The 71437-nt window shown below is 40.5% G+C and overlaps 4 protein-coding genes across 4 annotated transcripts in view; 2 read left to right on the top strand and 2 right to left on the bottom strand.

Moving 5' to 3' along the window:
* Positions 1-10505: 10505 nt before the first annotated feature.
* Positions 10506-29074, bottom strand: SARAF (store-operated calcium entry associated regulatory factor). The gene is made up of 6 exons (XM_068532193.1): positions 28739-29074; positions 19984-20162; positions 16334-16751; positions 13927-14056; positions 13144-13298; positions 10506-11325 (listed from the first exon to the last, which is right to left on the bottom strand). The coding sequence occupies exons 1-6, from the start codon at positions 28839-28841 to the stop codon at positions 11300-11302; spliced, it is 1011 nt and encodes a 336-aa protein (XP_068388294.1). The 5' UTR covers positions 28842-29074; the 3' UTR covers positions 10506-11299.
* A 2654-nt stretch (positions 29075-31728) lies between these two features.
* On the top strand, positions 31729-41156 carry LEPROTL1 (leptin receptor overlapping transcript like 1). The gene is made up of 4 exons (XM_068532194.1): positions 31729-31850; positions 37420-37495; positions 39823-40009; positions 40841-41156. The coding sequence occupies exons 1-4, from the start codon at positions 31835-31837 to the stop codon at positions 40955-40957; spliced, it is 396 nt and encodes a 131-aa protein (XP_068388295.1). The 5' UTR covers positions 31729-31834; the 3' UTR covers positions 40958-41156.
* An 8282-nt stretch (positions 41157-49438) lies between these two features.
* Positions 49439-56012, bottom strand: MBOAT4 (membrane bound O-acyltransferase domain containing 4). The gene is made up of 3 exons (XM_068531971.1): positions 55894-56012; positions 52932-53156; positions 49439-50496 (listed from the first exon to the last, which is right to left on the bottom strand). The coding sequence occupies exons 1-3, from the start codon at positions 56010-56012 to the stop codon at positions 49530-49532; spliced, it is 1311 nt and encodes a 436-aa protein (XP_068388072.1). The 3' UTR covers positions 49439-49529.
* A 5648-nt stretch (positions 56013-61660) lies between these two features.
* DCTN6 (dynactin subunit 6) overlaps positions 61661-71437 on the top strand; it is a 23862-nt gene continuing 14085 nt past the window's right edge. The window contains exons 1-2 of the mRNA XM_068531972.1: positions 61661-61785; positions 68968-69032. Coding sequence (XP_068388073.1) covers positions 61763-61785; positions 68968-69032 — 88 coding nt within the window. The 5' untranslated portion in view covers positions 61661-61762. The remainder of the gene's footprint in view (positions 61786-68967; positions 69033-71437) is intronic.

Genomic DNA, 71437 nt, shown 5'->3' on the forward strand with positions numbered 1-71437 from the left:
TCTTTCCCTCCCACAGCTGCTCTGAGAGCCAGTCATCACCCCAAAGGGAGGCCTGGGAGTGGGGCATATTAGGGACGCTGAGAAAAGACTGAGGGATTGAAAGAGGATGCCACTCCCAGTGCTGGAGCCAGTGGTTGACAATGGTGGTTGGAAGTGGGGTAGGGAGAGGTGCAGCCAGGAGAGCTGGTGCTTCCATCTTTCCTCTCCCTCTCACTACCTCCTGTGCTATTCTACCAACCTTAGTCATCTACACTCCCCCAGAGCCTATCCTCTAATAGTGTGAAAAGAAAAGAAAGAAGAGGAGTGAGGGAAACAGAATGGAAGGCAGTAGAGACAGGAGAGGAGGTCCCATGACTGGACCGTTTCCCAGGGGCCGTACAGTGAGCTGGGTCGGTGTAGGTAGGGGATTATCAGATGGACCAAAACTAGTAGAGGATAGGGAATATACAGGGCACTTTTTTCAAAACACTAATGAAAGCTACTTTTTAAAAAGGAGATTAGATAAGCAACAAGGATTTACTGTATAGCCCAGGGAACTATATTAAATATCTTGTAATAACCTACAGTGGGAAATAATCTGAAAAAGAACAATATATCTGTATATGTATATATATAACTGAATCAGTTTGCTGTACACCTGAAACTAACACAACACTATAAATCAACTATACTTCAATTTTTAAAAATGGAGATTGGGAGGAATTCCCTGGTGGTCCAGTGTTAGGACACTCCCTGCTTCCACTGCAGGGGGCACGGGCTCGATCCCTGGTCGGGGAACTAGGATCCTGCATGCCCCGTGATGCAGCCAAGAAAAAAAAAAAGTGGAGATTGGAATCCATACTTTATATGATGCTCATATGTTTTTTTCTTTTTTTTAACATCTTTATTGGAGTATAATTTCTTTACAATGTTGTGTAAGTTTCTGCTGTATAACAAAGTGAATCAGCTATAGTATACATAGATCCCCATATCCTCTCCCTCTTGAGCCTCCCTCCCACCCCTCTAGGTCATCATAAAGCATCAAGTTGATCTCCCTGTGCTATGCAGCTGCTTCCCACTAGCTATCTATTTTACATTTGGTAGTGTACATATGTCAGTGCTACTCTCTCACTTTGTCCCAGCTTCCCCTTCCCCCAACCCCGTGTCCTCAAGTCTGTTCTCTACGTCTGCATATTTATTCCTGCCCTGCCACTAGGTTCATCAGTACCATTTTTTTAGATTCCATCTATATGTGTTATATGCTCACATATTTTTAAGTGAAGGCAAAAGAGGAGTCTTATTTTTAAAAAGCTTGTCTTATTGGAACTCAAAATTTTAGTTAATAGGTGTTTCTGCTGTTCTTGAACAGGCGGTCAGTAATTTGAGGAAATCTGGCCGTTTAAGATCCTAATACTATGGGACTTCCCTGGCGGTCCAGTGGTTAAGACTCCGTGCTTCCAATGCAGGGGGAGCAGGTTCGATCCCCGGTCGGGGAACTAATATCCCACATGCTGCATGGTGCGGACAAAAAAAAAAAAAAGATCCTAATACTTGTTCCAGTGGGCCCTTGTCTTAATTCGATCCCACACATACCCCATATTCTATCTGCCTAAAAAATTTTTTTAAAAATGTTTTCTGTGACTTCTTTGAAATCAAGGTAACCATCAAACCTCTCCATTCCTTCACTATTTTTCCCTCCTATGTCCAAGCTTACAGGGTGAAGCAGGAGAGGAAAGCAAGGAGACAAAACAATTTCAAGTTTCACATTATTATCGCTAGAAGGTAGTATTGGAATGGAGGCTGACAAGTCCCAAGATCTACAGGGTGGGTTGGCAAGCTGGACACCCATGAGAACCAATGGTATGGTTCCAATCCAAAGACTGGCGGGCTCAAGACCCAGGAAGAGCTGATGTTTTGGTTCAAAAGCAGTCAGGGAGAAGGAATTCTCTCTTATTTGCAGGAAGGTCAGCCCTCTTGTTCTAGTCAGACCTTCAACTGATTATGTGAGGCCCACCTGCACTAGGGAGAGCAATCTGCTTTACTGAGCCTACTGATTTAAATGTTAATCTCACCCCAAAACACCCTCACAGAATAATGTTTGTCCAAATATCTGGGTACCCATGGCCCAACTGAGACATAAAACTAACCATCACAACACTTAAAGATGGAAGCCAGCCAAGAGTGTGTCTTTGTCTATTTCCCACCAGTGCTGCATTTGCCCTACAGAAAATGACAGTAGATCCTTTCATTTCCATGAAATCCATTAACTAACAAATTGTGAATCACTTCACAAATATCAAGTAAGCAATACTGAACTAATACTAAGAATGTCTATGTAATGAAGAGTCTGACTCCATTTTTGATGTCTGACTGCTGACAGCGTTTAAGTCTCACCCCTCCCTCTCCCCCTTGTGTCCCTGGCCCAGCATAGGAGCTCTCACCCCAGCTTCACACCCTAGTCATGATTAAAACTCATTTCAAACCTGCTTGAGAGGCCAGCCCTATTCTCCCAAGGAACCTCAATTATGTCAGTAATAAACTTTTTTATACCCTCTTGTGTATGTGAGACATCATCAGTCTTGACATCCAATCCACACTTTGGGTGGACATCCATGTGCCTCTGCAGGGACCATAACAGCATGTATTTGAAATAATTGATTATGTGTTTGCCACTATATGTGAATCCAGCTGTCAAGATACTACAATAAATAATATTATCAATCTGTTTATTGTCATGATGCTTTTGGAGCTCCCAAGTTCAAAAGAATTCATTCTCCCAGTAAGATTTCCTACTTGCAAAGACTTTCCTGATTAATATGGTTTCGAATAACCGTAGGAAGTAATTTCTCTGATTCATGCCACTGTCCCTCTCTTGCTAGCCAGAGCATATATAGTGGGCTATTGTATGAGAACAAAACTGGTGTGTGATCAATTGCTTATTCATTCATCCAGTATGAGCTCATTGAATGCCTGCTATAAGATAGACCCTGTTCTGAGCAATGCAAATATAGTATAGAACAATATAGACAAAATCCCTGCCCTTGTGGGACTTCTACTCTAGTGAGAAGAGGTAGAAAAAATAATAATAAAGTATATAATAATTTAGAAGATAATAAGTGCTATGGGGAAAACATGCAAGAGAGTAAGGAAGATGCAAAGTCCTGGGGCAGAAATGGGGAGTTGGAAATTATTTAAAATTTTAAAACAGAGTAGTTTGGTTTTGTTACTGTTGATTAGTAAACATATTTGGTTTTCCATTTCCAGGCCCATGTTAGGATTGTACTTCCCTACCATATTAAAGTTAGGCATGGCCATGTGACCTGGTTAGGCCAACGAAGAGCAGAAATGACACGTCATTTCTGGACAGAAGCTTTAAGAATAGTGCGTGATTCTCCACATGCCCTTCCCTCTGCTGCAGCCACAGCAGAAGAACATGCTGAAAGGAAGCTCCTATGCACCAGAATCCCCGAGTAACTCTGATAAACAGAAGCCCCTACTCATTTGATTTAACGCAGTGGGACTAGGGGATTATTTGTTACTGGTCTCTCCTAATGGTTGCAAGTAGTCAGAGTAGACCTCACTGAGTGACAGATGATGGTGACTTGAACCTGAGTGGCGACAGTGAAAAAGATGAGATGTCATCAGAATCTGGGTTTGTTTTTATGTATAGAAAAGAATTAAGTCCTAAGTGACAGAAAATGGGAGACCAGTGACACTGGTTCTAATAGTACGTCAGAAACATCTCATGTGAAAAACAACTGTAATATAAGCAACCCTCATCTTCCAGTAGCAGTCTGGGGGAAGATTATCTATCTAGTAGGTCTACAACAGCATCAACAAACCGCGAAATATTCAAAGTAGAGACTTCACTGCCCACTAACTTTGTATAGTGGAGCGCTACTGCCCTCTAGTGATGAAATAAAAAAAGGTTTAGAAAAAGCTAGGCAGTGGCCACCAATGCTGCTAAGAAACATACATTTTGAATTTTGGGTTCTTCTTGTGCCATGACAGGTTACCTCATAAGAATTTTTGATTAGGAGATACCATGAGCAATTCATTTTTTTTTCTTAACATCCTTATTGGAGTATAACTGCTTTACATTGTTGTGTTAGTTGCTGCTATGTAACAAAGTGAATCAACTACCGTATACATATATCACCATATCCCCTCCCTCTTGCGTCTCCCTCCCTCCCACCCTCCCTATCCCACCCCTCTAGGTGGTCACAAAGCACCGAGCTGATCTCCCTGTGCTGTGCAGCTGCTTCCCACTAACTATCTGTTTTACATTTGGTAGTGTATATATGTCGATGCCACTGTCTCACTTCGTCTCAGCTTACCCTTCCCCCTCCCCACGTCCTCAAGTCCATTCTCTACATCTGCATCTTTATTCCTGTCCTGCCCCTAGGTTCTTCAGAACCTTTTTTTTTTTTAGATTCCATATATATGTGTTAGCATACAGTATTTGTTTTTCTCCTTCTGACTTACTTAACTCTGTATGACAGTCTCTAAGTCCATCCACCTCACTACAAATAACTCAATCTCATTTCTTTTTATGGCTGAGCAATATTCCATTGTATATATGTGCCACATCTTCTTTATCCATTCATCTGTCAGTGGACACTTAGGTTGCTTCCGTGTCCTGGCTATTGTAAATAGAGTTGAAATGAACATTGTGGTACGTGACTCTTTTTGAATTATGGTTTTCTCTGGGTATACGCCCAGTAGTGGGATTGCTGCGTCGTATGACACTTCTATTTTTAGTTTTTTAAGGAAACTCCATACTGTTCTCCATAGTGGCTGTATCAATTTACATTCCCACCAACAGTGCAAGAGGGTTCCCTTTTCTCCACACCCTCTCCAGCATTTACTGTTTGTAGATTTTTTGATGATGGCCATTCTGACTGGTGTGAGGTGATACCTCATTGTAGTTTTGATTTGCATTTCTCTAATGATTCGTGATGTTGAGCATCCTTTCATGTGTTTGTTGGCAATCTGTATATCTTCTCGGGAGAAATTTCTGTTTAGGTCTTCTGCCCATTTTTGGATTGGGTTGTTTGTTTTTTTGATATTGAGCTGCATGAGCTGCTTGTACATTTTGGAGATTAATCCTTTGTCAGTTGCTTCATTTGCAAATATTTTCTCCCATTCTGAGGGTTGTCTTTTTGTCTTCTTTATGGTTTCCTTTGCTGTGCAAAAGCTTTTAAGTTTCATTAGGTCCCATTTGTTTATTTTTGTTTTTATTTCCATTTCTCTAGGAGGTGGGTCAAAAAGGATCTTGCTGTGATTTATGCCAGAGTGTTCTGCCTATGTCTTCCTCTAAGAGTTTGATAGTGTCTGGCCTTACGTTTAAGTCTTTAATTCATTTTGAGTTTATTTTTGTGTATGGTGTTAGGAGTGTTCTAATTTCATTCTTTTACATGTAGTTGTCCAGTTTTCCCAGCACCACTTATTGAAGAGGCTGTCTTTTCTCCATTGTATATTCTTGCCTCCTTTATCAAAGATAAGGTGACCATACGTGCATGGGTTTATCTCTGGGCTTCTATCCTGTTCCATTGATCTATATTTCTGTTTTTGTGCCAGTACCATACTGTCTTGATTACTGTAGCTTTGCAGTATAGTCTGAAGTCAGGGAGCCTGATTCTTCCAGCTCCGTTTTTCTTTCTCAAGATTGCTTTGGCTATTCGGGGTCTTCTGTGTTTCCATACAAATTGTGAAATTTTTTGTTCTAGTTCTGTGAAAAATGCCAGTGGTAGTTTGATAGGGATTGCATTGAATCTGTAGATTGCTTTGGATAGCATATTCATTTTCACAATGTTGATTCTTCCAATCCAAGAACATGGTATATCTCTCTGTCTGTTTGTATCATCTTCAATTTTTTTCATCATAAGACACTAAAACTATAAGACATAGTTTTCTGCCACACAGGTCTTTCGTCTCCTTAGGTAGGTTTATTCCTAGGTATTTTATTCTTTTTGTTGCAGTGGTAAATGGGAGTGTTTCCTTAATATCTCTTTCAGATGTTTCGTCGTTAGTGTATAGGAATGCAAGAGGTTTCTGTGCATTAATTTTGTACCCTGCTACTTTACCAAATTCATTGATTAGCTCTAGCAGTTTTCTGGTAGCATCTTTAGGATTCTCTATGTATAGTGTCGTGTCATCTGCAAACAGTGTCAGTTTTACTTCTTTTCCGATTTGGATCCCTTTTATTTCTTTTTCTTCTCTGATTGCTGTGGCTAACAATTCCAAAACTATGCTGAATAATAGTGGTGAGAGTGGGCAACCTTGTCTTGTTCCTGACCGTAGTGAAAATGGCTTCAGTTTTTCACCATTGAGAATGATATTGGCTGTGGGTTTGTCATATATGGCCTTTATTATGTTGAGGTATGTTCCCTCTATGCCCACTTTCTGGAGAGTTTTTATCATAAGTGGGTGTTGATTTTTGTCGAAAGCTTTTTCTGCATCTATTGAGATGATCATATGGTTTTTCTCCTTCAATTTGTTAATATGGTGTATCACATTGATTGATTTGCATATATTGAAGAATCCTTGCATTCCTGGCATAAACCCCACTTGATCATGGTGTGTGATCCTTTTAATGTGCTGCTGGATTCTGTTAGCTAGTATTCTGTTGAGGATTTTTTCATCTATGTTCATCAGTGATATTGGCCTGTAGTTTTCTTTCTTTGTGACATCTTTGTTTGGTTTTGGTATCAGGGTGATGGTGGCCTTGTAGAATGAGTTTGGAAGTGTTCCTCCCTCTGCTATATTTTTGAAGAGTTTGAGAAGGATAGGTGTTAGCTCTGCTCCAAATGTTTGATAGAATTCGCCTGTGAATCCATCTGGTCCTGGGCTTTTGTTTCTTGGAAGATTTTTAATCAGTTTCAATCACAGTGCTTGTGATTTGTCTATTTATATTTTCTATTCCTTCCTGGTTCAGTCTCGGAAGGTTGTGCTTTTCTAAGAATTTGTCCATTTCTTCCAGGTTGTCCATTTTATTGGCATATAGTTGCTTGTGGTAATCTCTCATGATCCTCTGTATTTCTGCAGTGTCAGTTGTTACTTCTCCTTTTTCATTTCTAATTCTGTTGATTTGAGTTTTCTCCCTTTTTTTCTTGATGAGTCTGGCTAATGGTTTATCAATTTTGTTTATCTTCTCAAAGAACCAGCTTTTAGTTTTATTGATCTTTGCTATCATTTCCTTCATTTCTTTTTCATTTATTTCTGATCTGATCTTTATGATTTCTTTCCTTCTGCTAACTTTGGGGTTTTTTTGTTCTTCTTTCTCTAAGTGCTTTAGGTGTAAGGTTAGGTTGTTTATTTGAGATGTTTCTTGTTTCTTCAGGTAGGATTGTGTTGCTATAAACTTCCCTCTTAGAACTGCTTTTGAGGCATCCCATAGGTTTTGGGTCATTGTGTTTTCATTGTCATTTGTTTCTAGGTATTTTTTGATTTCCTCTGTGATTTCTTGGTTACTAAGTAGTGTATTGTTTAGCCTCCATGTGTTTGTATTTTTTACAGATTTTTTTCCTGTAATGATATCTAGTCTCATAGCGTTGTGGTTGGAAAAGATTCCTGATACAATTTCAATTTTCTTAAATTTACCAAGGCTTGATTTGTGACCCAAGGTATGATCTATCCTGGAGAATGTTCCATGAGCACTTGAGAAGAAAGTGTATTCTGTTGTTCTGGGATGGAATGTCCTATAAATATCAATTAAGTCCATCTTGTTTAATGTATCATTTAAAGCTTGTGTTTCCTTACTTATTTTCATTTTGGATGATCTGTCCATTGGTGAAAGTGGGGTGTTAAAGTCCTCTACTATGATTGTGTTACTGTCGATTTCCCCTTTTATGGCTGTTAGCATTTGCCTTATGTATTGAGGTGCTCCTATGTTGGGTGCATAAATATTTACAATTGTTATATCTTCTTCTTGGATTGATCCCTTGATCATTATGTAGTGTCCTTCTTTGTCTCTGGTAATAGTCTTTATTTTAAAGTCTATTTCATCTGATATGAGAATTGTCACTCCAGATTTCTTTTGATTTCCATTTGCATGGAATATCTTTTTCCATCCCCTCACTTTCAGTCTGTATGTGTCCCTAGGTCTGAAGTGGGTCTCTTGTAGACAACATATATACAGGTCTTGTTTTGTATCCTTTCAGCCAGTCTATGTCCTTTGGTGGGAGCATTTAACCCATTTACATTTAAGGTAATTATCGATATGTATGTTCCTATTACCATTTTCTTAATTGTTTTGGGTTTGTTATTGTAGGTCTTTTCCTTCTCTTGTGTTTCCTGCCTAGAGAAGTTCCTTTAGCATTTGTTGTGGAGCTGGTTTGGTGGTGCTGAATTCTCTTAGCTTTTGCTTGTCTGTAAAGGTTTTAATTTCTCCATCAAATCTGAATGAGATCCTTGCTGGGTAATCTTGGTTGTAGGTTTTTCCCTTTCATCACTTTAAATATGTCCTGCCAATCCCTTCTGGCTTGCAGAGTTCCTGCTGAAAGATCAGCTGTTAACCTTATGGGGATTCCCTTGTATGTTATTTGTTGTTTTTCCCTTGCTGCTTTTAATATTTTTTCTTTGTATTTAATTTTTGATAGTTTGATTAATATGTGTTGGTGTGCTTCTCCTTGGATTTATCCTGTATGGGACTCTCTGTGCTTCCTGGACTTGATTGACTATTTCCTTTCCCATATTAGGGAAGTTTTCAACTATAATCTCTTCAAATATTTTCTCAGTCCCTTTCTTTTTCTCTTCTTCTTCTGGGACCCCTATAATTTGAATGTTGGTGTGTTTAATGTTGTCCCAGAGGTCTCTGAGACTGTCCTCAATTCTTTTCATTCTTTTTTCTTTATTCTGCTCTGTGGTAGTTATTGCCACTATTGTATCTTTCAGGTCACTTATCTGTTCTTCTGCCTCAGTTATTCTGCTATTGATTCCTTCTGGAGAATTTTTAATTTCATTTATTGTGTTGTTGATCGTTTGTTTGCCCTTTAGTTCTTCTAGGTCCTTGTTAAACATTTCTTGTGTTTTCTCCATTCTGTTTCCAAGATTTTGGATCACCTTTACTATCATTACTCTGAATTCTTTTTCAGGTAGACTGCCTATTTCCTCTTCATTTGTTTGGTCTGGTGGGGTTTTACCTTGTTCCTTCATCTGCTGCATATTTCTGTCTTCCCATTTTGCTTCACTTACTGTGTTTGGGGTCTCCTTTTCGCTGGCTGCAGGTTTGTAGTTCCCGTTGTTTTTGGTGTCTGCCCCCAGTGGGCAAGGTTGGTTCAGTGGGTTGTGTAGGCTTCCTGGTGGAGGGGACTGGTGCCTGTGTTCTGGTGGGTGAGCTGGATTTTGTCTTTCTGGTGGGCAGGACCACGTCCAGTGGTGTGTTCTGGGGTGTCTGTGAACTCATTATCATTTTAGGTGGCCTCTCTGCTAATGGGTGGGGTTGTGTTCCTGTCTTGCCAGTTGTTTGGCATGGGGTGTCCAGCACTGTAGCTTGCTGGTCATTGAGTGGAGCTGGGTCTTAGCATTGAGATGGAGGTCTCTGGAGAGCTCTCGCCGATTGATATTACATGGGGCCAGGAGGTCTCTGGTGGTCCAATGCCCTGAACTCGGCTCTCACACCTCAGAGGCTCAGGCCTGACACCCAGCCAGAGCACCAAGACCCTGTCAGCCACAGGGCATAGATAACTGTGCTAAAAATCTGACTGGTATCTTGGATATTTCTTTGCTGGGCAATTTATCCCATTCTGCGTAGGTGTAACTAAGCTACAGGCCTCTAGTTTCAAAAATGCAGGCACTTAACAGGATCTGAAGGTGGAGTTTTCAGCCCTCTGATGTCAAAAGGTCACCAAGCCAGATACTTGTGCATGCCACCACGAGCAATTCTGTGTCAGGGAAAATACAAGCTGGCACTGCTCTCCAAAATTACCCATAATTTTCAAGAAAGCAAGAATCCTGAAACCCATTGGTTAAGGTACAATGACTACTGTAGGTATAAGAATTAGTAGTATCTACACAGATATAAAGAACAACATAGTGGTTACTAGTGGAGAGAGGGGAGAGTGGAGGGGTAATATAGGGGTAGGGAATTAAGAGGTACAAACTATTAGGTACAAAATAAGCTACAAGGATATACTGTACAACACAGGGAATAAAACCAATATTTTATAATACCTATAAGTGGAGTATAACCTTTAAAGATTGTGACTCACTATATTGTACACCTGTAACATTATTATACAGCAACTGTACTTCAATAAAAGAATTAGTAGTATATGTAGTGATAATAACAACACAAATCTGTTCTTGTCTTTCCTAGCAAAATAATGAAGTTTAATGAGTATAACTTGGAATTCCTGAATTTAGGCTTTTTGTGTGACCAGTAGCTAAGGCAAGACTATCACAGGAAATTACTGTTTAGGGAGAGAGAACTTCTGCATGAACCCCCTTTCCTTTGGGAAAAAAAAGGTAAAAAAGTCACACGAATTTGTGTCAAGGCTGGTAGAAAGAAAGAATAAAACCGTTTGTTTGTTTTTATTTTTTCTGTCATTTTAATGTAAGATTGACACAGACTGCTACAACATCTGAGATTCCACAGAGAACTACATGCTTCTGTTATTAGAAAACCTTTGCTGAAGCACTTGAACTTTACTTCTTAAAAAAATGAATATGGAGGCTTCAAGCATTTTTGTCAGCACACTGCCATTCACAACAACCTTCTAGATACTTAGTTTCTACCTTTTCCTAAAAAGGTAGTTCTCACTTACCAGAACCCCACACACCACGGACAGGTTCAAAGCTCCTGAGCTCAGAAGTGATCAAAACACACAGGGAAGTATAATTAGTAGTCCAAAGTTTGGTTTAAATGTTTGAAGAACAGCAAACACCCAATAACACATACCAAATAGATTATTATCGCTTCTACGATGTAATGAATCAACAGCTAAAACCACCTAAGACTGAAAATTTCTGTACTCAGTGTCTATTGGTATAAAGCCTTCATTCTTAATGCTTCTTATGGCATCATAGGTGTTAGAAATCACACAATACATTCTCAGCATTCTACAGTAGTCATCACTTTCAAAAACTATAATATACATCTGCGTGTTACACAAACATACGATTCTCTACATAAGCATTCTGTCCTATGTCAACTCTTAGCCTCAAATAACAGAATACAAAAAGCTATACAGGACAAAACACCACAGAACTTTTGCATATTCCCTTTCCCCAGTTGTTAGCAAGGGGCACGTTTTATAAGAGAAAGTGATGAAAAATCAGAAGTTTTGCATCCAATGTTTGACCCCAACTTTTTACTTTCTTATCGTCTTCTGGTACCACCATATCCTAGAATGAGAAGAGTAAATTTTATATTAGTTTTTTTAAATGCATTAGAATTGCTTATAAAATTACAACAGTAATACATGTTTATTGTTAGCAAATGGTACGAGACACGAGGGAAGAAGGAGAGAATGAGCTTGTGGACCAGGGCTGCAGGACTCAGTGCATCAACTCCCCACAACAGCCCTTCCAGCCATCCAATCAGCATCAAGTCTGCTAAACACACACACGCTTGCTGGGAATAACTTTTAGTCAAGAAACCAAAGATATGTTCTGTGCTGGGGCCAGCGTGGTACAGGCAAGACCCAACGTCTGAGCCAAACAGCAGAGAGGCCAGTGGAGCCTAAGCCAGGCCCTGCTACCTCTCACGACTCCAGCGGTAAATAGAAGTAACATGGGGGAGGGTCACGGACTTTTGATGGTAAAGGTTACCTAGGCACCCCCAGCTCCCCCAAGACGCAAACATGCTAACAGACAGGTTACAAGACCACAAGTGTTCCCATCTGGAAACTCAATTTTTCTCAGATCTTCCTGTAGGTTATTTGGTAATGTCTTATGATTTTCTTCACATAAGTCCCATACATTTCTAGTTGATATATACAGTTTCTTACAATTCTTGTTTCCACTGAGAATGAGTTTTCTTTTGTCACGTTATGTCCTACGTAGTTACACTTTTATATATCTTCTCAATCATTACCACCTTTTTCTCCCCCAAAGCAACCACTATCTTAACATCTAACACCACAGATTAGTTTTGCTTGTTTTTAAACATGTATATTTATAAAACATGAATGTTGCAATCATATCGTACATATTCTTGTGTGTCTGGCTTCTTTCTTTACATCTGATAAATTTATCCACATTATCGCATACAACTATTTTCTTATTCTCACTGTTGCACAGTATTCCACTGTATGAATATAACTCAATTTATTCATCCATTTTACTGCTGGAAGATACATGGATTTCTTCCATTTGAAGGCTATTATGAATAAGGATGCTACAAACATCCTTGTACTTATCTTTAAGTGTAAAAGAGTACGCACTTCTGTCACTACGTATTTGTGAAACTGCTGGATCTTGAGTATGCTTATGTTCAATTTTAGTAGGTAATGCCTAACAGCTTTTCAAACTGATCATATCAATTCATTCACACCAGCACTATGAGAATTCCACTCTGACATTTTTAAACATATTTAAATATATTTTCTGTCAATTTCAAGAATTATTCATTGTTCTATAACTTCTTCCCTCTGCTGAAGAAGACAAATCCAACCCGCAGCAATCTATCACCGCCTCATTATCCACTACCTCCAATTCTCTAATTAGCTAGATATTTAACTCCAAATAATTTGTTTTTTAATATTATATCTCTGCTTCTTTACAAAATTTCCTCTTAGCCATTGCAATAAACATATTTTTGACAATGATTTAAAGAATGGCTCAATACATTTTTATTGAGTTTTACCAAATTGAAAAGTTCAACCTTCTACCTAGAAAATTCCCATTTTAGAGCTTAATGGACCCCTAGAGATTAACCAGAATTAAACATACATGGAAACCAACATCCAGGAAGGCTTAAGTTAAAACCTTGGTTAGTGACAGACATGAGTCTAAACCAAATTCCTGTTTGAGTTTTAAAGAACAGAAGTGGGAGGAAAGAATGGATCTGAATTATATTTTAATCTCAGTTAATTGTGCAACTAATATTTCTGGTGGGTATTCCACATAAAACCATGACTGCTAAATGTATAGTTAATCACCTAAGTTCCAAATTGTTTCTGTACTTTTCTGAATAGGAACTTCTTGACTTTTTGCTCTCACCTGATGCTGTTCTGGTTCTTGGCTCTGAGCTTGAACACGCTGAATAGCTTCCTGGGTCTCCACGAAGTGGTGAGTAGGCACGACTATTCCACGTGCTGGAGTATGAGGGAGGGTAGGATGGGTAGTACCACGAGTCAGAAAAGGGTGTTGCTGCTCTATAAAGACAAAAGTGTGTCAGGCATTTTTCTTGTGACTATGATTTTTAAATACCCTCCTATTCCTAAACCATCAGAAAACAATTTTTATCAAGTGTTTTTTCCTCAGTGTTCTGGTATATCAGGATTAACATAAAATAAACACTGTTTTATATTTCTGCCATTCTTATGGTCATTGCCGTGAGGAAAGAAAATGACAGGGAATAAAGGTTCTTTCTTTCTGAATTCGCATTCAAATACAATCTAAACTTAAACCACTATTTAAACTGAAGACATTCCAAAATCTGGTCGCCAGCTCTTTCCACCCTTGCTTCTATCATTCTCCAACCAAACCAGAATGCCAACTGTGCCCCAAATGTTGTGTTCTTTCCTGCCTTCTCAGATGTCAACAGTCTTTCTTCTAACTCATATCTATAAGCATGACATGTGAAAGAAAACAACACATATAATATTGATCAAAGCACAGATGGCATTCCTTCCCCACCCCCAGAGAATCTGATTTGATAGGGTAATGTCACCATAATTTATTTTCCTTAACAAAACAAATCCAGTCAAATTGTAAGCAAAACAAAGAAGCCTCTAAAGAAAGGCTGAATTAAAGAGCAGGTGAGAAAAATGCAAAGCCTACCTATTGCTGCCAAACAAATATCCTAATATTCCTCCAGTTCCCAAGCCAGTCCAGAACCCTGGTCCTGAATTTTCATGTCCTTGTTGTCCAGTGAAAGCACTGCCAAAACCAGAAGTTGCACCATGCGGTCCTAAAAATAAAAATGATTATGCATCCTCTCTTAAACCATAGCCTACAGAACTAAAGATAATATGACATTTCAATTGTTTCGTCTGTATGCTTTAATAATAATACTCAGGGGACTTCCCTGGTGGCACAGTGGCTAAGAATCTGCCTGCCAATGCAGGGGACCCAGGTTCCAGCCCTGGTCCAGGAAGATCCCACATGCCACAGAGCAACTAAGCCTGTGCACCACAACTACTGAGCCTGTGCTCTAGAGCCCGCAAGCCACAACTACTGAGCCCGCGAGCAACAGCTACTGAGCCTGCATGCTGCAACTACTGAAGCCCGCACGCCTAGAGCCTGTGCTCCGCAACAGGAAAAGCCACCACAATGAGAAGCCCGTGCACTGCTGCAAAGAGTAGCCCCCGCTCCTTGCAACTAGAGAAAGCCCGCACACAGCAACGAAGACCCAATGCAGCCAAAAATAAATAAACAAAATAAATTTATTTTTAAAAGGAATAAAAATAAAAAATAATAATACTTCAACTTATAAACAAGTTGTATTCAAAAAGTGTATTTATAAAATACTGGTTTATAACTAAGGAGCACCTGCCTTTCCCACACACAAGGAAAAGGAGGGAAATGTTTTTAGGGCAGGGGAGGGTGGTTTCTTCCCGTAAGGTCACATCTGCCCTGCTCCAGATCAGCTACTAGAAGATGACCCCACGTGTCAGAGCTACTTCCTTTCTACTGTGTGGACATGTCTAGAAGCTCCAGGTTGAGAGCTGTACCTGAGTGTCTAATGGAGGAATCCAAGTGGAGGATATTTGTTAGTTGGGAAGTCGGGTCTTAAAAGGGACCAAAAAAAAAAAAATCTTCTGCTCAGAGGAAGTTTTTCTTAAACTGCTGTATCATATACATAAAGGGAACTGTGCTAATCCCACATGTACAGCATAATAAATCTGTATGTAGGTACCCATGCATGTAATCACTACCCACATCAGTAAAACCTTTCTAGCACCCAGAGACTCCCTCACGACAACTCCCAATAGATACCCACCCATGTCAGAGAGAAGCCGACTCTGACTTTTCTCACCACACTTTGGTTTTACCCATTCTTGAACTTTTTATAAATAGAATCATACGGAGGTACTCTTCTGGCGTATCATTATGTCCATGAGAGTCGACCTCCACCACTGCTTATATCAGTTTTGTTTTTGTTTTTTCTAAATTTATGTATAGTAGTCCAATGTGTGAAAAAAAAAACAATTTGTCTCATTCTAATGTTTACGGACATTCTATGTCCAGTTTTTGGCTGCTGTGAATACAGCTGCTGTGAACATTTCTTGTGCAGACCTTTTTGTACACACATGCATGCATTTCTCTTATGCATCTAGGAATGAAATTGCTGGGTCACTGGATGGCATATGTCTAGTTTCAGTAGATACTGACAGTTTTCCAAAGTGTTTTATCCTTTTAACTCCTTCCAGCAAGTTCCAGTTAACTACATCCTTGCCATTACTTGGTACTCTGTCTTTTTAATGTTAGCCATTAAGATGATTAAATGGTGGTTAATTAAGAACTCAGGTTTTAATCTGCATTCTCCTGAAGACTAATGATGCTGAGCACCTTTTCAAATTTTTATTGGACATCTGGATATCTTCTTTTACTATAAAATGGCTGCTCAAATCCTCTGTCCATTTTTTAAATTAGGTTGTCTGTCTTTTCTCAGATTTGTGGGAGTTCTTTATGTACTGTAGATACACATGCTTTGTTTAAAATATGTTTTACAAATACCTTCTCCCAGTCTGTGGCTTGCCTTTTCACTCTCTTAATGTTGTCTTTGATGACTAGACATTCTTAATTTAAATAAAGTCTAATTTATCCCTGTTTTCTTTTTGGCTGGTATTTTTTGCATTCTAAGAAAGTTTTGCCTACCCTGACAAATATTTTCCTATGTTTTCTTCTGGAAACTTAATTGTTTTACTTTTATGTTGAGCTCTGTAATACTCAGTGAATAAAATTTTGTGTATGGTGTGAGACAGAGTTCAAGGTAAATGCTTATTACCACATCTGATCAAGTTTGATTGAGATGATTTGCAATTTAATCATGCATCCTTAAAATAGTAATCACAATTAACCTTATAGAGAAACAGAACAGAAGAGGTAAAAGAAGTCGAAAGTAAAAAAAATAAGACAAATCTGCTTTGGTTTCCCAATGCAACCATTTTCTATATCAGAAACCAGCACAGGATTCACTACCTGACTTCTACCTTACTTACTGCCATTGCCTAGGAAAACATACCTGTGAACTCAGACTTAAAGCCTGCAGGAGAGGGTCCTGCAGAGTTGGTGAATCTCTGATAACGATGGGAATGTGGAGGATACTCAGAATATGGTGGAGGAGAATCATGACCATCACCAAGGAAGAATTTATAAACTCCAAAGGCAAGAGCAAGTAGCACCACGATGGTAAGCACTCCACTGATGCTACAAGATTCTCGGGAGTACAACTTATTATAATAATCAGAGAAAGAGTTAAAGCCATGGCTTTTTCCAGACTCTCTCAATTTCTTCAGGCCAAGTTCCGTGTAATCTAAGTGATACTCCAAGCCACAGGAACCTCTCAGTACATACTGGTCTTCAGAGGATTCATAGCCTTCACAGCTCACCACAGTTTTTCCAAATTTGTACGCGATATCTAAATCGGTCTTACATTCCCACTGTGAAGAAAAGTAGAAACAGGCTATTAGAACCAAAAGATATTTTTTTCATTTAATATACATTATTTGCGCTAAATAGCTGTCATAAAACAGCAAAATGAAGCAAGGGAATGATAATCAAAATTCAGGACGAGTATTTCTGTGTTGGGGGAGGGCAAACCAGGGGCTTCCAAGATACTGGTGATATTAATGTTCTACTTAAGCTAGGTGGTGGGTACATGAGTGCTCATTTTATTACTATTCTTTATTCCTTACATATAGATGTAAAGAATTCTTTTGTACATATTAAGCATTCCCTAATTTATTAATTTTAAGCAAATTTTTTAAATGTCAACTTTTTAACTACTGTTGAAGATGCTTTCTTTAAAAATAGGGGTTTTTTCAACATTAAGGCCCAAATATCAGCATATTTTGTTGTTGTTGTTCTACACTATTCCATTTTTTAAATAATGAATATCTGGTAGCTTTTGATATAACCTTCTGAGAAGAACTTCCTACACAAATTCTATAAAAACCATGGACTACCTTTCCCAAGGTCCAATCCAATAAGTAATTTTCTTAAGTTTTTTTAAAAAGACATTTAGAAAAACTGCAAAAAGAATCTATGCTAGCCTCAAAATTTTCCAGCTTAAAAAAAAGCCCAGGTCTAGTTTGAATTCTATAACTATTTTGAGCTGAGTAGGTAATATGCTTCTCTAACAACATTAAAAAAGATATAAGCCAAGATAGATCTGATTGGTTCCATTGCTTTTCTCTTTTTTGGACAAATTATCTTCCTCTTTCAAACTTCAGGTACACTGTATCAGCTTTATTCAGATATAATTCACATACTAGACATTCACCCATTTCAATGGTTTTTAGTATATTCACAGAGCTGTGCAACCATCATCACAATCAATTTCAGAATATTTTCATCGCCCCCAAAAGAAATCTCATCTCCCTTAGCAGTCACTCCCTGTTTCCCCCCAAGTCTCCTAGCTCTAAGCAACCACCAATCTGTCTGCAAGGATTCCCCTACTCTGGACATTTCATGTAAACGGAATCATACAATACGTGGTCCTACGTGACTGGCTTCTTTCACTTGGCAGAACGTTTTCAAGGTTCACACACGTTGTAGCATAAATCAGCACTTCATTCCTTTTTATGGCTAAATAATATTCCATCGTATGGATATACCACATTTTGTTTCTTCATTCATCAACGATGGACGCTTGGGTTGTTTCTACTTTTTGCCTTTTATGAATAACGCTGTTACAACGTTTAGTATGTTTCTGTGCAGACACACATTTTCAAGTCTCTTGGGTACACACCTACGAGTGGAATGACTAGGCATTCAGTAACTCTATGTTTAAACCTTTGAGAAACTGCCCGTTTTCCAAGGTGGCTGAGCCATTTCACATCCCTAACAGCAGTGTATGAGGGTCTCTCCACATCCTCACCAACACCTGCTACTACGCCTTTCTGACTACAGGCATCCTGTTGGCTAGGAACTGGTATCTTCCTGTGGTTTTGACTTGTATTCCCCTGATGCTGCACACTTTTTCAGCTAATGATGCTGAACATTTTTTCACATGTTTATTGGCCAACTGCATATCTTCTTTGGAGAAATGTCTAGTCAGATGCCTTACCCACTGTTTAATTTGGTTATATGTCTTCTTACTGAGTTGTAACAGTTCTTCATATACCCTGGACACAAGTCCCCAATCAGATATATGACTGCAAAAGCTTTCTCCTATTGTGTGTGTCCTTTTCGGTTTCTTGATGGTGTCTGTTGAAGCCCAGAAGTTTTTAATTTGGATAATATACAATTTTTCTATTTTGTTGTTGTTGTTCTACACTATTCCATTTTTTAAATAATTTTATTTGGAGGAAGATTTATAAGCTTGTTGATTTAGGTAAATAAAACAAACTCAATCTCTATCGGTATTTCATGTTAATTGTCATTTCCTTAATAGCATATACTAAAAGTGGCTTCTAATTATTATATTTATACTCTTGGAATTAGAAGAAGCTCTCTCCTGCTACTAAACATAAGTCAATGTATGACGTCCTCTATACTTCCTTGCTCATGCCATTCATTCCCTTCTCTATCTCTTCAGCTCTAAAAATGTTATCCTTCCTTACTAACACAGTACATATAATACTTTCTTCTTTAAGTCTTTCCAATCCCTCCAACTGGACGTGACTTTACAATACTTTGTTGGCACCTAGATGTAATGTGAGTGCTTGTCTTATCTTTTCTCCTAGGAAGAGAGTTTCTTGAGGGTTGTGACTCCATCATTCATTTTTGTATAATACTGTTTAATATATGTTTAATGAATGACTTTGCTGTTAGTATCTTTTTTTCCATCAAGACTGAAAAGTAATATAAAATTAAAAGTAATTTCAGCTTTAACCTGAAGATTCTGTGATTCGGTTAGCAAGACTAGGAAAAAATGTTGTGAAATACATATCACCAAGCAAATATGAACTCTCTCCCGGAACTGCATACACTAGGCACAAAGGTTGTATCAAACAAGAATCTCACTCTGATGGAAGGGAAAACTGTCAAAGCAAGTTTCTGGCCGAATGACCAACCATCTTAAATCCTTTCTGAAAGCAGGCAGAATACAAAGTAGAAATCTATAAGTATTGATTTAAACTGAATTCACTTAAAATCTATTCCATTTCTAAAGGGTAATAAATTTTGGAACTTCAAGGAGGTGGTCTATCCTAAGTACAAAATGCCAAAGACCTGAAGACAATAAAGCCCACTGAAATGCTTTCATTCATAAGTAACCACCCTCAGTTCTAAAACAACTTTAAAATCAGGCATTTGAAGCACAATAGGGACACATGAACCCCACACCCACTTACAATCCACAATTCCTTATCATCTTAACTTTATTTTTTAAGGATAGGTTGGTATTCTTTGAGGAATGACAGAGAAATGACAACCAAAAGAAATCCCCTACCCCCCACCCCCAAGTATATGAAAAGTTTTGAAAATTTACTAATGTCTTATAAGAAAGTTTTGGTATAAAGATTACAATGAATATTTCCAGGCTTTAAAATCAGTTCATTTCTTTCAGAGGATGTTTCTTCCAGAGACCGAATCATTGATTTATATTTATATATTTTAGGTAACCTGAGATTTTCTATATGTACTTCCCCAAAATACTGAATAACGTCTCAATAAACACTTCACTGAAAAGGATTCCATTTAGACTGCCATCAACATAAAGAGTATTACCTGTACATCATAACCATCCCAGCCTTTGTTCTGACACTGTATGACTTTGGGGGTATAAGAATCACATCCAGCTGTGCCTCCAACACATTTCAACTGTGGGATCGGATCCAACCTACGGGAAGTAGTATAGCGGTCATAGTGGAGGGTAAGAGCTTTTATATCCCGCAACAATATTCTGTCTGAAACAGTAAGAACACAGATAAACAGATGGTAAATATCTTGTCATATAGAAAGATTCATTCTAGTAAAACTCTTGTCATTGAAAATACTTTCAAAAGTAAGGGTCTTTCTTGCCTTTTGAGGATGACTAAGGAAGAGAAGATAGAACAGTTTCCCAAATCCCAAAGCCATCGCAACAACCTTCAGGCCCTTTGCACAAAAGTCAGAAAGTCACTCCTTTAAGGTCTCCCTTCATTTCAGGATTGATGTCCCCTAAACTGCTTCTATATCGTAAGTTCTACATAATTTTTGCAAAATCAGAACCAAAAGTTCATTTACCTGAAACGTTGTACTACTGTATGACAATTGACAATAATATCAATGGTTAATTAAAATAGCAAAACATATACATGAATGTTCCTGAAGCACATTTAATGACTTAAATGTCTGTCAACAGATGAACGGTTTAATAAAATTTTGGCCTATTCACAAAGTGGAATATTCTATAGCAGTTAAAATGAGTGAACTAGAATTCATGTATCAGAATAGAAATAGTAAAAACATTTTAAGCAAAATGCAAGTTGTAGAATGTTTAGTAGGATAGCTTTACATAAACCTCGAAAACTGGCAAAACAGTACTACGTATTGTTAAGGTCTATACGTGTATATACCAGTAGTATGAAAACATGCATAGGAATGACTAAACACCAAGTTCAGAGCACCTCTGAGGTGAGAGGGAGAGCAGAGACTTTCGCTCTCTATCCCTAATGTTTTATTACTTTGCAGGGGGGAGGTTTGCTTGCAAATATAGTACAATGTAAAGATTCAATAAAACTGGGTGGTGAGTACATGGGTTTTCATTGTGTACTTCTGTGGGTTTAAATATTTTAAATATCTCACAATTTTAAAAATTAAAAAGTTAAACTATTTCACAAATTAAAAATCATATTGACAAAGTATATTTAAAAAGAAGTCAAAACAAGGAAATTACTGCCGGCATTGATGTATCAATACATAAATGAATTTTGAAGTGTTATTGGAAAATGAATAGTCTTCCTACTTATCGTTCTCAGATTATGATGGAAGATACTGTGGATTGGTTCACTCAACATCCATTTTGCCCTCAAACTAGTATGACTTCTTGCAAAGCTAAAAGACTCCTAAAACCTCTTGCAGCTACAAATCCCAAACGTGATTTCGGTTCTGTCAACCGGAGGGACTTAAGCGAGATCTGGAGACCAGAGCTTAGATTCAGACTGTGCTCAGGCTAGCAGGCAGTCATGGGGGCTCGGGGTTTTCCTGACACTGGCCAGTGCTCCGTAATTAGCGTCGTGGATGCCGAGAGGCTTGATGTGAGCCATCCAGTGTTCACTGCTGCAGATGTAGCAGACATGACTTTCCACCATTTTGTTAGCACCCAATTCCCTATATTCAACCTGTCAAATTAGCAAAATTTGCTGCCTCTCAAATTCCACTGAAAGTACAATAAATGAATTGTTTTGCTGATGTGAACAAACAAGGTCAGGCAAAACAGAAAAGGAGATGGTAACAGAATTTTGGAAGATGAAAGCAGATGGACCAATAGTTAGGTGACTAGTCCTAAATGTAAGTCAAGTGCCAGACAAGCAGGTGGGAAAACTGAGAAGCAACCTGACACACATAATGGAATCCCTAAAAGCAACAGGAAATGGCAGCTCTTGAATTGGAGCTGACTAAAGCAAGCACTACAAGGTGAAAGCTGCTTGAGAAGAAGCGACATCCCTAGATGGTCTCCCCAGCTCTTTTCATTCACATATATATATATATATATATATATATATATATACATATACACACACACACACATATATACATACACATATACATACATATACATATTTCACAATTTTTTTTAATGTAAAAGTAACACTTTTTCCTTTTAAAAAGAGAAATCCATTCTTCCTCCAATTTCCCATTTCTGTGATAACCAAAATTAGCAGCCTGGTCAGTACCTTCTTCTTGCTCACACAAACAGATACGTATACAAGAGCTGTTTTGATTTTTGTTAGTGTATTTTTATAAAATCGAATCATACAGTGCATATTACTCTTCACATGCTTTTGCACTTAATCAGACATCAAGGATATTCCCTCACGTCAGCAAATACAGATCTTAATTATATTTATTTACCAAAAAAAAGAGCTTAATAAATTTGACTAAGCTGAGACTTACTGGTCACCCTTCTCTCACCAAAATACAATAAAACTAGAAAAATAATAATATAAAGTAATATAATAACATATAAAATAGTAAAAAGACAGCTGAAAACCAATAACAAAGAAAGGAAAATTGGGTTACAGCAATCAAAACATATCTGTAATTAAATCTATAATAATGTAAACAGTAACACAGGATTAGGAAAATTGATCATGTGCACAATGTATGAAAATTAATCCCTGATGGTTAAACACTTACCATAAAACAAACAACAAATTAAAAATACTAGAAGAAAGCACAAAAAGAAAGAATATGTTTATGGTCCTGGGATGGGAAAGATCTTAAGACACCAAAAGCAAGACTGACCAGCAAGATAGTGACTATACTTGGCAAATCATGTTCAACCTATGAAAACCCAAGAATCCATAATAATACTCAAAGGGAAAGCCAAGAACTCACTTGTCTATACTTAAAGTGGCTACCAATTACCTCCTTAGTTTGAAAACTAGCAATTAACGATTTTAAATTAAATGTTTATCCTGACTTTCCAGCCAGAACCATAATCTGAAATAGCCTCAGTTGATAAGGAAAATCTCAACTTTACTGAAGAATATCAATCAATAAATGCAGAAGTGACAGAATTAGAAAAATCATCATCTTACAACCCCTAAAGAAACAGATTCAGAAAAGGATTAATTAGTTTTAAAATCATTAAGTGAATGGATATTGGTATGGTGCCAAGTAACATTACACGGAGTGCTTTCTAGTCATAAAAGGGGAAAAGTGTAACTTCACGGGGGAGAAATAAGCCACTATAATCCACTAGTCAAACTTAGCACTGCTAATGGTATAAAGATCGATATTACACCATCTCCTATGATGTAATCCCCAGAAGTATTTAATATGAATCTAATCAATCCTTTGGACCTAGCATTCAGTTTACTAGAAATACAAGGAAGAAAAAAAAAGGCTAAAACAATGTCATGAGAAAACAGAATCCAGAACGTAGGATATTCTAAAGGACAACTGGCCCAATCCCTTCAGCAAAGCAGTAGCATGAAAAAAAGAGACCATTCTACATTTTCAAAAGACTTACGGGATAATGCAGTCAGATGCAATGCCTGGTCCTGGACTGGGCCCTGGTTTGAACAAACTAGTTTAGACATTTTAGGGACAACTGTGATATCTGGCTATGGAATGAGTAATTAGTTGATATTAAGAAATTAGGGTCAATTTTGTTAGATGTAATGTTATTTTTACTAGGTGGGGAAAAGGTCATTAAGAAAAGGCTTATACTGAAGGATTTAGTTATGGCCTATCATGATGCCTGTAACTTACATTAAAATATATCAACATTTTAAAAAAGAGAGAGTTGAAAGAAAACAGAGAATATAAGATTAATGACTTTCCATCAAAACTTAAAATATTTTCCCCAGAATTCCTCCAGTAGACTGACGAGAATGACTTAGTGTCAAGGGATTCTAATAAAATGAGTATTTGGCTTTTCCAGTGTCTATGTGGAGGAAGACAAGGAGAAGAAAGTAGAGAACAGCTTCTGAGTAATCATCCAACAATGTCTGTCACGCTTGGTACAAAGAGTAGTAGAAATAAACATTTTATTTAGAGTTGTTGGACCTACAAAATCCAAGAGAACTTCCCAAAAGACAACCCTGCTATATTAAGAGAATTTGACAAAACGGCTGGATATTTTATCAATTGCCCAAAGGCAAAAGCTTCTTCTATAATTGTAATGTCCGATTACAAAAGAAAATGTAAAGTCTATCTCAAATTAGTGACAAACTACATACATCCATAAAATACCTAGAAATAAACTTAGGGTCAATATGTGATCTATATAAGAAATATATACATATAACAGAACCTAAATAAATTTAATGCACTTCCAACCAGAAGTCCAACTGGGCTTTTTTGTTTTTTGCTTTTTTTTTTTTTTTATTTATTTTTGGCTCCGTTGGGTCTTCGTGGCTGCGCGCGGGCTTTCTCTAGTTGCGGCGAGAGGGGGCTACTCTTCGTTGCGGTGCGCGGGCTTCTCATTGCAGTGGCTTCTCTTGTTGCAGAGCATGGGCTCTAGGCGCATGGGCTTCAGTAGTTGTGGCAATGTGGGCTCAGCAGTTGTGGCTCACGGGCCCTAGAGCACAGGCTCAGTAGTTGTGGCGCACGGGCTTAGTTGCTCTGCAGCATGCGGGATCTTCCCGGACCAGGGCTCGAACCCGTGTCCCCTGCATTGGTGGGCGGATTCTTAACCACTGTGCCACCAGGGAAGTCCCAACTGGGTTTTTTTGGAACTAGAAAGAAATTATGTTAAAGGCTTATGGAAAAATTAATGTCTATAAACAGCCAAAAAGATTTTTGAAAAAGAATACATTGCTTTAATAAGCAAAAAGGATATATTGTACAGCACAAGGAAATAGAGCCATTATTTTGTAATAACTTTAAATGGAGTATAATCTATAAAAATATTAAATTGCTATGTTGTAAACATGACACTAATATTGCAAGTCAACAATACATCAATTTAAAAAAAAAGAATGCATTGTTTTACCAAATAATAAAGCTTACTATAAAATTAAAATAATCAAAATAGTATGGAATAGTAACAGAAACAGACAAGTGAACTGTGAAACAAAAGAAAGTCTAGAAATAAATCCAGATATATGTGGAAATTCAATACAAGATAAAGTGGGTTTTTGTTTTCTAGGTGTTTTTTTTTTTTTATCAAGCATCACCATATTTTATTTATAAAACGAAGCACAATAGCATCCTTTACCATTGACAAAACTCAGTATTCTGCACAACTCTTTCTGCCCTGCTTAGCCTGTGTGAGGAAAGACAAATGATGCATCTCAAACCCACAAGTAATTTAAAAAGTAGAGTAAACTGGGTCTGAGTTACAACGAGTTGCAGTAGCCTCAAGTGGGATCTCAGTAATACTGTACAGAATAGTGATTCTGAGAGACTACTCCTTAAATGAAAGGAAACTCTTCTCCAACCAGCAAAAGCGGGCTTTTCAATTTAGTGGAAAAAGGATGTCTTCTTTAATAAATGGTTTTGTCATAACTGACTACACAGCTAGAATAAAATCCACCTAAAGCTATACAAAAATTTAATTCCACATGATCCAAATATCTAAATTTCCAAGAACTATACTAAAATAAAATATGCTATATTAAACTCAACCTACCTCCTAATAAATAAAAAATTATAACAATGAAAATGTTCAATGGTTTAAAAAATCAGAATATTATTAAACTAAATAATGGGAATAATAACAACTTGAATTTGTTGTAGCAGGGCTGAGATAATGCAAAGAACACTGAACTAAATTCCCACCACCAACTTGCTGTATGACTTCAGCCAAGTCAATTTATCTGTATAGAAATTACCTGTAAAGTTAAAACGATATCAACCTTAAAACTGGTTGTGAAGTTTAGATATGATTTACTAAAATTATGTGGCAGAGTACTTGACACATAATAGGTGATCAAGTATGATAAATATTACTGAGAATGTTTAAGGAGCCATATACCTATGTGTTATCATTACCATGCCTCTACAGCATCTTTTTTCCCTAGAGATCCTAAAGGTTGCTATGTTTTGTGTCACCCAGAATACATATGTTGAAGCCTTAATCCCCAGTGTGATGGCATTTGGAGGCAGGGCCTTTGGGAGGTGATTAGTTTTAGATGAGCTTCTGAGGATGGAGCCCCAGTGAAGGGATTAGTGCCCGTGTAGGAAGAGGAAGAGACCAGGGCCCCCATCCACCCACTCACCCCACCTACCCCCACCCTGCCCCACCCTGCCCCACCCCTGCTCTTGTTATGTGATAACAAGAAGACAGTCATCTGCAGAGCAGGAAGAGGGCCCTCTCCAGACACCAAACATGCTCGCACCTTGATCTTAAGACTTCCCAGCCTCAGAATGCGAGGAATAAATGCTGCTTACCACCCAGTCTGTGGTATTTTGTGATAGCAGCTCGAACTAAGACAAGGTCTAAGAACAAAATGCTCACAACCTTACTCCACTAGTACATCAGTCAAGGGTGACACAGAGTTCCCTGAAGTCCAGACTCACAAATCGAAATCCACTTGCAGGTCTCAAACTTAAGATGAACAAAACCAAACTCCCCCAAGCCTGATTCTCCCACAATCCCACATCTCAGGAAACGGTAATTCCATCCTTCTAGTCACTCAGACCCAAAACCTTGGAGTTATCTTTGTCTTCTCTCCTCCTCTAACCCCTGTATCTAATCCCTCAGAGTATCATGTCAGCTCCACCTTCAGAACAGCTGAGAAGCCCACCACTCTCACCAACTGCACTGCTTCCCCCCCCCCCCCCCGCCGCCAACCATCACCACTCTCGACACTTACTGCACAAGCAGTCCCTTCACTGGCCTCCCAGCTTCCCCCCACCCACTCTCGCTCCCACAGTCTGTTTTCCACAGAGCAGACAGAATGTGCCTTTAAAATACAGATCATATTAAAAAAAATATAGAATAGAATAGAATGGGATAGAATACAGGTCATATCAGGGTTCTCATCAAATGTCACCTTAACAGTGACTTCTTCCCTGACTAATGTATATTTTGAAAATCCCTGCTTCTGCCTGCACACCCTGCCCTCCTTTCCCTGTTTTATCAATGTCCAAACCACTATTCACAATAGGACATGCTATTTACCTGATTTGTTTATTTTCTATTTCTCCTCAATAGGTGTAAACTCCAGGGCGAAACACTGTTTCATTCACTGCAATATTCCCAACACCCAGAAGAGTGACAAATACAAAGTAGCTCAATAAAGAACTGTGAAAATTTTTAGGTAATCTCTTTAGAACTGGCACAATTTTTTTTTTTTTTTCTGGACAAATTTTTGCTTTATGTTAGCTAAGGACAAAGTGAGTACAACCAAAGTCAAACAAAAGACAAATGAGGGACTGACTACTGCTTGATAAAACTACTTGATAAAAACTAACTCAATAAAATGCCTTCATAAAATAGTTCCTCAAAAGAAATTTAAGGCCATGTAGTTTGATTGTGTTTACTCTGCAAAATATTTTGGTGCCTTTTGTTCCAGAACAATAGTTTTATAGAGCAGGTACGCAAAGAGCTACCAGGAAAATGTTCATCATTAATTTAAATTTGGCTCTGTTTTTTTATTCCCCTGACTCTTCATCTGTAAACCTCCTTTTTTTATTCAAGAATTGATTGAGGGTTCAACTAATGTTTTAATCCAGTTTTTAAATTGTAATTCTGATCAAAGTCTCCTCTCTATATAAAACTTTCTAGAAATACATAAGGAAAATGTACAGACATTTAAATCCAACTTGGCTTTTTATTAATTAGTAATAAAACATCCACATCAAAGGAGTACGCAAAATCAAGTACTTACAAATAGCACCTTCTCTCTCATTTTAGCATTTAAGAATAAAAATAAGAAGCAACAGAAATAAATCTGTTGCTTAAGTTCAAAAACACAGGCATTTCCTATCACCAAATCACGACTGCAATATGGGTACACTTTCCATGCTTTAACAGCTTTACTCCCCAAAACAAAAATGATGTTTTCATTGTTTGAAAGTCATTTTTTACATCACTCCAACTTAACAGCATGCATCATTTATTAAATGGAAAACTGTATGTATGTATGTATACATATATATACACACACATATGTATTAATTACATGGAATATTCTCGATCCCATAAAAATTCGTTAGACAATTCTAATAACATAGTGATATAAAAGAACTTTTTTTCCTAGAAATCACTTATCGTGTACCATCACAAAAAAAATTTTTTTTTAATTCAACAGGAAAAGCCGGTGTAACGCAATGTACGTCACTGTAATGGTCAGAATAAGCAGCGTGAGTTGTGCTCACATAAATAGTACAGTCTATGATTCTGCTAACCTCCCTCCAAGGTTTGCAGCCCTGTCCACTGTGACTCAAGGACTGCCGGTGCCATGGTAACTGCCAGGTACAGCAACAGGCAGCCATGACAACAGTCAGCGACGATGACATCAGACAGTTTTGACAACAAAGCAAGATGCGCAGGTGAGGGTCGAGCTTTCCGGCCAGACGCAGGGAATGAGGGCTGTAGCCCAAGAAAGAAGAAGGTGGGCAAATTCTGGGAGTCCAAGCAAGGGAGAAGGGAACGTTAACAACACTAGAGTAGTCCCGCCCCGCCCACTCCCCAACAGTCCACACTCGTCCAGGAGGACGTCTGCGAAGAGCAAAGAGGTCAGGCAAGGGCACAGATGAACAGCGAAGAGGATGGAAATGAGGAATTAGGGTAGAAGGGCTCAAGGGGCGGCGAACAGAAATGGTGGAGCCTCTTAGCGCTGCCTGAAGGCAGCAGGAAGGGGGGAGTGAAGGCAGCACTCACCAGGGTCGTGCCAGCCCCGGGCAGAGCCTGCGATCAGCAGAAGCAAAAGGAGGCTGAACAGAGCGCAGCGTCCAGCCGCTTCCGGCCCGCCGGCCGCCACCATGGCGCTCGGTGAAGATGGAGCGCGGCTGCCGGGAGCTCGCGGGCCGGAACCCTGGCTGCGGAAGGCCGCGCACCGCTAAGCACCGACGCCGGCAGCTTCCGCCGCGGAGAAAGGAAGGTCTAACGCAGAGCCCCTACCGCAGGGAACGTCCGTGCGCCAGTCTGACGTTACTACAGCAGCAGCGCTTGGGGGAACTGGAGTGGTCGCTGCTGTCCCCGCCCCAGGAGCCCAGCGCGGCTGCGGGCGGAGTCGAGCGCGGGGTGCCTCCGTTGAGGGCGGAGCCAAGGGCGGGACGCAGAGGCTGTGGGCGGGGCCTAGGGCCGCCCTCCTGTCGGTTCAGCGCGAAGACTGAAACCATCACAACGCAAAATCTAAGTGTAGTCACGTTATTTACAAAACCTTAATAACCTTCCCGAGGGACGCTACTGTGCCTTACTCAACTTCACGTCTTCAGCAACTAGCACAGCGTCTGGCGCATGATTTGTGTTCCATTAGTTTGCTAAATACAGAGTGGATTTGAGAGAGGCAGCACGGAGACGCTCAGAACCTTTACATATTTCCTTCCACGTGGAGACAGTGGGAATTTACAAGATATCCGGAGGAGAAACTACCACCTAAATAAAGAACCAGCCAGGGAAAACAGTTAAGAGTGCATAGGCATTATCTTTGAGGTCTGACAGTCCTCAATTTCTCTCCTTTATTCATTCATTCAACAAATATAGGTTGAATGCCTAGTATGTGTCTGGCGCTGTTTTCAGCTTGGAGTGCAGACAAGGTCCCTGTACTCATGGAGCTTACACTGATGAGAACTAAGACAAACAAAATTAAATAATAAATTAATAAACAAAGATAATAGTGATAAGTGCATTGATGAAAATAAAACAGGGTGATACAGTAGAGACTAGGAGCCAACTTCAGGGAGGGCCTTGCTGAGGAACTGATTTTGAAGCTTTGAGACCTGAATGATGAGAAAATACAAAGATCGGGGGAGAGCCTTCACCGCCTGGGGAACAGTGGATGCAAAAGCCCTAAGTTTCTGTTTTGAGGAACATCATTCACTAATTTGATTAACACCTTTATCTATTTAGCACCTAACAGTACCTAACAGTACCTGCCAGGCACTGTTCTAGGCACTGGGGATACAGCAATGAATAAAACAAAACTTAGGGGTTGGGGGAGGCAAACAAAGCCAGGGCAACTGAAGCAAAGTAAGTTTGGGGAAGAGTGGAACAAGAGGAGGCATAACAGTGGTGGCTTGGAGTGGGACCAAGTGGAACCGGAATAAAGATAATAGAGAATTCTGGTCTCTACATGTTAGGTTTGAGGTGACTTTTAGGAATCCAGGTAGACATGTCAAATAGACACTTGGATATACAAGTCTGAATTATAGAGCCAAGGTAAACCTGGTAGTTATGCTATCAAAAAGAAGACAGTGTTTAATGCCACAGGAAGAGATACAATTCATAGGGAGAGAATTTAGATATAGCAAAGATGGAGGCCCAGGACCAAATTAAGAGAACACTAACATTTGAACCTTGAGCAGAAGTTCCTAGAAAGAGTCTGAAAAGAAATCTCTGGTGAGGTATAAGAAACAAACAGGAGAACAGTGGTATGGTAGTTGAGAGAAAGAATGGTCACCAGTGTCCACTGTTGTTGAAAGTTTGGATCAAAAAGTGACCTTTGGATTTTGAAATGCAGAGGTCACTAATTACCTTAAAAAGAGAATTTCTGTTATTTGAGATCCCATCAATTGCCATGTACAGTTCTAGACACTGGTGAACAAATATAAAATGTTGTACAAATTTACACTCTAGTGGGAGAGACAGCCAACAAATAATATAGTTCAGATAAATAATAAGTGCCTTCAACGAAGATGCAACACAGCCAAAAATAAATTAATTTAAAAAAAGAAAGGAAATTAGGGGACTAGCACTTCCCTCAGCCACCAGGGCTTGTGCCCCAAAAGGCTTCCTAAATGTGATCTTCACCTTCCCCACCCCTGTAAACACTATCCCTTCCCCATGATGGCTTTTCCCTTTTCTCTCCTAGTTACACACCTGTTCATCCTGCTGTTGTCCCTCCCTCGGGGAAATCTCACCTGACTGATCTAAATCAAAGACTGTCACAGGACTGTCTACCCACTTTCTTTGCAATTATCATTGTTGCAATGATACGCTTTTTCGTGTCTGTCTCTCTCACTAAACAGCAAGTTCCCTGAGGACAAAAACCGTACCTAGTTTTGCTCACCTCAGTGTTCCCCACACATAATCAATAAATGTTCAATTTGTAGGATTACTTAACTAAATGTATTTGTACCTCTGCTTACTTTTTTCCTAGCACTGTTACTACAAAAAAAAAAAAAAAAAAAAATCTCACAGACTCCCAAGAGCTCGGATTTGTATTAAATCCACCTGTTACTGGGTCCCGCCGCTCCTCCCTCTGGAGGTGGGTCTCACCAGACCCTAGTTCTGTGTCGGAAAGCGAGAAGCCTAGTGCAGACCACCCAACTGGCCTTACTGCTCCTTTATTACAAGATAGGGAGGAGAAAGAAATGGGTGCGTTTTGAAGGACGCAAAAGGATCCCCCAAAGGCATCACACCAGGCCTCCCAAAGGACCGCGTCGACTCGCGCTCCCTTCCCGAAGGATGGGGAGGTTGCGGGATGCGCGTTGGGGGCTGCGGGATGGAGCTTCCCCGACACTGCAGGGAACACGGGAGCTGGAGTCTCCACGGCCCGGGAACCGGGGCGGACGCGCGAAGCCTCGCAGGGCGGCGATGCCACGGGAGCAGAGCCGGGGAGGAAGGGGTCAGCCCGAAGGCCCCCAGCCCGGCGCGCCCCCCGCGCCCCAGCGCGAGCGCGAGCCGCCGGCGGAAGTGCTGCATCGCGCACTTCCGGGTGTTGTCTGGCCGCCGGCGCGCGTCTCCGGTCTCCCGGCCGCCGCCGCCGCCGCCGCCGTCGCCTCGGGTCTCGGAGGCAGGAGCGACGTCACCGCCATGGCCGGCATCAAAGGTGGGCTTGGGGCTCTGGGCGGCCGGAGGGCTGCGCGGCCGCCCCCAGAGAGGGAGAGGGGGCCCACGCAGGCCCCGCACGCCGCCTCCCGGGGCCGGGCGCGCGCCGCGGGGCCGCTGCGCTGGCGGCAGAACCCTGACCCCCGACCCCGACCCCCGGCCTGCGCCCTCGGAGCCGAGGTGGGCGCGGCGGCCTCGGGGAAAGGACGGCGGGGTCGGCGGCTTGTGCGCCAACCCCCACTTTCTGCTGAGCTCGGCAGCCTCGCTCCCACTCGTCGCGCCCCGTACGGAGAATGAAGTGGACCGCGGGGTGTTCGGAGTCCCGCAGCCGCTCGGGCCATCACACATGTTTTGCAGGAGTTTGCCTCCGAGAGTGAGGCGGGCAGAGGGTGGTTTTGAGGGGGTCGCTAGAGATGCCAGTTACGGAAAATCAGTGTCATTTCCCATTTAAAGGCACAAGTGCGGTCTTAGGGCGCTGAGCCCAACCGAGTCCTCCAGGAACGCCCTGGAAGGCCTTAGGGATGGTTCTTTCCCAAACCTCGGCGGTCACATCCACGGTCAGGACCCGTACTCAGAGCCTTACGCTCCTAAAACGGATGCATTTTGATTTGCGGTGTTGGGCTGATAGGGTAGACCCTGTGAGCGACCCCAAAGGGCTCCTTCTCCCTGCCCTCTTCACAGTTGCACGTGGAGGCTTTTTCACATTTCAAAGTTTTTATTTAGTTGGGTTTTTTTTTTAAGGTAAAAGAGTTTTTCATTAAAACTCAGTGGCAAATACTCGTTTATTAGTCAGTTTCCTTTAGAAATAGGGAATGTCGCATGCTTTCCAACTGTTTGGTATTTTTGTTAGCGTGGTTAGAAGCAAATACCATTAACGTTTTCAACTTAATTCTTGACAACGAATTACGTTGATTTCCTGATCTGAGGCTTTGTAGAAGGGGCAGGCAAGCAGGAAGTGAAAAACTTCAATAACAGTGTTTTTTCTGTGTTTTTTATCTGCTTTAAGGACAGCTTTTGCTGAGCTGCTTCCCCAGAGTCACATTTTTACTGTTTCTTGTTTGTTTGTAACATCTGAAGACATTTCATTTCCTATAGAAAACTTTGTCAATTGACCAGCTGAGATACTTTCCAGTCTCCTTTTGAACTCTAACAGACCTTTTAAAATCCCTGTGTGAAAGGCAGTTATGGTAGAATGCTGTGTTTTTTAGGATGTTGCCAGTTTCTCAGTTCTTTGCCAGTTTCTCAGTTCTTCCCCATTTCTTTACTGTCAATAAATGCAGGAGTCTCTCTCTCAAGAAAATTGTGTTTGTGGACTTAGGTGAATATTAATCAGCAGAAAGTGTCTCGGATGGGATTGTACTTACACTTTTGGTTTCAGTAAGATTTTCTGATTGTTATGATTGCTTATCAGGATGTTTTCTTCCTGTTGGCCTATCTTTATGTTAGGCAGGAGTGTTGCTATGATTTAATCCACGACTTATTTCTTAAGCCATTTGCCTATTACTTTGTTATATATTGGATTTTTCTGGTAACTCCCAGGTTAGGGAACTGGTCCCTTCTCCTACTGTAGTCTCTTCGTAATCACGAACTAGCACCCAGTCTTTTGAGAGTTTAGATAAATTGGGCTGTTCCATCCCCAGCCTGGAGGCTTTGGGAGTAGAAACCAGACTCATCTAAGTTTTGCCTTCTGGATGTCAAATCACTCAATTACAGCATAAAATTTTGCCTCATTGATGTGTCATCTAAGACAACCATTTATACACAAATGATGAGTTTTGTATATAAATCAGCCTAATTGCTTATTTCATAAGAGGAGAAACTTTACAACTTTTGAGAACACTTTTGAGCAGTTTATTTAACCCCATTGGCATTTATCTTATCCATTGTGACTGGGAGGTGAGATGTCACATAAAATTATTTTTTGATACCTGAATCTTATTTCAGTTCCTTGGGGTTTTTTTTGTTGTTTTTTTTTAAGAAATCATCTTCATTAACTTTTTAAGAGTGTACTCAAAGAATTTAGACTCTTTTTTGAGGATAAGAACATAAGTAGGGACTTCCCTGGTGGCACAGTGGTTAAGAATCTGCCTGCCAATGCAAGGGACGCGGGTTCGAGCCCTGGTCTGGGAAGATCCCACATGCCGCGGAGCAACTAAGCCCGTGCGCCACAACTACTGAGCCTGTGCTCTAGAGCCCGCGAGCCACAACTACTGAGTCCACGTGCCACAACTGCTGAAGCCCGCACGCCTAGAGCCCGTGCTCCGCAACAAGAGAAGCCACCGCAGTGAGAAGCCTGCACACTGCAATGAAGAGTAGCCCCCGCTCGCCGCAACTAGAGAAAGCCTGCACAGCAACGAAGACCCAACGCAGCAAAAAATAAATAAAATTTAAAAAAAAAAGGAACATAAGTAATTTTTCTCTGTCATAGAACAGAGTGAACTTCAGCAACCAAGTCCTAAGGCTACTTATCTCTTGGCCAAGATTATCTATCGCAAATCTGGTATGCTCTTTGAGATTTTTATGCCTGATTTAACCTTTTTTTGTTTTTCAGTCTCTTCCCCCCAATCAGAGGGCAGTTCTTGCTTGTATGCAGCTCCCCCTCCTATTTCTCATCTCTTTAAATATAGGAAGCAAAATAAGCTTACAAAATTTTGTCTTCACAAGATACAGATAACAGTAATCCAGGAAAGGAAAGTTACTTTTCACTTAACTTTGTTCTGGCTACCTGAGTCGCCTATTGAAATATATATGTATAAGTGAGCATAGATGATCCTTTAAAATTAAAAGGTTTTATTCCGCTGGAATTCACACACAGTTGTCACCAAAAATGAATAAATAACTTCTGAATAAGAGCCTAAGTGTCTGCTTATAAAGAATGTTAGCTTTAGTGTATGGGCTTTGTGGTATCTATGTTGTCTCTCTGTTTCCTTCAGGAGTCTAAGCTACATGCTGCATAAAAGGCTTTTGAATAAATAAGGTGTTATTACAGTGATGAACTTAGCTGTTTGGCAGTTACATTTCAAAAAGCAGAGATGGTGTTTTGCTTCTTCAGCATGTCTTATAACAAGTATCTTTAGTGTTCAGAGAATTATTTGCATTTTAGATCTAGTCCAACCCTTATTTTATAGAAGAAAGAACTGACACTTAGATGACTTATTTAGTCTGCTGGTAAGTGGCTGGTAGGAGCTGGGACCCAGTGCCTCCTGACTCTCCGTTACGGCTGTTTCTGCTCTGCTGCATTGGGCTCTCTTCTCTTTTTTCATCTCCCTCTCTCTCTCTTTTCCCTTTGCTTCCTTTTGTTCATTCTACACATATTTATTATTGAGTGTTAAGAGCTGAGGCCTGAACATCAGAAACAGAAGAACTCTTTCCCTGCTCTTGTGGCGTGAACAGCTTACAAGGGAAGACAAATACAAATCAATGTAACATTGCAGCTGTGATAAATGAGCACAAGGGAGGCATCCAGAGCAGAGAGGACCTCTGCACGTGCACATCCCTCAGCCTGGAATGTTCCCCCCAGATAGCCATGAGATTGATTCACTTCTTCATTTCATATAGATCTCTGCTTAGATGTGTCTCCTCATCAGAGACGCCTTCCCGGCTGATGCATCTAGAAAAGCACTCCCACCCCCTTACTTGATTTTTTTTTCCATAACATTTGACATTTATTTGCTTACTTTTTTAAAAAAATCGCTTTATTCTCCCACCAGAATGTAAGCATGAGAGCAAGAGCTTCGATTTCTTTTCATTGCACTGTCTCCAGTGTCAAGAACAGTGTGTGACACACAGTAGGCACTCAGTAGATATTTGTGGAATAAGTGAATAAATAAACATAATGGGAATCGGTCTAGTCACGGGCTTTGCAAAAACTTCACTGAGGAAGAGATAACTGGGCTGTGACCTGAAGGAAAAGTAGAAGTTCACTTGGCAGAAAGAGGCAAGGACTGGGACAAGAATTCAAGCTCCATGAGTGTGACATGGCCTTGCCTGTTCATTAACATGTCCCCAGCACCTGTTAGGTATTTGGTTCTATGTAGACATTTCTTGAATGAAATAAGTGAATGAAAAAGCGTCTGAGGTAGAAGGGATAGCATGTGCAAAGGCCCTGTGGGTGAGGGAGCTGGCTGATTTCCAGGAGAGGAAAGGGGGCCGGTACAGCTGCAGTGCAGAGACCAAGGCGTGCTAGCCTGTGGTGATGTGTGTCCAAGCAAGGAAGTGGCGTCAGCTTATGAGGACCTGTCTTGAACTGAACAAAACAAATGGTAAACTTGGTATTTTCCTCACTGCTTACATGGCATTCCCTTGTAAACATGAAGTTCCTCTTTTGCTGCAGATTAAAGTGCAAGTGTGTCTTTTTCTTTGTGCAACTGAAAATCTAATGGCATTAAGGACTAAGTAAATGTGTTCACGGTTGACATGACCTACATCACTGATCTGAATGAAAACGAAATCTGCCCGGCTCCCATGTCAGTGGGTGTCCTTGATTATGACCATCTTAATTCAGAGAAGTATATCAGTAGTTCTTAGCAGGATTTAACCCCTTAAGTGTTAATTTTGGTATATGTTGGATTTTGTCTTGGTAATTTGTAGACCTTCGACAGCTCTTTTGAATTTTAATGTTTCTGTTAAGGTTAGTAGACTGCATCATTTAAAAAAAAAAAAAGTAAGTTATTCTCTTAGCCACTGTAGTTGCAGAAATATAGGTTATATAGAATTCAAAATAAATTGATCATTTGTTTCTTTGCTTAATTCTAAGCCATTGATTAACTATGTATATTCAAGGAAGTTGTTTCTACTTACTTATCTATGTGAAAACACTTTATAAAACATAATGCTTTGTATAAGTGTGTGTGTGTGACTTCAGAAACTATATTTCAGCTATAGAATGCATCTGTTGCTTGTGATAATGTCTTAAAACAGTGATACCACCGAAGGATTGTGCCTGTTATCCTGCAGATTTTCTAATGTGTAGGAGCTTAGGGAAAGAAACCCAGCTATTGTTTTGCAAACTATTTAAATATCTGTAGCAGAATTAATTGACTGAGTTTACTGACTACAGATATCCTTGGACACTTTTCACCTGTGCCTGTTGGGGGTGTGTGTGCAGGAAGTAGGAACTGCTCAGGAGAGGGTTTCCCACAGATGAGGCTTCTGAAGTCCAGGAAAGTTGACTGCGGAGTTTCTCCACATACCACTTTTCAAAACTGTAATGATCTGAGGAGTGAGTATCATACTAATGCCTGGAGGAGCATTGGTCTCGCAGACTGGGATGCTCATTTGACATGGAACCAGTAATTTGGGAATGTGGTGATGTGCTGGCGATAGGTCAGGCCTTTGAATATCAGTATCACTGTATTTTGCTTTGAAGATGCCACAAAAGACTTATTCTGAAACCAGATAACTTCAGCTTTCGAAGATGATTCACTAATACATTTGCTTTTTTGGTGTGTTTTGTTTGCTTTTTGCCTCTGGGATCACAGGTAATGTTCAGACTGTTAATAGTAATATTAATAAAAATAATGTTAATTTAATTACTATTTCAATTTGTCTTTTCATTATTTACTTTGCAGCTTTGATTAGCTTGTCCTTCGGAGGAGCAGTTGGGCTGATGTTTTTGATGCTTGGATGCGCCCTTCCCATATACAAGTATGTAAAATTGCTGTCTTCTTGAATGTTTAAGTGTAAAATTTTTCTACTTTTAAAATTAAAAAAATTTTTTTTTACTACAATAGAAGTAATCCTGAGAAATGATCATTTACCAAGGACGAACTTTAAGTCTTCACTTAAAATGTGTTTGAAAAGATTTTAGGACAGCAGCGTGCAAAAAAGACTTTGGCTGTCCTTGACTACTGCTAAGTCTTTAATGGCAGGATAGCAACACAGTAGCCCAGCACTACTGCTTAATTTTGAGAACCAACTGATTAAATTAAATACAAGAAAATGTAAAATGTCTTTGGAGCAAAAACAAACAAAAACCTGTAAGCAGAGTCAAGAGCAACTGACAAAAAAAGTCATGTAAACAATTACTTTCCTTAGGACAGAGAGAATTTTTTTAAATTAATAGGATAAATTAGTAAGAAAAATACAGGGCTTCCCTGGTGGTGCAGTGGTTAAGAATCCGCCTGCCAATGCCGGGGACACAGATTCGAGCCCTGGTCCGGGAAGATCCCACATGCCGCGGGGCAACTAAGCCCGTGCACCACAACTACTGAGCCTGCGCTCTACAGCCTGTGAGCCACAACTGCTGAACCTGCCTACCACAACTCCTGAAGCCTGCACACCTAGAGCCCGTGCTCCGCAACAAGAGAAGGCACCGCAGTGAGAAGCCTGCGCACCTCAACAAAGAGTAGCCCCTGCTCACCATAACTAGAGAAAGCCCACGCGCAGCAACCCAACACAGCCAAAAATAAGTAAAATAAATAAATTTCTTTTTAAATCAGAAAAAAAAAAAATACAGACAATGCAATAGAAAAATGAACTACAGATATGAAAAAAGAACTGCAGATTGCTACTAAGAACATGAAAATACACTCAACCTCACTCAAAATTAAATGAAATCCATTGGCAAAGATAAAAGATATGGCAAACAAGCATTGTCATGTACTCTGGGTGGAAGTTTAAATAGGTGCAAGTCCTCTGGGAGGCCAGCTTGCCTGTAGCTCTCAAAATGTATATATTCTTTGAACTAGCCTTTCCACTTCTTAGAATTACTCATAGAAATCCACTTACAGATGTTTGCAAAGATATGTGTAGATATGGGGGAGAGGACGGATGTTCATGGCAGCCTTGTTTATAATAACAACAACAACAACAACAAAAAACTGGAAGCATCCTAAAGGTCTGTCAAAAGAAAAATGATAAATTATAGTACATCCATCAATGAAAGTACTAGGCAGTCTTAAAAAGAAGAAGAGCTGGATTGCTAATATGTAAAATAAGATATATTGTTAAATTTAAAAGTGCAGTGATTCATTCATATCTTTAAAGTTTATCTACATGGGAATATGGAAGGACCCAGATCAGTAGGAGTGGGGAAGACACAGGCAACCTTGGTTTTTCACTTTTTGTGCTTTTATATTTTTTGCACGTTTTTTCCCTTAAACTTATGTCCATTTGTAATTTTTTTTTCTTGAAATATTTAGGAAAAGATCTTTTAGGAAAAACATACAGATAAATCTTTGCTTATCATGTGTGTCTAAGTACAAGCAAATCTCCATTATGATGTGTATTTTATTTTATGGCAGTTTTAAAAGCCGTCTATTTCTTTTTAACTTTTTATTTTGAAATGACGATGGGCTCTCAAGAAGTTGCGAAAGTAGTATAGAGAAGTCCCTTATACCCTTCACACATCTTCTCCCAGTGTTAATATCTTACACAACTGTTTTATATGATCACAAACAGGAAATGACATTGGCACAATACAATAGCTAGACTGTAGACTAAAAGCCATCTACTTTTATTGTGATAAAGTTGATATTCTGACTGAAAGTCTTCAATATTACTGTCAGTTCATTTTCTGTATTTTGATTTCAGTATTTTGGGAGTTCCTAGTGACCTGTGGAAAGTTTGGGAGTGTTCCAGCTTCGTGCTAAGGCAGGATATTAGAAGTCAAGGGCATGAATCTTGAATTTTAAAAATTACTGTTAATAATTCCATTTTTCAATAATCCCTTTTTATTTATAACCTAAAATGAAAAAAATATTTTTAATTTTGGGCTTTGATTCCAACTGTTAAAATTCATAAAGTGTTTTCTTTTAATTTGAGAAATATTTAACCATTGTATCATAACTTTAGGAATACTGTGACTCTAAATGTCTCTCTTTTCAGTGTTCAGGTTATAGCTTATTTTTAAACTGTGTTATATTTTGTACCTTGCAACATGCTTCGGTCCTTATTTTTAAAAAGAGTGGATTTTGTGTGAGGAAAATGACAAAGATAGCAAAAACTACATTAACTTATTTTTCTTTTTCTAGCCAATACTGGCCTCTCTTTGTTCTGTTTTTTTACATCCTTTCACCTATTCCATACTGCATAGCAAGAAGATTAGTGGATGATACGGATGCTATGAGTAACGCCTGTAAGGAACTGGCCATATTTCTTACAACAGGCATTGTGGTCTCAGCTTTTGGACTCCCTATTGTATTTGCCAGAGCACACCTGGTAAGTGAAAGCATTCTTCTAATGGTTTTACATTAGATTGTGTTCAGTTTTTCTCAGGAAAAAAGTTTTTGTTAAATGACATGAAAAAGAGATGAGAGACATAGGAGCCTAGAGGATAAGAGATAAAAAAAATCTTAACTTTTGTTGTTGTTAACTGGTGGAAATACTGGAGAGCGTTGGCAGCGACAGTTGGCTTGCCAGTACTTCACTGTCAGAATTGGGCACATGGACGCGGCCAGTGCTGAACAACCACAGGCCTGCCCTGTACGGCTTAAACATGGAAGACCCAGGAGATCCGTGTTCTCTGCAGGTGGGAGAGTACCAAAGAGTAGAAGAGGCCTCCCAGACTCACCAGTCAGATTCGCTCCTCCACCTCTGGGCGGGTGGAGGTGGCAGAGAAGACGGACTGGCCGCCCTTCCACATGGAGAGGGCGATGACTCCCCGCCTCTTGAAAAGAATGTGCACGAGTGTGTTTGCATCTCTGATACTTTAAATTTAATCTGCTCTCTAGATAAAATTTTTAGGTTCACTAATGAAGAGTTGGAACAAACTTCTTTGTAATCAGAAAATTGTAGAATTCTGTGCTGCCTCCTCATAGCCTGGAAGTTAGGCTTGCTTTTGAATAATTATCATCTTCCATGACTTTCTGTCTCTTTAAAGGAACCAGCAATACATAAGAACAGCATTACATGTTCAGCAGCGTCAAAGTTATTATTACAAGTTGTATTTGTTTTGGATCGTGATGAGCTTCAACTAGAGCCTTGATTCACTTTTCGTTTCCTTGTTGTTTTTCATGTCTGTTAACTGGGCGTTTCTGTCTTCGTCTGTAGATCGAGTGGGGAGCTTGTGCACTTGTCCTCACCGGAAACACTGTCATCTTTGCAACTATCCTGGGCTTTTTCTTGGTCTTTGGCAGCAATGATGACTTCAGCTGGCAGCAGTGGTGAAAGGAATTACTGAACTCTTGTCAGATGGACTTCTTGTCCTTTCTCAGCCGTCCGTGCACACAGGAGCCGGGGCAGTGACGCTGAGCAGCGGAGCAAGCCTCTTGGGGGTGTTCTAGGTGCTCCTTCTCACTTGTCTTGTAAGCGTACTCTTTTCACAGAGACTTGCTAGAGGATTAAAAGGATTTTCTCTTTTGGAAAAGCTTGACTGATTTCACACTTATCTCTAGTATGCTTTTTGTGGTGTCCTGCTGAATTTAAATATTTATGTGTTTTCCCTGTTCAGTTTTTTTTTTTAACCAGTATGCAATGTTAAATATTTTTTAAATCTAATAACCATTTGCATTGGTTAGGAACTAGAGTTCTGCTGGCTATTACTGGGCTCAAGTACTTTTTTTTTTCTTAAAATTATTTAACCTCCATTACTACACAAAGTTATAAAGATAAGTTTTTCAATCAGTCAGGATGACATCACTCCCAATTTTATGCAAACATGCAGACTATTAGCATACCTTATAGACTATATACTCAGTGCAAATATAGCTGCATTTATACCTCAGAGGGGCCAAGTATTAATGCCACGCCCTCCATAAGGGTTGCTGGTTTTGCTGGAAAGCAGGTGTTTTGTGAATTGAAAATTATTTTATGGAATTGCTACAAAGGAGTGCTTTTATTCTCAATTGTTAGAAGAACTTATTGTTACAGGTAAGAGTGTAAAAACAGATTTTTGAGATACGGTTTTTATTTATGTTTGTTATAATTAGAGTGAGTTGCATTGTGGGAAGAAACGATGTTGAAATTCCATTTTTTTGAATCCTGTTTCTATTTATAAGTGAAATTTTTAATCTTCTTTCAGTCTTTCATGTTTTACGTGGGTAAAGGGACACACACAGAACTACTACTGATACGGGAAAGTGTATGTTTGCATCCCACATACTAGAAAACCTTTTCCTGCCTCCTTATAACTTATTTTATACATTGTATATATTAAGTAAAATAACTTTTCCAATATGGTTTAATAACACGTTAAGTTAGAGGTTTTAACGCACCTGGAGAGTGATTGCTCCGCCATACGTTCAGAGTGCCCCAGCCTCGCAAGGCCTTGACGTGATTAACAAGTGACTTGTTAGTTCTGCCATTAATTCATGTATTAACAACTCAAGATTTAGACCACGGTAATTGTAGTTCTTATCCCCTAAGGTTATATCATATGTAATTTTAAAATATTTAAGGCAAGTTTCCTGTATACCTCTCAACTGTTTTGATTTTTATTTCACCGTCATAGATTTGCTGTTTCCTTTTATAAATGGCCGATTGTGTGAATTAATGCAAAGTAGCCAAATCCAGCTGTATAGCAGCTTCAGACACAAAGCTGATCAAAAAATTCCCAGTAACCAGGCATGATCAAATTGTAGTGGTCATTCCATATCACAATTATCAGTGCTTTTTTTCAGGAGCTAGTTATGAAAATGTTCAAGTTGGTCTAACAGTATTTTGTTGAGGACATTTGTTTATATGTTTATTCAGTATACTTTCATAAAATCTGTTCTGCCTTCAGACGAAATGGAGCAATCATGACAACTATCTTGTTCTATAAAGTTGATTTCTCCAAAAAATGGGAACAAATTGTGGGTTTGTTCAGCTTTTTACTAAAGATGCCTCAAGGCCACGGGCTTTATCGCCCAACTCAAGTTGTTGCTTTGAGCCGTGAGATGGGAAGCAGAATAAAAATGCGTGCATGCGGCTGTCGCATTTGCACACAGGCTGAAAGCAGCTTGCAGTGTTAGGATGTGGTGGGCGTAAAGATGAAGGGGCAGCCACTCGTGGATTAGGCAGCTGGTGATACAGTTGGGAACTCAGTGCCTGTGATCTACTCAATTTCTTTTCTTTTTTTTTTTTTTTTTTTTTCCCAAAGTACATTCTCTGGTCTTCCCCCATCCATTTTCTGTTCTAGAATGTCAGTGCAGTGCACTGCTGCTCTTTTATTTACTTGGCCATAGACTTTTTCTGAGAGCTGCATATTTCTTCTGTATACTAATCGCACTGGCAGCATTGTGTCTTTGACCTTGCACACTAGCTTGACGTAGTGCTGGCTCTGATTTCTAGGCTAGTTACTTGAGGTCTGAATTTTCCATAGAATGTGCACTGATCCTGCATTGCCATTCTTCTATGGAAAGAGAACTTTTGATGATGAAACAATAAAGATTTTAAATGTCTATTTTAGTTTGTGGGTGTTTTTGAAATGAAAATATACAACACACTTCAGTTGCTGAAGTGTGCGTTATCCATTTTAACAATGGGATATAAAGCAAGGATGACGTTAGTTATAAGGTTAGTCTTGCAGAAGTTTCACTTCCAAAATAAAAGTGAAACCATAGTAATAAATACTACAGTGAAGCTGTATGATTTTGAGCTGTAGTAAAAGGATTGGTAATCTGGGAGAGTAGAATTTTTACCTGACCTTTTAGAAAAATAGCCATAGAAGGTTTTGTTGACATAAAAAGACTACTGACCGTTAAAAGTCAAGGTTGTACTTGTTCTTAAATTTTAAGAACTTTTTTTAATGACTGCACATTTTATTATATATTTATTATTATTCATCATTAGAGCATTTTGCTTTTTGCAGACATTTCAAACAGTTAAAGGTAAAAAAAATTCATCTGTGTGGTACAATGTAAACAGAGAAGGGTACTGTTCTCTTATCAAACATGAATCTTTTCCCAAGTTGTCCTAATTATAATCTCATTGTATACTTTTAAAAAAAATTCAAATCATAGGTTCTTAGGTTTTAAAAAAAATTCAAATCATAGGTCTGCTTTAATATGATTTTGGGGGCATTGTGAAAATAATCCAGACTTTTAAAGTAAACTCTAGAATGTTTATATTGAATGTGACTAGATTTATAAGTTTCAGGTAACTTTAAATCACATCAAATTTAACAAGCAGCCATGCAACATTACTATTAAGTGGTATGTACATTTTAGATCTCAGGAGGCTTTTTGATGCATAAATTGGTGGGAATTTCAAATTCATATTTCTTCTGTATAAGCCTGTATTACCTTTTCTGTCAGAAAAGATTAGGGAGCTCTTGTTTTATTGCAGGACTCCTAATTTTCTTGCAGTCCCAGGGAAGAGAACATATCCTGTAAAATAAATATTCCAGACAACTAAAGCTTAACTCAAAAAGAACTATCTTTGTTTTACTTTAACTATTTTGACCTAAGTATTAAATGGATCATATACTTTTATACTTTCTTAGACTATATTAAAACATTTTGATTTTTCCTTGGTAATTTAGGGTTATCATAAATTATTTTTCCCCTATTTTTTATTTTTATAATTGTTTATTGATAGTTGATGTACAATATCATCTAAGTTTCAGGCGTACAATATAGTGATTCACAATTTTTAAAGGTTATACATTTATAGTTATTATAAAATATCGGCTGTACTCCCTGTTTGTACAGTATATCCTTGTAGCTTTTTTTTTTTAACTTTTTATTTTATATTGGAGTATACTTGATTAACAATGTTGTGATAGTCTTAGGTGTACAGCAAAGTGATTTTAGTTATACATATACACGTATCTATTCTTTTTCAAGTTCTTTTCCCATTTAGGTTGTTATATAATATTGAGCAGAATTCCCTGTGCTCTTTTCCCCTATTTTAAATGGCCCCTGACCTGTATGTTTCTGGAATTGTGTCTTTGCCAGCTTTTCTTACAACTGAGTGTTCCTAACACTCCTTAACTTCTTTTATTTCTAATTTTCTAGGCAATAATATGTTAGTAAGAATGGAGTGTGGTCAGGGGGAAAAAATGAGGTAACCAAACTGACTGAATCAAGTATATAACATTTCTGTACACAATACAACATCGTTGGAGTTAACTAGGGTGTCTCCCACCTCTTACAAATGAAATGCTTTGCGACGGAAATGGCTCTTTAAAAAACTGTCGTTAACTGTATATAGATAAGGGGGGTGGGAGGAGCACCAGATAGGGAGATGGCACAGTGCCAAGCAGAGGCGTTAGAGTTCAGTTTTCCACGCTTTCATGTAGGAGTTATTCCGAGCTTAAGGTCCTCACAGACCTTTGTCTGACTTCTGAGATCTTACATCTCTCTTCACCGTCTGTTTTCGGTTGCAGAAAGTCTAGAGATAGAGACAGTTTTGCTGTTTATTTATTTATTTATTTTTAATTAATTAATTTATTTTTATTTTTGGCTGTGTTGGGTCTCCGTTTCTGTGCGAGGGCTTTCTCTAGTTGTGGCGAGCGGGGGCCACTCTTCATCGCGGTGCGCGGGCCTCTTACTGTCGCGGCCTCTCTTGTTGCGGAGCACAGGCTCCAGACGCACAGGCTCAGTAATTGTGGCTCACGGGCCTAGTTGCTCCGTGGCATGTGGGATCTTCCCAGACCAGGGCTTGAACCCGTGTTCCCTGCATTGGCAGGCAGATTCTCAACCACTGCGCCACCAGGGAAGCCCCTCCTGTTTATTTATTTTTTTTTTTTTATGTTATTATTTCTGCTTTTAATTTAATTTATTTATTTGTTTATTTATTTATGGCTGTGTTGGGTCTTCGTTTCTGTGCGAGGGCTTTCTCCAGTTGTGGCAAGCGGGGGCCACTCTTCATCGCGGTGCGCGGGCCTCTCACTATCGCGGCCTCTCTTGTTGCGGAGCACAGGCTCCAGACGCGCAGGCTCAGTAATTGTGGCTCACGGGTCCAGTCGCTCCGCGGCATGTGGGATCTTCCCAGACCAGGGCTCGAACCCGTGTGCCCTGCATTGGCAGGCAGATTCTCAACCACTGCGCCACCAGGGAAGCCCCTTCCTGTTTATTTTTATAGGAACTTCGTACTGTATATTTTGCTTCCAATCTCTTGAAGATAATTTGAATTCATCCCTGGGTTTAGGACTATAGGACTATATGCTGTAGTCACAGCAATTCAAATATTAACTCTTAATCTTGTAAATTCCAGCTGGAAAGAATAAAACAGAGAAAGTCAAAAAATGTTTCCACAGCTGAGAAATTAAGACCATAAAACATTCCTTTTTCAATTATAGTTCTGTTTTCTTTTGTGTATTTAGAGGCAGCACTAAAAGGGGAAGTCAGGAATTTTTTATTTCAGGAGCCAGTAGAATGGCTAATACTATGAAAGAGAAACTTTGTTACAGTTTACAACCATAGGAACCATCAAATAGAATAAAATATTATAGAACAAACATGAGTATTTCCATATGTGTTTTAATAAGAGCATTAAGAGCATTACTACTTTATAACTTAGTTATCCTGATTCATAGTTTGGCGTTTCATATCAGAAATGTCTTTTTCTCATATCAGATCAGTTATTGTTTAATATTATGTAAATACAGTGTGAAATAAGTGTCAGTGAACTTGTGTAGATTTGTGAAACTCTCCAAAATAGGACAGATGTTTTCCTGAAAGCTAGGTATACTTAACATAGAACATTTGAAAATTGTTTCTAAAAGTGTTCACAATTGAACAATTTCTTAGGATTGGACTAAGATGAATGGATTTTTATTTATTTTCGTCATGCTCCAAAACATAAGTAAGAATCAGCTCTAAAACCTAGTTATGGGTATAGTAGTGAAGAAGAGGGTGTTAGTCTCCTAAGGATTAAGAAAAGCTGGGTTTGGGAATTCCCCGGCTGTCCAGTGGTTAGGACTCCACAGTTTCACTGCCGAGGGCTCAGGTTCAAGTTCAGTCCCTGGTCGGGGAGCTAAGATCCCACAGCCACATGGTGCAGCTAAAACAAAAGAAAAGCTGGGTTTGAGCCATACTCCGTACCTAGAAAAGTCCTTTGTTCCCAGCGGCAGTTATACACTACAGGACCGATTCTAGGTACTGTTGGGGAACAGAAAAAGATGGGGACACATGGTCCCTCTCTGAGCTGTCAATCTAGTGAGCTAAGACGAGACACAAGAACGGACCAAAGGAAGCTGATTCCTGTACATGCCAAAGGAGAAGTATGGGGGTTCACAGGAGGAAACACTTTGGGAAGCAGAAGTGAGGTGGAGGGAGTTTCCTGTTCTGCTCTGGCTGGTCTTCTGCTGGCAGGCAGGGTCATGGACACGAGGGCGTGTCAGAGCAGCGTCCTGGTGGCCGTTCTTCAGCTCCCTGGGGTTCGGGAGGTGGTGAGCGCAGCAGCAGTGGGCGTGGGAGCTTCTTGATTCTGACACCCTCATCTCTGGGTCCCAGACGCAACAGAGATGGGAGAGGTGGTGAGACTTAGGGTATATTTCAAAGGAACTGATCAAGCAGATTCGCTGATGAATTGTGTGGGAGGCAGGGAGAAGTCAAGTGTGACGAGCAAGCTTTCAGTTGTCCCTGTCAGGGACGTGGGGGGAAGGAGATGTAATGAGGGAGAGTTGGAAAAAGACAACTGAGGTGGACACCACTTCCAAACTACTGGTTCGTCACATGTATTTGTTCCCTAGAAATATCATCATTCGCCACGTTTAAAACCTTTACCAGATGAGAGAATGCTGTTGACACATTGACCTGTATCTGCTTTATAAACTCCTTGAGGGGCGACGTGGTAGCACACCATCTCGTCCTCGCAGTTGCACTGTGGGCTCTGGAGTCAGACTGCCTGGTCTCCAGGCTCTTCCTTACACTAGATGTGTCACCTCAAGCGAGTCCTTTCTCCTCACTGGGTCTCATTTCCACATCTGTAAAATGAGGATGATAGTGGTACCTACCTCACAGGGTGGTGGTGGGGTTCAGGTGTGGCGTACAGAGAGCTCACAGCGATAGTGCTTGTTCAGTGTTAGCCGTTATTACTGTTTCTCTTGCCAGTTCTCCATACTGCTAAGCAGTTCCCTCTTCTCACACAAGTAGACAAACTCTTTTTAAAAATACATTTTACCAATCCAGTCTCTTTAGAGAATATATTACAGACACGAGTCACCGTCAGCCTCGTAGTATCTCTTGGAAATGCTGTAACCACCTCGTTCCCTGTCTGTTGCAGTACTTCAGGGTAATCAAGAGGGTCTGTTGACTAATAGACACTGCCTGGTGCTGTGACACATGCTTCCAATGCACTAAGGACACATGATCCTCCCGCCCCCTACTCCTGCCTCAGAACTGAGATGTGGTACACATTTTTTTTTTTAGGACAGAGAAATATCAATATATTGCCAAACTTAAAACAAGAAGGGGAAGTCATGGTGGATCTGAAACTAAGAAATCCTTGAGAAAATGAAAACATCAGGGATCAAATTGAAGAGAGAAGCTGCAGCCTGAAACACCGGTGGCAGGTGCATGAGCAAACACTACCCTAAAAGGTGGGAGCCGTGCCCGGGAGGCCCCGTACCACTGCGAGTGGTGGAACCTGGGGCCAGGACGGGCTTGGGTGACTCAACAGGGGGATTACATGGGGTGCTGTAGTGGGAGCAGCCAAGCCAGCAGGTCCACCTGCATCACATACACACCCATCCCCGTCTCACGCCCTCTAGGGCGGGAAAAACCCGTATCCTCCAGTAGCAAGAATGAGAATACCCAAGTCCAGAAGACCAGCCATCACGGTACGCTGCTCGGTGGCACATCTTTTTTGGCAGTGAAAACACTGCCTCTCCCTTTGGGCGGGCTGCACATGCAGGAGCGGCAGGTGGTCTACCCAGGGGATCTCAGTAGCAAAGGGGGCTCCCAGGCAGGAACAACCAAGCAGTTCAGGAGAGCCCAGTGGAAGAAAACAAGTTCACAGAATTTACCACCAAGGAAACAGTTGACAGAAAGAAAGATGCTCTGTGCTTACAGTTTTGAGTACTGGAGCTATCCACTGGCCCAGAAGGTCACACCAAGTGCTGTACAAAATCTGGCTGATGAAGTCAAGTCACAGAACAGTTTACTTTTTTTGCACCCAGACCCAATTACGATTCCCCAGGACCAAACCTTGGAGAAAACACTACTTTATTTTTCCTCAAGGCTCTTCTTCCTATAACAATAGATTTGATTCAAAGACACTTAGAATAATCTTATTACTGATAAACCTTTTTCCACAATGTGTCCTCTCCCTGTGGCATACTGTCCTGAGACAGTGAACCTAGAACCTGCTATCTGCATGGATGGGAAGAAAGGGAAAAGTATACCGAATACTCTACATCTCATGTGATGTTTTGCATTCCCACCTGAAACGTTACATGGCCCACCATCAGCATTTATTCATTCCACAGACTTGTGGAACCAGACACCAAGACTACAAAGTAATTGAAAAGGAAGGTGAATAGGAATTTGGGAGTAATATATACACACTACTACATGTAAAATAAACAACAAGGACCTACTGCCTAGCACTGGGAACTCTACTCAATATTTTGTAATAACCTATATGGGAAAAGAATCTGAAAAAGAATATATATATGTATAACTGAATCACTTTGCTGTATACCTGAAACTAATACAACATTGTAAGTCAACAATACTTCAGGTACATACAGCCAATACTTTAAAAAAACTTTTATCACGGAAAAGTGCAAACACCTGCATCTTCAAGGCGCCATCTGGTACTTTCTAAAGTCTGTTTCATGGGTGTATAAGATGAAAGTTGGGGAAAGATGTCAGTTAAATTTATGCTTTCTCTTCGCTAAAAAAAAAAGCAAAATACAATAAACTGTGGGAAAGACGCTGTTGTAAGAATTCCACAGCAGCCAGAGAGAGGAGAGGCTCCGGACCTCCACGGCCAGCATTATGTAGGCAATGATGAGCTGGGTGTGGGCCCAGGTGAGAATTCTGTAGAGCACCCGCATCGGCCAGGATCTGATGAACACATTGGCAAAGGTGTGAATCAGGTAGTCGGCTTCCACCATCACAGCCCAGCAGAGGAAACCAAACACCTGTCCCGGGTGGAGTCCGTGCCACCAAGCCGAGAAGACGAACGTCTGCAACAAGGGCCAGGTCCTGCCCTGCTGGAAAATGAGGCGTCGGAGCCACCGAGCTGTGCTCTGGTTCCACTTTCTGGTGAACAGGGCTATCCTGTGGGTTGTTTCCAGCGTCCAAATGTCCGCATCAGGGATGTATCCCTCCTCACCGGGGCTCTGACCAAACTCAGATCCAAAGCCCGCTGCGTAGAGGAGGGAGTCATCCAGGAGCCAGTGGGAGTAGTAGGTGAGTTTGAAGAGCCCGGCTGTGGACCACATGACATAGACGCACTGCAGTTGCCGGCAGTCCCTCAGTCCTGCGCCTGCGCTCACCTCCCGCCTCACCACGACCTTCAGACACTCTAGTCCCAGAATCTGCAGACCCCTCCGGGTCAGAGCCCAGAAAGAGTGCCTGGGATACAAACTGCTGGGTCCTTGAACACGAGCCTGAAATCTCTGGAAGGAACACAGGGGGCCTCCTAGGAGAACAGGGAAAAAGAGCAAGTAGCTGAAATAGGGCAGAGCCTTCCACAGACGCTCAGACAAAGAGCTCTTGTTCCTGACGTCTCCTGCTGCTGCTGCTGCCACTTTGCCCTCACGAATGTCCAGAGACAGGGATGTGACCCTCTGGGTCAAGAGCATGAGGGAAGAAAGAGTGACGTAGAACCTGAAAGAGATTTTTTTTTAATGTAAAAACACTCCGCATTTACTTTATCCCCTTCCAGTGCCTCACACAAGACCCAATGGCAGGGACTTCCCTAGTGGTCCAGTGGCTAAGACTCCACGCTCCCAATGCAGGGGGCCCGGGTTTGATCCCTGGTCAGGGAACTCGATCCCGCATGCATGCTGCAACTAAGAGTCTGCATGCCGCAACTAAAGATCCCACGTTCCACAACTAAGTCCTAGCCCAGCCAAATAAATAAATATTAAAGAAAAAAAAAAAAAGACCCAGTGGCAAATGGGTGGCTCTAAACAATTAAGACCAATCTCATGGCCTGCAGTTCCCCCACAAAGACTCTTGGATTAATCCAGAACCACAGGCTCCTCTGAGCAGGATGGAAAGGTAAATGGAGAAATGAATCAGTAGAGAGGCAAATAAAAGAATGACGAGGAATATTACGGTGAAACGTTGATTATAGTATTTCTAAGAATACCTTATAAAGATTAGGATGGAGGATCAGGGAGAAATTTGTCACAGAAGAAACAAGACCTTAGTTCTGTTTGGTCTTAGTTCTTCCTATAGAGACTATAGGAAGTTGGAGATTTGGACTATGAACCAGTCCCTGACTGCAAGATTCTGAAGGCTTTGGGATTCGGGCTGAGGAAGAGTGAGTCAAGCTAGAGGTTCAGGGTGTATGCTGAGTCATTAGCAATTTGAGGTGTGTTCTTAACCAATCACCTGACCTGTTCCTGCTTCACCATCACACAGTAGAGAAGATCCCGCTGACCATGGAGAAAATTAATGAAAATTACAGTGACACACTCTACAATCAGGAACACTGTCCTGTGGGGAGAAAATGGCTCTGTTTCCCAACCGTTGCTGCTTCTGTGTCTGAAAACTTAAGGACAACTAACCTCCTTACTTGACCTATCAAACAGTAAGCAAAGTAGCCACCAAATGCCACTAACCCCTGTTCAGTCCTCTTCTGTTAAGGGCTGAATGTGTCTTCCCCCACCCCAAATTCATATGTTGGGGTCCTAACCTCCAGTACCTCAGAATGTGTGTATTTGGGGATGGGTCTTTAAGAGGTAATTAAGGTAAAACGAGGTCATGAGGGTGGGCCCTAACCCAAGATGACTGGTTTCCATATAAGAAGAGATAAGGACACAGACACACACAGAGGGAAGACCATGTGAAAGCAGAGGGAGAAGATGGTATCTACAAGCCAAGGAGAGAGGCCTCGGGAGAAGCTGAACCTGCCAACACTTTGACCTTGGACTTCCAGCCTCCAGAGGAAATAAATGTTTGCTGTTGAAGCCACCCTGTCTGCAGTACTTTGTATGAGAGCCAGAGCAAACTAACACATCTTCCCGCTTCAGCTCAGGTTCAGCCTCCCTCCCTCCTGTCCAGCCAGATTCTGTTCAACTTGCTCCTCCAGCCCCTGTCGGGTCCGGGCTTCTTCCTGAAATCCTAAGTCGCCACATCCCAGTCAGTACTCCCCACTCCCTATGCACCCACCATCTCGCCTCTTCTTCAGAGAAGCAAGCCCTGGAGCCTTTGGTGAAAACAGTCAGAATAAAGAATAGGATTCTGGGTGTGGGAGGGATGGCAGAGTAAGGCAACCAATGGCAGCTAGAATCAGAGAGGTGACCCCCTCGACAGGTCACCGCTCCAGTTCACCGAGCGACCATGAAACCGGGCTAATGGTGATCACAGCGAGAGCCAGGAACAACAGGCCTCAGGATGGCAGAGATGCCTGTTTCCCTCTAATCCTGATGATCTCACTGACTCAGGAAAACACGTCCCTAGACTGTAATTAGTGCCCTATTTTTTTTTTCCTGGATTGAGTGACTTCCCTTTTTCTGGGGGATGGAAGAGCTGAATGTCAGTGAAAGTAAAACTCTTGCAGAGCAGGTGTGTGGGAAGGCAGCAAAGGTTTACGGTAGATTTATACCTTTCCTGTCTTACTGAAACAGCGGGGAGGCTGCTGGCTATGTGTCTAAACTACTTACACTGAGGTGTGTGTACTCTGCTTAGTCACCTGCAGGCCGGCCTCATCTGTGGGCCATGGGACTCCTGGTTCACCCCCTTTCTCGGGCACAATGTGAATTACAGCTAGTACCAGGCACTGTGCCATGCAGGCAGCACATGGTAGTTATTAGGAGATTCGTCATACAATTACACTTATATTCATTCATTAACTCTAACCTAAGAGGCTTGCAAGATAGGTATTGCTATCCCCCCAACACACACTTACACACACCCTTTATTTCAGAAAAAGACATTGAGGCTGAGAGAGGTTGACTGACTCACTCAAGATCACACTGCCGAGATGTGGAAGAATTTGGATTCAGACTCAATGCCCAGGTCCTCCCCACCAGCACCCCAGTGCAAGCAAACCCTGGTGGGCTCCGTAGGAACACAGGAACGAGCTGCTTTACCTCGTGGAAGGAGCTTCTTGCAGATAATATTCCGTATAGTGCAGACCCAGGTGGCACAGCGTCTGCCAGCTCATCTGAAAGAGGAAAGTCAGCCTGTGGATGTCCTGGGGGCCCAGCGAGTGGATCAGGACCACGGTGCACAGAGCGGGGATGAAGACCAGCACAGCGAAGGAACCCATGGCGGCTACTGCCAGGGCTCCTCCTCCCGCCAGGAGGAACAGGTACCTGGAACACAGAACGCCTTGGAGCAGTGCGACAGATGAGTCACTTCCCGTGGCAGCCCATCTGTGGAACCCAATGGAGGTGGGCGCCCCCTCACCCCTACAGAAGTCACACTGCTGTCACTTTGAAGTATTCCTCCTGTTCTTCTGAAGGAGAGAAACATGGAGGGTAAAGGCAGAGTCCATTTGTAAACCACTTCTGCAGGAGAAATATCTTGATTTCTGCCTCTGGGACCCTGGGCACCCCTCTTTGATGTCTGCCAGGCCAGTGGGGAGAAACCTGCCCCCAACAATCCTATGGGGACCAGTCTGGAATGTTTCCCAGTAGGGCCACACCCAGCCCTGCACTTGCTGCCCGACCAAAGTGATGGGAATCTAGGATCCAGGATCTAGGAGGACTCTAGACATCTCATACAGATGAGTCTCTTCCCCTTTCCACAGAGCTGAACCCCCTGGCCCTCAATGCCTCCGTTTGATAAGTGTTTGAAAACTCAAAGTCTTTAAGTGTATCGTTTAATAATTTTTGTCATCTGCATACATAGTTTAGCCTATTCTCCAAATTCATACAAATAAAATCATACAGTATTTGCTTATTTGAGTAAAGCTTCTATCATTAGTATAATATTTCGTTTTTTTAATTTATTGAAGTATAGTTGATTTACAATGTTTCAGGTGTACAGCAAAATGATTCAGTTATACATATGTATATTCTTTTTCAGATTTTTTTCTTTTTCTATCATAGGTTATTATAAGATATTGAGTGTAGTTCCCTGTGCTATACAGTAGGTTCTTGTTGTCTGTTTTATATATAGTAGTGTGTATGTTAATCCCAAACCCCTAATTTATCTCTACCCCCTCCCCAGCTATCCCTTTGGTAACCGTAAGTTTGTTTTCTATGTCTGTGAGTCTATTGTCTATATCTGTTTTGTAAATAAGTTCATTTGTATCATTTTTTAGATTCTACATATAAGTGATACCATGATATTTGTCTTTATATCTGCCCTTAATCCTCTCTACTGCATTTTAAGTTCTCATGACTTGGTGCTTTTTGTAATGCTGTAAATACCTACATCAGTGAAGTGGTTTGTGGAGCATGCCTCCTTTGGAAGCCAGCGGATGCCCTCTGGATCTGCAGAGGCACCAGAGTTTCCATATTATGAGGACTCGGCTCTTCTTTCCACAGTATATGGAGATTTGTTTGTTTTTTTCCTTTTAACTGGTGCCTAGTTAATAAATCTGAACAAAGAGGCCAGGAAAAAAATCTGTAACAGGGATTGAGTGGTCAGGGACAGGAAAAGTGAATGAATCTCTATGTCACAGGGCGTAGATCATGGCTCCTTGGCCTGTGACGCACACGTCTTTGCAAGAATTTCTTTCTTTCTTGAGGGAGATGGCAGGTGCTTCAGTGTGCGAGGCTCTATTCCACAGGCCCTGGCCGTTCCTGAGCTGCAGCCTATGCTTGGGATGACTCCTCCTCTACCCGCCCAAGCCTTCGCCTCCCTGCCATCGGGAAATAGGGGAGAACTTTTGAGAAGTGCTCTTCCCCAAAGCAACTGCCCTGGGGATTTGTAAACATTATTGTGTCTACACGTGTACAATGCACGATGCATGATTTTTTGGAGTGCTTATTTTATTCTGGGCATTGGGCTAATAATTCCTTTATATGAAATATCTTCATTTAATCCTTAAAACAATCCCATGAGGTAGGCATTATTATTTCCATTTTACAGATGAACTCAGAGAGTTTATTCACATACACAAGGACACTCAGGAAGTGAGGGACCAGGACTCACCAGGCTAACTCCCAAAGCCAGCAATCTTAACCTATGGGAATTAGCCCTTATTTTTGCACTTGTTTTGCTTTATTGTTTGTGATTCTTTCTCAATAGGAAATTTTTTTTTTTACAACTGCTTCCCTCGTTTCCTAAACAAAGGTAAAGCGCCATCAACCAGTTGTGAAGATGTAATAACCTACCATAGTTTAATCGAACTCAGCCATCCTGGTTGCTAGAAACAGCTAGATTTTACTTACGAATCCCCAATATATAAAAATCCTAGTTTCCAAAATAAGTGAATTATTAAGAGGTAGAACTTTGGCAATGGATTTTCACTTTACAAAAGGATATTCCATAAAACCTTTTTTTAAAAATAGGGGCTGTCTCTAATGTATTGAATTTATTAGGTATAAAAAAATCATTTCAATCAAGTTATCAAATCTCTAGTGACAGTAATTTCGGATCCCAGGTAGAGATAAAACTAATTGAACAAAATTTATTTTCACTTTTTTCATTTCTCTGAGAAATCATACAAAGGCATTAAAAAAATCACATAGTTGTATATTTAATAAAATTTAATTTTATTGAAAATGATAGAATTCCATGAAATTAAGACTGTTCAAGAACATCTGGGGCATGTGGTTGATTTATAGATGCATCTATTTGGGGAATTCCTATATCACCCCAACATCCATCTCTCCCCCATTTATTTTCATCCTTTTCCCACTTAATGTGACCCTATCAAACTTTGGCTGAGTCAATGCAGACATGATGTCAATTTCCAGTTCCAATTCACTCTATTTAGACATAATCATGATCAAGCAATCAATAATCGGTGGCAGTGATGATAACTTAAAAACAACCAGTGTAATTAGTATTTAATACTCACATCTGCACTCCAACCTGGGCTTTTTGATCTACTATAGTATTCATAGATGTAAGAGCAAAATTAGCCGTCAAACCTACCTGGCATGAGTGGAAAATGAATCCATAATGCAGAGATAATTAAACAGAAGCGCAAAAGGAAAAGCAGCCCCTTGATAAAGTGATACAGGATGGAGGAAGAACAGCTGAAGCCAATCCATCATGAACTGGAACAAAAGATACTGTCCTTTCCAGAATCCCTAACTGATGCTTTCCTGGAAATCTCAACCAGTTTCTCTTTGATCTTTTTATACCGTTTAGGAAGGCCTGGCTGAGCAAAAGGCAAACAAAAGCACTGGAGATAAGCAGTATAAAAGTTGGCTTTCTGATAAAGGGAACTCACTATAGAAACCAAAACGCATCTGGTGTTAGATTACCTAGTAAGGATATGTATGAAAAGCATTGCTTTCAGGCGTTCTGGTTTTGTTTATATACTGCAGTATTTGCCTTTCCAGTCATCTGACTTTCATATTCTTCTCACTAAGTAAATGGAAAATCTCATTTTCCAATTGTGGACAGTCAACTCACCCGATTGGGGAGGGGGTGCAAGAACACGAACTGTGGGGAAGGGAGGCGGGTTCCCCTCCCAACCATTTCCTCCTTAGGCTCTTTATACTCTTTCCTTATGCTATTTCTTTTTTTTTTTTTTATAGTACCTAGTCACCACCCTTTATATACCTATTTCTCGATTAGTTTATTGCCCGTCTCCCTGCTACAATGTCAGCTCTGCAAGGGAGGAACTTTGTTTTGTTTATTGCTGTACCCCCCTACACATAGAACAGTGCTGGGTGCGTATGATGTACTCAGTAAGTACTTGTTAAAATTTGAAAGGTTTTTAGGAAGCTAAAGTGTGGAGAGGAACATTTAAAGAGAAGCTCTTCTTTAGGGTGTGGACAAGAAATCCAAGAGACACTGCCTACAAGCAAGACAAGAACAAGAGGCCATTTCTTGGCGGGTAGAGGTCCATCTACTGAGCCCAGAGCATTACAGCGCCATCCCAGACCAGCCACTTTTCATCTCTGAAGGCACATGCAAGAGCAAGCAGCCTTAAATAAGGGATGGGAGAGTACAGCCTGATTCAAAAGCATCTTAAGGGCAAGGACCCCCTGCTAGTGGGAGACAGCTCTGCACAGAAGAGAAAACATGAAAGAAAGCCTCCAATTAGCTAGGGAACTCTGAGCAAATCAGTCACCTCTCTGAGACTGAACAACTTCATCTTAAAATTCGATATAATAATGCCAGTTATTCAGCAGAATTCTGTTGTCTTCAAAAGAACTGTTACGAAGATTAGATAACATATGTAAAAGCATGGAGGATAAAGCTGGTTGGTTGAATGTAGTTGAAGGTAACACAGTTGAATAATAAAAATGATGAGAATAATTGGGCTACCATTTATTTATTATTTTTTTAAATAAATAAATTTATTTATTTATTTTTGGCTGTGTTGGGTCTTCGTTGCTGTATGCGGGCTTTCTCTAGTTGCAGCGAGCGGCGCCTACTCTTCGTTGCCGTGCGCAGGCTTCTCATTGCAGTGGCTTCTCTTGTTGCAGAGCACGTGCTCTAGGTGCGCGGGCTTCAGTAGTTGTGGCTCGCGGGCTCTAGAGGACAGGCTCAGTAGTTGTGGTGCATGGGCTTAGTTGCTCCGCGGCACGTGGGATCGTCCCAAACCCGTGTCCCCTGCATTGGCAGGCAGATTCTTAACCACTGCACCAGCAGGGAAGTCCCTGGGCTACCATTTTATGACAGACCTGTGCTAAGCACTTGGAATAGAAGGATGAATAAGATACGGTTCCTGCCCTCAAGTAGCTCTGAATCTACTAGGGAGAAGGAAATGGCAACAAATACTTGCATTAAAGAACTATAGGTGCAGTATACCACTGGCACACTGTAGTGGACAAATAAAGAAGCAATCATCTGCAGACATAAGGAATTTTTTAAATGCAGGGGAAGTGGAGAAGGGGGAATGCTTAAATTGGCTCTGGAAGGATGTTTCCAAACAGATGGATAGTTTATTCCAGGCCACAGAGGGCACAAAGACCTAGACAAACAGTAGAGCAATTAATGGGAGAAAAGGGCTCCCTAAGCAATGAATAAGCTCACATCATAGTAAACATATTAAAATGCAACCACAACCCCCATTAAATATACTTGCTAGGTTCAGAAGAACTGAGTTGCACTTAATTTGTTAGGGAAAAAGTTATGCTTTTTGTCATTGAATTAAATATTTATTAATTCTTACTTGTACTTTTTGCATTTTGGAATCAACACATTTTATGTGCAGGTCTCAAACACTTTATAGGTTCTCCGAAAGGCTTATAGGCCCTATACACTGTAGCTCATATTGATAAAATGGTCCTTTTTACAAGCATGCCATGATGGTTAATTTTCTGTCAACTCAGGCTATGCTGCCCAGCTGTTTGGTCATCACCAGTCTAAATATTGCAGCGCAGGTATTTTTAAGATGAGATTAACATTTAAATCAGTAGACTTTTAGTAAAACACATTACCATCCAAAATGTGAGGGGTGGACTTCCCTGGTGGCGCAGTGGTTAAGAATCTGCCTGTCAATGCAAGGGACACAGGTTCGGGCCCTGGTCCAGGAAGATCCCACGTGCCAAGGAGCAACTAAGCCCATGCGCCATAACTACTGAAGGCCTGCGCTCTAGAGCCCGCGAGCCACAACTACTGGAGCCCGTGAGCCACAACTACTGAGCCCACGTGCTGCCACTACTGAAGCCCGCACACCTAGGGCCCGTGCTCTGCAACAAGAGAAGCCACCGCAATGAGAAGCCCGCGCACCGCAACAAAGAGTAGCCCCCGCTCGCCGCAACTAGAGAAAGCCTGCGCGCAACAACGAAGACCCAACACAGCCAAAAATAAATAAATAAAATAAACAAAGTGTGGGTGGGCCTCATCCAATCAGCTGAAGGCCTTAAGAGCAAAGACTGAGGTTTCCCCCCGCAGAAAGCAATTCTGCCTCATAGAAACCCTGCCTGAATTTCCCACTTGTAGATGTATTTGAGACTGCAAGATCAACTTCTTCCAGCCAGGGGGTCCACTTCTACATAACCACGTGAGCCAGTTCCTTAAAATAAATGTGTGTCTCCCACGGCTTCTGTTTCTCTGGAGAACCCTAGCACCCATGCCATGGAGGTCTTTTTTTTTTTTTTTTTAACATCTTTATTGGAGTATAATTGCTTTACAATGGTGTGCTAGTTTCTGCTTTATAACAAAGTGAATCAGTTATACATATACATATGTTCCCATATCTCTTCCGTCTTGCGTCTCCCTCCCTCCCACCCTCCTTATCCCACCCCTCCAGGTGGTCACAAAGCACAAAGCTGATCTCCCTGTGCCATGCGGCTGCTTCCCACTAGCTAGCTATTTTACATTTGGTAGTGTATATATGTCCATGCCACTCTCTCACTTCGTCCCAGCTTACCCTTCCCCCTCCCCACGTCCTCAAGTCCATTCTCTACGTCTGTGTCCTTATTCCTGTCCTGCCCCTAGGTTCTTCAGAACCTTTTTTTTTTTTTAATTCCATATATATGTGTTAGCATATGGTATTTGTTTTTCTTTCTGACTTACTTCACTCTGTATGACAGACTCTAGGTCCATCCACCTCACTACAAATAACTCAATTTCGTTTCTTTTTATGGCTGAGTAATATTCCATGGTATATATGTGCCACATCTTCTTTATCCATTCATCTGTTGATGGACACTTAGGTTGCTTCCGTTTCCTGGCTATTGTAAATAGAGTTGAAATGAACATTGTGGTACATGACTCTTTTTGAATTATGGTTTTCTCTGGGTATATGCCCAGTAGTGGGATTGCTGCATTGTATGACACTTCCATTTTTAGTTTTTTAAGGAACCGCCATATTGTTCTGTATAGTGGCTGTATCAATTAACATTCCCACCAACAGTGCAAGAGGGTTCCCTTTTCTCCACACCCTCTCCAGCATTTACTGTTTGTAGATTTTTTGATGATGGCCATTCTGACTGGGCCATGGAAGTCTTTCAAATTAATTTAGACAGACATTGCTTAAAAACGAATAGGTGTTTACATGCTTGGAGACAACAGGATGTTCTAAATTCATCCATATATTTATTCAACAATTTTTTTTTGATTATCAACTATGTGTCAGGTACTGTGGTCAGTGAGTAAAGAGTAGGGACAAACTCATATGGCCTTACTTTCATGGAACTTAGTCTTTGGGGGAGGTAGTAAAATAAAGAAGTACGGCTGGTGATGGATGCTATCCTTATCCCTTGAAGATAACCAACATTATAGCAAGAGTGACCTATTTTTTTAAAATTTTTATTTTATATTGGACTATAGTTGGTTTACAATGTTTTGCTAGTTTCAGGTGTACAGCAAAGTGATTCAGTTATACACATACATACAAGAGTGACCTATTTCTGACTCAGTGGTCAGAGAGGGCTTCTCTGAGAATGAAGGTCAGTTTCTTGTATCAACTGAGCTGGGCTACAGTTCTCAGTTATTCAATCAAATGCCAGTCTAGGTGATGTAGTGAAAGTATTTTGTAGATGTGATTAAATGCCATAACCAGCTGATTTTAAGGAATGGAGATTATCCTAGATAATCTGGGTGGGCTTGATTCAATCAGTTAAAAGGCCTTAGGGGCAGAGCTGGAGCTTCCTGAAGAAATTCCACCTGTAGACAGGGCTTCACTCCATGTGTCGGAGTTCCAGCCTGCCCTGAAGATTTCTCACCTTCCTAGCCAGCCCCACAATCACGCTGACCAATTCCCTGCAATAAATCTCTTAATACATTATCTCCTAGTGGTTCTGTTTCTGTGGTTGAACCCTGGCTGATAAGCCCAGTATATGACATCTACCTGAGACTAGAGTCAGAATGGGGGGGTGGGGGCCGAGGGCAGGTGGAAGCTGTTTGGGTCTGAGATTCAGCCTGGCTTCCTGGAGAATGAAAGTGTGATAGAGAAAGAGGAAGAGAACATGAAATTAAAGAAGAGAGAACTGGGCAGGGGCTGGATTTTAAAAGGAATGGGAAGTAAAATAACTGAATCTGGTTTTTAAAGGATGATTTTAGCTACAGGAGAGGGGCTTGGATGGGGGTGTGATTTCAGAGGTCAAGGGTGGAAGGGGCAGACTACAGGGGGCGATTAGAGAGGTGGCAGAGTAAATGATGCAAAGTGTAAGAATGAGATGTAGGAGCAGCAGAACTTGCCGGTGAGTTATGTATGGAGAGGTGAGGACTGCCAAGGATGACTGTTGAGCTTCTTGCTTGAGCAACTGGGTGAATGGCAGACTCCTTTACTGAGACAGAGATCAAATGACCAACTTGGATCCTCTGGAGAGAGGGCAAGGGTGTAAATCAAAAGCTCTGTTCTGGACATTTTAGGTTTCATAAGACCTTGAGGCACCCAAGTGGACACGTCAAGTAGGCAATCGAATAATCAGCTCAGCAAGGAGGACAGAATTAGAGATATTAACCTGAGACCGACAGCAGGTAGAGGGTACTTAACTTATGGGAATAACGAGCTCACACTGAAAGGGAAAAGGGCCCAGGGTTTAGCAGTAGGATGCTTAAGGAAAGGAAACTGAGAATGAACAGTGGGGTATAATGAGGTCACAATGACGTGCGTTGGATCAAACTAAACGGCTGTTTTAAATCCGAGTCCATCGATCCCCGGATTGCGCTAAAACCAGATGGTGGCCACGCACTGCCCCCTGGCACAAGCCCGCTTACACCTGCGAAGTGGAACCTTAAACCAGAGCCGGCCCCGCCCCGCCCCCGCCCCGCCCCCGCGAGCAGCCCCCAGGCTCCGCCCCTTCCCGATCCTGCCAGGTTCTGCAATCGCTCGTAGAGATCGTCGCTTTGCCCAGGCGGTTGTATAGATCCAACTGGAGGTCAGGCCCAAACCATGGCGGAAAAGACTCAAAAAAGGTGGGTCGCTGTCTGAGAAAAGCCTGTTCTGTCCTCTCCGCAGGGGTGGAACCTGTTCCTGGTCGCCTGTAGTGGGGACTTAGATGGTGTCTTACCCCGGGCGCCCGGCTGAGACGGTTCCTAAGGCCCAGACCTGGGCGTCCGCGGAGGGAGGGGGCGACGGAGTAGCGGTAGAGCGGCCCGGGAAGGTATACGGAATGGGGCGGGGAAGCTTCTGGTTCTCGGTCCCTCCGCGACCTCCCCGGCTCTCCTCCGCCACGCGCTTGCGCGGAAGCGGTCTCGGGCGGGGCTGCGAGGGGAGGAGGGTGTTGCCCCCCGCCCCGGACACGGAGGAACCGTCCCCTTCCTTTCCGCTGCCCTCGGGGCGCCTGTAGCTGCCGTGTGTCCCCGACACACACGGGAGTGCCGGCCGCTCCCCAATCCCTTCCTGCCTGTCGTGGGCGCTGTGTGTTTGTGTAGACGGGCTCCAGGGGGGCCGCGCCTGGACCAGAACTAGCTGCTTTGTAGACGCGTGGGGACAGGCCCTGGGGCTGCTTCTCCAGTGGTCTTACTGGCTGGGCACTCTGGGTGGAAAGGAGCGGCTGGGATGGGGACACGCTTAAGTTAAACTGTTTCCCATAGCAGCAGTGTGGTGACAGTCTGGTGACTGAAAAAGAAAACCGACAAACCTTGTTTTGGGTGCCATAGATTAACATTTAGGTTTTTCTTCTCTTTAGGCAGGTAACTGTAATCTTTTTCATAAGATAAAGAGGAAAGATCTGCTAGGAATATTATGCACAGTGTATAGTAGTGTGCAGTGGAGATGAAGGTGGTGTTGATTGTTGTTTTAATAGGTAGGTCTTTGGCTAAGCCTTCTCCCAGCTGCCTGTTTCCCCGTCCGCCCCATCACTCCCAGGTACAATGAGGTCTACGTGGAGATGTTCGGACCACGTTTTAATTGATCTAGCGGTGAGTTTAATTATTCCTGCCTCACGAAGTGTGCTGATCGTAACACACACTACCTGGAGCCTCTTCCTTCTGCATAAAACTGAAGACAGGGCATTTTTGAGTCTCACCTGTTCTCGCTTGCCCAGGATAAGTTAAACGTTAGATAATACTTTTTTCATAAAAAAATCATAGCGAGAGGGAGGCTGAGGGAATGGAAAACTGGGATGGGAAATCATGTCTAAAATGAGATGTTTTATAGAGGGTAATTTATTTGTCCAGGGCTTAATAAAATTGCTTTTTTAAACACACAAACCAACTTGAAAAAACATTTACAAATGTTGATACATTCAAGGGCAGCATCATTCAGCTGTCACAGAAAGAATATCCAAAATGACAGGATGTTTCCAGGAAACTTTCAGCTAACAGAAAAGAGATGACTGGCGTTAGAATAATGATGTCTGGGAAATGAACTTTGCTTCAAGACATTTAAAGTCTCTGGGCTTCAGTTTCCTCATCTAGAAAATGAGAGATTTGGACCGTTTTCTGTTTTCTACTTCATGTCACTGAAGTTTTTTCTTTCTTCTATTCAGTAGAAAGATTTTATATTTTCTGTGATTTCAGCAGACAAGTGACACGTAGTAACCCAGATGGATCATTTTAAAATTTTATTAACTTGTTCCTTGTAGAAAGTCAGTGCCTGTCAAAATGATGGGAGCAGACATAGCTGTGTCTAATCTCAACAACATTTCTTGAAGATAGACCCAGGGATTATTAGTTTCTGGTTTGATATTCTTTTTACTTAGAGCTTTAAAAATACTTTGTGGTAGGAAGTTTTGTTCACCGAAATTTATAGAAGAAAAATTCTTGCACATCTTTTTTTAGTTTTTCATATCAGTAAGGAAGTGGTGATTTTTAAAAATATTTATTTTTGGTGTTACTTTTCATTTATATTAGGGAATATTTGGGAGGATTCTGGAATATGAATGATGGAGAAACATATTAAAGAGTTTGTACCCTGCTGACTGTATTTCTGGTCTAGAGCTGTATTTCTGGTCTAGAACTCTCTCATGGCTCCAGATCTGGATATACTGGGTCTTTCTCCATGGATACCTCAAGCTGAGTTCATTTAAAATTTAACCAAATAATTTCATTTTTCATTTTCTTTCTTTTCTATGTACTGATGTTTTTCATATCTTCCCACAGGTATGTCAAATGCCTCGTAAAATTTTTTTCCAAATGCTCATCACATAATCTTTCTGTTTTTTTTCTTTTTTCCTAGAAATCTTCCCTTTGAAGTCCTCTGTGAACTTTGCTCTCTAAGACTGATGCACAGCTGTTATCCTGATGTCTCCCTCTGTCCTTGCACGCTGGAGCCTCTGTTTCTAGAATCTGTCTTGTCTGTTGGTTTACTTTTATTTAGCTAAGTACATCCTTCATTAGCTTCCTAACAAAGAGTGCATAGGAGATTTTTTTTTAGTCCTTGCAAGTCTAAAAATGTCTTTATTTTCCTTCCATAGTTGTTTGCTAGTTTGGCTGGATAAACAGCTCTAGGTTAAACGTAGTTTTCACTCAGATTTCTGTAACGATTGTTTGCTGGTCTTGTAGTATCCAGTACTGCTCTTAAGAAATCTGATGCCATTCTGATTATTTCTTCCCCTCCGTGTGTGACTATTGCACCCCCCACCCCTGGAAACTTTTGAGGATCTTCTCTATAGTGTTCAAAAATTTTATGATAATGGTACTTGGCATGGGTGTTTTGCATTCACTGAGTCCTTCCGGAGTGGAGATTGATAGCCTTATGTCCTGGGGAATTTTCTTGTATTAGTCTTTCATAGTTTATTCTCCACCAATATCTCTATTTTCTCCTTTCAAGATTACTTTTATTGGGATTACTTTTATACCTCATGTATTGGTCCTGTAACCGTCCTGCCTTTTCTCTTTTTTTTTTTACATTTTGTTCTACTTTCTGGGTGAGCTCGTTTTTTAACCTCCATCCTTCTAGTGAATTTTAAATATTAGTCATGTGTTTTATTTCTAGGACCTCTTTCTTAGACTCTGTTCCTTTTTCATAGGCTTCTGTCTTGATTTATGTAGTAGTGTCTCATTTCTCTCAATTGTAAGGGTTGTGTGTTTTTAATGTTTTCTTCTACTATCTGAATTAACTGTGTTTCCTCAAACTATTTTTTTTTCCTGGTTGTTTTGGTTTTTTCCTTCTTAGTTGGAGGCTTTCCAGATGTATCTGATAATGGCCTTCTGTCCATTCTGTCCATTGTTAAGCATGAGAACAGCACAGCTGGGAGCTCCAGGTATATGCATTAGGCTTGTCCTCTCATGTGTTTCAGGGTAGAGCAGGTCAGGCAGGAAGCTGAGCTTTTCATTGAAGAACTCAGGATGTCTGGTAGTTTCTGTAGAAAAGGATCGTCTTCTTATCTCCTTGCTGCCTGAAATTGTGTATGAGGCCAGGAAGGCACATGGGGAAGGGGTGCTGGTGGTCTCACTGTTGCTGTGCCCGTCACTGTCACCTGGCTTTGGCCTGATATCTTAAGTGCAGCGCCTCATGGAGGGGCCGGTCATCACCCGGCTGTGCCCCTGAGGATGGGGACCGGGGGCAGACATCCGACTGCTTGGTTGCCTCACGTTTTCTCCCCTTCCCTAGTACCTAGTGCCTCCAGGCTAAGCCTCGCAGTGACTTTTCCTGCTGCTTACAGTCTTCTGAAGGTCTTGACATCTTTCATCTGCTGTTATCTCCTCTCCCTTGCTCTTTGGGAATAGTACTTCTTTTATTCCTTTACTGTTGTTTTAGTGGTATTTTGAAAGGAGAGATAAGTTGTCCATGTAGACCAGGGGTGGGCAAACTTTTTCTGTAAAAAGCTAGTATTACCTTGTTTTTATTGTTAAGGAGTACATAGTGTTCCAATAAGCTGGTGGCAATATTTTATTTCATTACCTCTCCCTTTTTATGGCTATCAAGGTTATTAGCAATGTTTCACTGTTCTGAATAATATTATAATGACCAATTTGTGCATCTATTTTCCTCCTATTGAATTCTTTTTTTTTTTTCCTCCTATTGAATTCTTGATGATAGAACTACAGAAATAGATTTCCTAGATCACACATTATGAATATTTTTATGATTCCTGGTGCATATTGGTACAGTAATTTCAAAGAGGTGTCCTGATAGTGCCACCAGAAATGTCCTAGTGTCTCAGTTAAATTACAGCTGCATCGTCATTGGATAGCTGTCATTAAAGGGAAAACAAAACACCATCACCCTGAACAAACTAATACAAGATAAGAAATGGACCAGAATATAACCATATTGAATATTCCAAGTATTCACGTTTATCTCGTAACACAGCCTTTCATTTCTTCCCTCCATTGACTTGTGTCATTTCTGCTAGTACGATATCAAGCATCCTGGTTGTAATATGACACAGAACAGTTATGAACAGTGGTCTAGAAATATTCTAACCCATGCCATTGTGAGTATGGTGTAATCAGGTTATATTTGTCATAGCAGTTTATTGGAGACTGAAAGTAATGAGAAGTAATGCTAATGAAAAATAATAATTTTTTCCTTGGTTAAAGAGGATTGTTGCTGAAGCAGTGGGAGAAATGATTTGAAGAACAGAAAAACTGGTCTTAAAGGGAAACTAAGGAGTCTAAAGTTCATTAAATGATACTTACAAGTTACATGAAAGTATTTTTAGATAAAATAAAGGGAGAGACACTTTTAGGGATTATGATTTGAGGGAGACTTTTTCAGGAAAGTGGATAAAGTTTCACCCTGATTATGGAAACATATCCAGGACCTCTTTAGTACCTGGCCTTAAGAAAATTTGATCAATTATTGATTGATTGATTGGATAGGTAATGCATTTGTGTGATTCAAAATGCAAGCCATTTAAAAAATGATATATAATGAAAAAAATCTTCCATCTACTGTTGTGTCCCTGCTATCTAGCTCCTCTCTCTGAAGGCAGTGAGTATTGATTGTTTCTTACCTGTTCTTCCAGAGATAGTTTGGAAATATTCAAGAAAATACAAACATTAAGCAGTTACACACTAGTACTGCTGTACAGGTTGCACCAGTTGTAAATGATGCTCAAAAGTCATTTCAGAAAAGCTGAATGTGCTAAACACTTAAGTATTTTATTAGAATGGTAAGGTTGTCTTGTTTAAGTTCATGTTGCATATAATGAAAATTTTCAGTCATCAAGGAGGACAAATTTTAAAAACATGAATCTGTTTCACAGTAAAACATTTGAAAAAATAAAACTTTGCAATAATATTTTTTAAAATCAAAGAAGTATCCAAAAAAGACATGAAAAACAAATAGAAAGTACCATTAAATTTGTTTATAGTTTCCACTGTATGTTAAAAATAAGCAAGTAGGGACTTCCCTGGTGGCGCAGTGGTTAAGAACCCGCCTGCCAATGCAGGGGACACGGGTTTGAGCCCCAGTCTGGGAAGATCCTACATGCCACAGAGCAACTAAGCCCGTGCACCACAACTACTGAGCCTGCGTTCTAGAGCCCACAAGCCACAACTACTGAGCCCGAGTGCCACAACTACTGAAGCCCGCGCGCCTAGAGAGAGCCCGTGCTCCGCAACAAGAGAATCCACTGCTATGAGAAGCCCGCGCACCGCAGTGAAGAGTAGCCCCCGCTCACGGCAACTAGAGAAAGCCCGTGCTCAGCAACGAAGACCCAATGCAGCCAAAGATAGATAAATAAATTAAAAATAAATAAATAAGTATTTTCATACATGAATATTTATAGAACTTAATGATATTGATATGAGTGAATCATTGCACTCTAGATTTCTGGTCCTTGCTGGTGGTGATATAAATACTTATTTAAATATAAATACGATGTTTACTGAAATGAGAAAACAACTTTCTGGAAAATTTATAAATCAAGGCTGTAACATGCAAATCAAGAAAACTTCAACTGTTTTATATACCAGGTTTTAGTAATTTACTTGAAATGCAAAGTTCATGTCTTAGAAGAAACTTTGATAGGTTTTGTTTATCTTGTAGAGCTAGAACATGGCAAGGATGTCTGGTTTCATCACTCTTCTATTTAATATCATACTGGAAATCTTAGGGCAATAAGGGAAGAAAAAGAAATAATATGAATACAAATTGGAAAAGAAGAAATAAAACTGCCCCTATCCACAGATAACAAAATTGTTTACATGAAACTGGTTTACATGGAAAATCCCAGAGAATCTATAAAACTACTGGAACTAAGTGGGTTTAGCAAGGTTGCAAGATACAAGGTCAATATACAAAATTATTGTAATCCTGTAAACTTGCAATGAACAACTAGAAATCAAAATTTTGAAAAATCCACACAGACATAAAGTAAAAATATCTAAAATAGTATTGTTATTTCATAGAAACAGAGCAGATTTAACACCATGAATAATATCATTACTAGTAAGAAAAATTATTAATGACTACAAGTTACTTAATGATTATCAGTTTAATGGGGAAGTCATTTGGTACAGTTCTTCATATCAGCTCATGGCTCAGCTAGGGCAGCATTTAGCTAGATTCAGCTGTGTCCAACAAAAGATCACAGCAGAATATCAAAAACATTAATAAATTATTTGGAAATTATTAATTTTTTGAATAATTTGCACTACAATTTATATCACTTGATCAGTTTTATCATATACATAGAGAATAAATAGGAATATTTGTAAATTTTAAATTTCTACATTGATTTCTATATTAATATTACATTGCTACACTGTTAAATATTTTGAATGAACATTCTTTTTCCTCTTTTTAACCAAAATACTGGCATGTTACTATCCATCTTCTGGCTTTGATTTTGTTGACTTAACAATGTAGCTTGGAGATCATTCCAACTCTTTACATACAGGATTATTCATTCTTTATTATGCTGTATATTAGTTCATAGTATACCATAATTTATTAACCAGTTCCCCTACTAATGAATATCTAGATTGTTTTGAGCTTTTTGCTATTTAGAAACAATGTTGGTGTTAAAAGAGTCCAAAGCCTCTTTTCCTCTTAAGCATTTTAAGAACGCATGATAAATAATTTTAGCTCAGTGGATGGTGTGCCACCTGAGAAGTTTATAATATATTAAATCTTACAGTTTACTTTTCATTTTTCCTTCAGTTTGTTTTAACCTTTTTCTCATTGCAGTGTCAGGATAGCTTCTATAACACTATTTTTAAACTGTACACATGATGAATGTTACCTTTTTTTCCCTACAGTGTGAAGATTGCACCTGGAGCAGTTGTGTGCGTAGAGAGTGAAATCAGGGGTGATGTAACTATAGGTAAGAAAATAGCCTATTAGTGTTGTTTCTCAAGAATTGGTGTGATTTATTTCAGTGCTTTACAATTCATTAGGTATTATTTTCTATGTTTGATTGATGTCCTAATTTTATTGAGAAACAGTGTATTTCTCTAAGTGTTTAATATTTCTAAAAGAATTTAGTGTGATGGAGTCTATATTTAAACTCATGTCTGATAAACTAACAAGGCCATATAGTAAAGTCATTTTTTTATCTGAGAGACAGCTGTTGTGTACCTGCTATGTGCCAGGCACTGTGCTAGCACTAGGGACCCAGCAGTGAACACAGCAGACACAGGTACTGCCTTCACAGAGCTTACATTCTGTTCAGAGTATAAGCCACGGAGTCTGACGGACTTGGGGTAGCAGCCTCGCTCTTAACCTGCTCAGTTACCTCTGGCATGTCACTTAACCTGTCTCATTTTCCCCACCTGTGTAACTGTGTGTATCAGAATTAGGTTCAACTGCTTGTAGTGGTGGCTTACACACTCAAAGCTTTACTCCCTTATGTAAAAAGCCCAGGGGTAGGCAATTCAGGGCCTGTCAGTTGATTGTCTGGGAGCTGCAGCCTTGCAGGCCAGGATGTGATGGCTAGAGCACGGAGAGTGATCTTGGATAAGAAAGGGGAGGAGCAGAGACAAAGGGTGTGCCTCCCAGTGCATCAGCTCCCCTTAAATAGTCTTCCTGAAAGTTCCACACAGTCTTTTGCCTTGGTCTTGGTCTCATGGACACACTTCGCTACAGAGAAGGCTGGGAGATGTAGTCTGAACTGGACGCATTGCTGCCCCCTTATTGGGTTCTGTTACAAGGCAAAAGGGAAGAATGGATATCTGCTGGTAGTTAGCAGCTTTTGTCACAGGCAAAATACTAGTGCCTCCCTCAGAGGTTTTTGTTTTTTTTTTACCTCATAGGTTTTTGAAGGATTAAATAAAAGAATATTTGTGAAAGTCATTGCCCAATACCTAACAGATAGTAAGCACTCAATAAACGTTGGCTAATCACACTGTAAAATCAGTGTAGCCTTGTTAGAGGTGAAGTCCAACATTTAAATCAACTGAACAATTTAACACGAGGCAGCTTGCTTATACGAACATGATTAAATTCCCCCAAATGCACATTTTAGCACATCTTAGTTCTTTTACATGTGTTTTCACTGGACATGGTGCCCTGGTAGCTTTATTAACATGAGCCCATCCTTACTAGCCACTGTGTGTTGCTGGAGTAGAGCTTTCAGGGAACTAAGTACACTTTCAGAGAGAAGATACACCTTGTTCCCTTATACTAACAATATCTGTAAAAGAAAAAAAAATTTTTTTAATTTTAGTAAGTCGAAGCCTCCAGCCACTTCAGGCATCATGTCTTATAAAACCATGTCTTAAGACTGTGCCTGTATTGGGGACTTCCCTGGTGACCCAGTGGTTAAGACTCTGCACTCCCAATGCAGGGGGCCTGGGTTCGATCCCTGGTCAGGGAATTAGATCCCGCATGCATGCCACAACTAAGGAGCCGGCAAGCCGCAACTAAGGAGCCCGCCTGCTGCAACTAAGACCCGGCATAACCAAATAAATAAATAAATAAAGGAAATACAGCATTAAATTACTAAAAAAAAAAAAAAAAAAAAAGATCGTGCCACTATTATGGAACATCATTAGGAATTTGCCAGGTTGGATTTATTCAGTTATAATATTTTAAATTGACAGAATTTCAAAGTTTAGATGGTGGCTTTTTCTTTCCAGTGCTATATTAACTCTTTGTTAACACTTAAACCACTTGCAAATTTTTTATGAGGAGAAATTATTATAGTCACATGTTTATCAAAATGTTCCTAGGGAAGTCCCTCCTCTGCATTTTTATTCTAGTATTTTTATGGTTTTCTTCATGATTCGAGGAATAACATCTAATAGTATCCCACAAGGTATTCTATAATTAGAAGGAAAATAAGAATAATTACTTTCCCTCTCATTTCTACTTCTTCCTCACTTTAAACAATAAGTGTTCAGTATCTACTGTGTAGTAGATATATAGATGGTATGAATGTCTCTACAGGCATAAATGTACACACAGGTATACATATATGTTTGTGTGTGTGTGTGTTTCAGATTTGAAATAACAGGTCCTGTCCTTGCAAAGCATCCCTAGAATAGCAGTAAAGGCTTTATCCTGTGAAACGGAGAGCTGGACCACTACATAGGACTGGGGCCTGGGGGTTTCAGGAATCAGCGCTCGCTTTTCTGTTCTCCCTCTGTCTTTCATTTCTTTGTGCTTCTCCCCTTTGTTTATCCCTTTCATCCTCCTGCCTTCTGTAAATGTTGAAATTATGTAAAGAAATACAGTATTTAAATCTACTTTCCATGTAAGCTGATTACCATCTGATCATGCACAACTTTA

The sequence above is a fragment of the Eschrichtius robustus genome, chromosome 21, assembly GCF_028021215.1.
Source record: "Eschrichtius robustus isolate mEscRob2 chromosome 21, mEscRob2.pri, whole genome shotgun sequence".
In the NCBI taxonomy this organism is placed as follows: domain Eukaryota; kingdom Metazoa; phylum Chordata; class Mammalia; order Artiodactyla; family Eschrichtiidae; genus Eschrichtius; species Eschrichtius robustus.

What these genes read in the sequence shown, in the direction of transcription:
- SARAF (XM_068532193.1), bottom strand. Translation starts at nt 28,841, where the DNA reads ATGGTGGCGGCCGGCGGGCCGGAAGCGGCTGGACGCTGCGCTCTGTTC. An exon ending in GGGATGGTTATGATGTACAG is followed by an intron (nt 16,752 to 19,983) that starts GTAATACTCTTT and finishes TTTTCTTCACAG; the next exon opens with TGGGAATGTAAGACCGATTT. An exon ending in TATTTGTTTGGCAGCAATAG is followed by an intron (nt 13,299 to 13,926) that starts GTAGGCTTTGCA and finishes TTGTCTTTATAG; the next exon opens with AGCAGCAACACCCTTTTCTG.
- MBOAT4 (XM_068531971.1), bottom strand. Translation starts at nt 56,012, where the DNA reads ATGGATTGGCTTCAGCTGTTCTTCCTCCATCCTGTATCACTTTATCAA. An exon ending in TCATTTTCCACTCATGCCAG is followed by an intron (nt 53,157 to 55,893) that starts GTAGGTTTGACG and finishes TCTGTGTTCCAG; the next exon opens with GTACCTGTTCCTCCTGGCGG. An exon ending in CAAGAAGCTCCTTCCACGAG is followed by an intron (nt 50,497 to 52,931) that starts GTAAAGCAGCTC and finishes AATCTCTTTCAG; the next exon opens with GTTCTACGTCACTCTTTCTT.
- LEPROTL1 (XM_068532194.1), top strand. An exon ending in TGCGCCCTTCCCATATACAA is followed by an intron (nt 37,496 to 39,822) that starts GTATGTAAAATT and finishes TTCTTTTTCTAG; the next exon opens with CCAATACTGGCCTCTCTTTG. An exon ending in TATTTGCCAGAGCACACCTG is followed by an intron (nt 40,010 to 40,840) that starts GTAAGTGAAAGC and finishes CTTCGTCTGTAG; the next exon opens with ATCGAGTGGGGAGCTTGTGC.